This window comes from Protomyctophum parallelum (genome assembly GCF_964188405.1).
Source record: "Protomyctophum parallelum genome assembly, chromosome: 5".
In the NCBI taxonomy this organism is placed as follows: domain Eukaryota; kingdom Metazoa; phylum Chordata; class Actinopteri; order Myctophiformes; family Myctophidae; genus Protomyctophum; species Protomyctophum parallelum.
The window spans coordinates 38,256,247-38,328,335 of NC_139702.1; the positions used below are offsets into that span (position 1 = coordinate 38,256,247).

The 72,089-nt window shown below is 41.5% G+C and overlaps 3 protein-coding genes across 4 annotated transcripts in view; 2 read left to right on the top strand and 1 right to left on the bottom strand.

The window, feature by feature from the left end:
* The window catches only part of cnnm2b (cyclin and CBS domain divalent metal cation transport mediator 2b), a gene marked incomplete at both ends in the record, with an annotated part of 50,140 nt that extends 43,008 nt beyond the window's left edge, over window positions 1–7,132 (top strand). The window contains 3 exons of the mRNA XM_083765693.1: window positions 471–533; window positions 5,211–5,389; window positions 6,851–7,132. Coding sequence (XP_083621819.1) covers window positions 471–533; window positions 5,211–5,389; window positions 6,851–7,132 — 524 coding nt within the window. The remainder of the gene's footprint in view (window positions 1–470; window positions 534–5,210; window positions 5,390–6,850) is intronic.
* An 8,102-nt stretch (window positions 7,133–15,234) lies between these two features.
* On the bottom strand, window positions 15,235–50,385 carry nt5c2b (5'-nucleotidase, cytosolic IIb). 2 transcript variants are annotated; one of them, XM_083765281.1, is made up of 19 exons: window positions 50,188–50,385; window positions 48,717–48,746; window positions 47,437–47,557; window positions 43,003–43,076; window positions 31,623–31,740; window positions 30,427–30,522; window positions 30,225–30,316; window positions 29,109–29,166; window positions 28,326–28,419; window positions 27,576–27,629; window positions 27,339–27,422; window positions 27,095–27,136; window positions 26,263–26,370; window positions 25,708–25,774; window positions 23,769–23,939; window positions 22,339–22,390; window positions 21,919–21,979; window positions 20,217–20,393; window positions 15,235–19,587 (listed from the first exon to the last, which is right to left on the bottom strand). In XM_083765281.1, exons 3-19 carry the CDS (start codon window positions 47,535–47,537, stop codon window positions 19,345–19,347), a joined length of 1,692 nt encoding a protein of 563 aa, XP_083621407.1. In that variant the 5' UTR covers window positions 47,538–47,557; window positions 48,717–48,746; window positions 50,188–50,385; the 3' UTR covers window positions 15,235–19,344. The 2 variants fall into 2 exon arrangements, with proteins under 2 accessions (XP_083621407.1, XP_083621406.1); XM_083765280.1 differs by lacking the exon at window positions 48,717–48,746.
* Window positions 50,386–60,759: 10,374 nt separating this feature from the next.
* Window positions 60,760–63,817, top strand: inab (internexin neuronal intermediate filament protein, alpha b; the record flags this gene model as incomplete). Its single annotated transcript, XM_083766163.1, has 3 exons — window positions 60,760–61,848; window positions 62,461–62,585; window positions 63,541–63,817. Exons 1-3 carry the CDS (start codon window positions 60,790–60,792, stop codon window positions 63,815–63,817), a joined length of 1,461 nt encoding a protein of 486 aa, XP_083622289.1. The 5' UTR covers window positions 60,760–60,789.
* Between the last annotated feature and the right edge of the window lie 8,272 nt (window positions 63,818–72,089).

The following is a 72,089-nucleotide window of genomic DNA, read 5'->3' on the forward strand; positions in this document are numbered from 1 at the left end:
GGGATGTCAGAGACGCCTGCTGGCCAAAGGGTAGAATTACATCAGTTTCACTAGTCGATTGGCCTTGCTGTGCACGGAGGGGTGATTACAGCAGCACTGCAGTACAACAACAGCTTAATATTCTGGTGTGAAGTGCAAAAGACGGAGCATGATTCAGTCAGTGGTAGTTCACAAAAGACGGAGCATGATTCAGTCAGTGGTAGTTCACAAAAGACGGAGCATGATTCAGTGGTCGTTCACAAGCCATTGGGTATTGTTTGACTTTATCATACAGTTACAGTCAATGGTAATTCAGCAGATTGGTAAGTACTGTCATATTCAAATTCAATGCAGCCGTTTTGGGCGTGCTATAACGTCTTTAACAACAACCCCAGATTATTCTTTCTGCATAATTATTCCTCACCTGTGGTGACAGACTTTTCCCCTCCCGTCCCCTCCCCTCATGTGTTTCTTCACCTCTCTCCTTCCAGTCCCTCTGTCTCTGTCTCGCACATTTGTTGTCAGTAGGGCTGAGTCATTAGCAGGATCTCCAGGTAATGTACCCTTGTCTTCCTCATTTCCTTCACTGATTGGCTGTGTCCCAATCACTCACTACTACTGCACTATGTAGTGCACTATACTGTATAGTCATTACTCCATTCTATTTGGTGTCAGAAGAATGTATAGTGAGTAGTATATCATCTATAGTGAATCACGTGTATCCCACAATGTCTTGTGAAAAGTAGGGTACAATATTTTTTTTCCTGCATTTTGCAGATGAGTTCACTACATAGTACTCTAAATAAAATTCCCTGCATAGGGAGTAGGGAGTAGCGACTGAGTGAGTCGGACACAGCCCCATTTATCCCATCCCTCCTTTCAGCTAACACCAATGCAGCATGTTTTGTCGCATCACAAGCACACTTAAACTTTACATGTCATGCTTTTAACATCCACAAGCGACATTTGTGTTTTTTATTTTCTTTCTTTTGTTTGCTTCTCATTCTCTGTGTTTGCTTGGTGCTGCTGACTTGAGTTTGAGGTGACTTCATGACCGTTAAGTGAGTGCAAGTGTGAAAACATTAACAGTTGCTCAAAAGCATGTATATATACACATCACTGTATATTTATGAAAAAGACAGGGAAGGGAAGGGAAGGGAAGGGAAGGGAAGGGAAGGGAAGGGAAGGGAAGGGAAGGGAAGGGAAGGGAAGGGAAGGGAAGGGAAAGAAATTGAGACGGTTTCAGACTTAACACCTTCTTCTCCAGAGCCATTAGTCAAGTGGGTGAATGGTGTTGGAGACTGGAGGCCCCCTTAACCCTCAAACTACATAAACAAGACCTACAGTTACAAACCCCCCCTCCAGACAACCACAGTGTTGTCGCATCCATGTGCATTCACATTCTCCACCCCTTCAAATCGATAAATTAACTAGTGCTGAAGATCAAGAAAAGATCTCATTTCTGAAAGTATTGTGCAGCACTAGTTGGCTGTCCAATTCATTTGAGTTACTCTTACGTTTTTGCTACAAGAGAGATACTTTAAGAGAGGTTTAAGTCAAGGCAGCACTTTGATGTTGTCTGTTTAAAGCCACAGTAGTTGGGTCCAAGTGCCACATTTTGAATGTACCGTAGTAATGTCCAGCAACTACAGACTAAAGACAAAAAGACTAAAGAAAACATTTGAATCGTGTTTGAATCGTGATCTCAATTCTTGTGGAGGACAATCGAGATCCACATTTGAGCAAGAATTGTGCAGCACTAAAATTAACATTGAGGATTTTACTGTGTCTATGAATGTTGGATTACCATTCAGCATTCACAGACTAATGTGGAGTGTTCACTTAAAGTCAGAAAGTGTAAAAATGGACCCTTACGGGTGAGTTTCAATTAACACTTCAGCGTTTGTTTTTCGGCTACTCTACCTCATGTGACCCGCAGTGCAGCGCTTACTTGTTCTTTCTGCAGGTGGCCCCCACTATTTGTATGAGGAGAGAACACGTCTGACTGTGCATGTGCACGTGCAGATAGGTCCAGTCATGTCGTCGCTCCCCCCCCACGCACACATAGGCACACACACACACACACACACACACACACCATAGTATTGCTGTATTGCCCCTCTAAAGTGGAGTACTAATGCACAGAGTTCACATGCCAGGTCTTTGGCTGACTGCGTCTGGTCTGCATGCATGCCTATAGAGGTCACACGTACACACACACACACACACATACTCACTCACACATGCATGGCTATGCGCACACGCACACGCACACACACACACACACACACACGCACGCACGCACACACACACACACACGTACGTTCTCTCTCAAACATGGGATTACATACATTCCAGTCAGAATAGTAGCATTAGCCTGCCCAAGCCTTTTCCACTTTGTTGTGTATAATTTTCTACTAGGCTTCTTTAAGAAGTGGAAAACATAATCTTGCTTTAATTAAAACAAAACAAAAAAGAACAAGTAATCTATTCGCGGGCCGACAGCATCGCTGGAGACCACCGACTCATTACCTATGAAACCCACCCCCACTCTAAAGAACCCAAATAGATTAAGTTTAACAGCAAGAAACTATACTTGTTATCTGATGTCTAACTTGGAACAATGTCAATTACATTCACTAGTGCTCTGATGTAACAACCCTTTGGGGCTAAGGAAGCAGTTATGTACAAAACCTGCCGTGGAATGTTACTGGTAATTCAACACCTGGTGAGAAGCTAATCTTGTGCACCGCTGGACAATGTGACAATGACATGTGACAATGACCACAGGTTGTTGACACGCCATACTGTTTTCCTGTAATTGCCTACACAAATTTGTGCCGCAGGGCTCATTCTTACAAAAAACGCCATATATCATGAGTGCAACTAGCCAACTAGTAATACCCAAAGTGGTGAGGGGCCTCTGTAAAGCGCACCTCCAAAACCGCTCTCACTTCTGCCCATAGGGGGCACCACAAATGTGAACAGTGAGTCACACCATCTGTCATCTAATTTAATAGTTGTAAAGTTGTCACGTGGCGCAAAAGATGTGCCTCTAGCCAATGAAAAGATGTGCCCTCTAGCCAATGAAAAGATGTGCCCATGAAAGATGTGCCCCCCATTAGCCCCCCCCCCCCCCCCCCCTCCCTCTTTGGCTGCTGTAATGTGATCTCCCCTATGGATCTCCCTCTCCGCAGAGAAACCTTACCTATAGTCGCCTCACCATTTCGCTTATTCCTTCTAAATCTCTGTATTTAAAATATAGGTCGCTCAGCGAATGTCTTAGTTACATTAACATTGTTCTTAGAAAGTACTTGGTTTGTTCCTAACTACTACGATTAGACAGATCGCGTTTGTTATTTCGCTACTGCCAGTACTTCTGATTGCACGCACACACACAACACTAACCCGTGTCCCACACACACACAACACTGCCGCGCGGATTTAAGCTGTCAAACCTATTTTGTTAAAGTTACATATGCCACAGACACTTGCCTGAACTGTGCAGCTGATATATATACAGCATTGTCATATTTAAAAGGCGCTTTATAGCTTCTCTCAGCTCAAAGCGTGTATGAATAAGGAGATAAATGACGTCGGTGGGAGAGGACGTCAGCTGTGTGTGTGTGTGTGTGTGTGTGTGTGTGTGTGTGTGTGTGTGTGTGTGTGTGTGTGTGTGTGTGTGTGTGTGTGTGTGTGTGTGTGTGTGTGCGCGCGTACGCGCGTGTGAGAGGGAGGTAAACAGTCAGCAACACGTTAAATTTCTACTTCTACTAAAGAAAGAGGCAGCGATGGAGCCATAAGTCCATGTCCATAAATTCGGGGACATAAATTGCGCAAAATACTGTTGACGGCATCAGCCTGCTGCATCCTCCTAGCTGTTGTGTGCTAAACTATTAGCTAAATCATCATACAGAACAGTCAACACGGCATTGACCAGGGTTTCCACATTGACTGAGAGGGAAACAAGCAACCAGGTCTATGAAAATGTTAACAGGCCAGATCAAGTCAGAAAATAAATCTAGAATAAGCAACAATATTGCTGACTGTCAAACATCATTGTCCAATGTTGTTTTACAGCAGTGGTTCTCAAACATTTTCATGTCATGGACTACTAATATTCTATATGTATATATATTTATATATATATATATATTATATATATAATATATAATATATATATTTACTATATATATTTACTATATATACACACCGGTATATATACAGTGTACACAAACCGTATATCTAGGTGTCCCCCGAGATTTTTAGGCTATGAAAAGTGTGCCCTGGGACAAAAAAGGTTGAGTTAAGCGGTGCCCAAAAGGTAGATCACGATCTACCAGTAACGTCAGATCAAGGGTTTTGTCGGCGCCAAAAATGCTCCCCGACAGCATAATCGGAGCAAATACCGGGCAGTGTGTATGAGCCATAACGTGTTGACTACACTACACTAATAAGGACACATAATAATAACTAATAATAACCCATCCATTACTACATGTGGAGTCAACTCGCGCAATTTCCTTCTTCCCATAGTGCGCGGCAAAGTAACTCTGGGATGAGCGGCCGCAAAGTGGCCGCGAAATTCTAGTACAAAATATTTCATACACAGCTAGTACACCCCACAACTGACACAGCCCTGGGAAGGCAACCTGGCCTGGCGTAGGTAGATCTGTGCTCCAAGGAGCACACTTTTGTAGTTGTTTAGTCATAGCTTTAGCCATATTATGATACACAAAAAGATGATTTCTCCCTCTTAAACCCCAGGGGGGTCTAGGGGGGGAAATCAAAAACATCAAAGTTGGAACCTGAGACCAATTGAGTCTCCATTTACCCGCTGAGAGCTGTTCAAGAGGTGGACAGCCGCTGCCCATACGCCGGCAGGGGATTGGGGCTTAAGAGGTTTAATGGTTTTATTGTTTTGCTTATTTAGTTTGAAAGTCTAAAAATTGACCCTTGCAGGCGCAGCAGGGGCGAGGTCAATTCCGACTGACTTCCCGCGAGACCGACCAACATCTCGCGAGAGTCCGGAAAATGTACCTAGCCCTCTCTCGACACACACACTGTTCCAGTTCCAGTGTGTGCGCATGCGCGTGTGCATGCATGTGTATGTGTCCTTTCCTGTAACGTAGGAACAACCACAAAAAAGAGTGATAACTCAGACTTCATCAAGCCCATCCACAATGTGCTTCATGTGTTTAAATTAAAAGCCTCTTGTATTCTCCTTACAGAGAATAAGTCTCCACCGCGACCGTTTGGACTCAACCACTCAGACTCTGTGAATAGAAGTGATCGGATAGATGCCATCACCCCAACCCTGGCCAGCAGTAACAACCAACTCAATGCCTTTCTGCAGATCTATGTGCCTGACTACTCAGTCAAGGCCGGCTCAGACCTACAGTATATAAAGGTATCTCTCTCTCTCTCACACCCACGCACGCACTCACACCCACGCACTCACGCACGCACTCACGCACGCACGCACGCACTCACACCCACGCACGCACAAACACACACGTTTGTCTTACCATCATTGTGGTGGTGTCAGAAGCAGTGTTAAATGGGGAAATGGTGCTTTTATATAGTATCCAAAATGGAAGCACGCTCATCTAAAAGTGCATGTACATACAGAAAGAAGGTAGGATGTCCGCACACCGTTCTTAAGCTCCCAGTAGTATTTTATTAATTAATTGTATTAATAAAATACTACTGGGAGCTTAAGAATGGTCTGCGGACATTCTACCTTCTTTCTGCAATTATAGTGCCTTAATTAATTCAAGGTTCTTTACATTCACACACAGACAGTGGACGACACCATGCAAAGCAACAACCTGATCATCAGGAGCAATTAGGAGTTCAGTGTCTTGAGCACTGCTACTACTGCTCCCAGTTTTGGGGAAGCTACTTTGAGAATGTAGTTAACTAAGCTACCAAATACTGTACACTAGAAATATCTACACTACAGTACATCAAAGTGTAGAGAGAACTAGTTGAGCCAAGCTATAAAGCTACATTAAAAATGCACACAAGTATAGTCGCCTGTGATATTGAGACCCAATCTGAGAACCCATCGTCAAACGCGCCCTCTTTTCCGTTGAATTGACGGAGTCAATTCCTTTGGATTGTTCACCCCATCACTGGTCAGAAATCTTTCTTAAAAGATGTGATTTTGCCCAACCTTACCCAACCCTTACTCTCAAAATCCTAATCCCTAAACCTAAAGCGTATATAAACTTGGGGTCCCTTAATGGCACTTGTAGATAACTTACAGTTTGATACTGTTCCAGACTGATTAAGTTTAAGCATGAAGAATACACGGCTATAGTATGTCTATGTAAGAAAAGCTGTGTGTGCGTGTTCAATGCATGTCTTGCTCTGTTGGGTGACCAATACAAGCCATGTTGAGTTTTGTTGTGATTTGTGTTAGTGGACCATTACTATTTTTTCTATCTGCTCGTTAGTTGTTTTTGTTTAGTTTTTTGTGTTTGAATAACCGTATTCAATTTGTCGATACTTTTGATACTTCTTTGTGTATGTCCTGTCATTACAGTAATTTGTAATATGTCAATATATTATTGCCATTCTCTTCTGTCCTGTCTGGGGGGGAACATAGTCTCCGGCCTGCCCTACGGTGGAGACAATAAAAGACATACACACAAAACAAGCATTTACTTATGCACCAAGCTACCTTCATTCCCCGGTCTACACCTGATACTATCATTTTTACTATTATCCATTCTACAATACTACCAGTGTTAATATCAACCGTTTAGTTTGATCATCATCGACAACAGTATGACAAACATATATCCTATCCAACATATCTTTCCGGTTGACCGTACTGTAAACACAATGTCTGACGTTCCCACAGGTCACGCGTCAGCAGTACCAGAACGCGCTCATGGTGTCGCGCATGGACAAGACGCCACAGTCCACGGACAGTGAGTTCACCAAGATCGAGCTCACGCTGACGGAGCTCCACGACGAAGGAGCGGAGACGCCCACCGTCGTGACCACCGTCTGCACGGGGAGCGTCACCTCGGCCGTCGTGACAGCGGTCGCCAACGAGTCGTCCCACCTGCTCAACCAGCAGCAGAACTGTGTGGGCCTTAGCAGAAGTAACCACAGTGCCCACAACGAGGGACCCGTCTAGCCACCGCAGAGCCCCGGTGGACATCGGGAGGACAGGAGGAGAGGACAGACCCGGTCGAGCCCTCATTCAGTGGGCCTATACAGCCAACACCTGCATGCCCGCCTCCCACCCACGCCCCCCCTACCCCCACCCAGAAGCTCCAGCCCGTCTTGTTGACAAACATGGAGGGATGGGTGAGGATGGAGATTAGGGAAACTCGAACCAACAGCCCCCCCCCCGCCCCCCATCCCCCCAGCCTGTGAGGACCTTTAAGGGAGTGTTGGGGGTCCTGGGTTCATCTCTACCTGAACCCCTTGTTTGTACTGCACTCTCTTACAGAGGGTGCGCTTGGACAACACTTAAGACTGAGCTTCATTGTTTGGGACAATCGATCCACTTCCATAGTGGAGAGTTGGACCAGCTGGACAACAGTGTGAATGCGAGTCCAAACCCTTCCCCCGATATGCTCACTGACACACACACACACACACTCACACACACTCACACACACACACACGTTCAAAAAAATTACTCCCCATCAGTGCGTTTTTCAGGGAGGCTCAGTTGACTGTTAAAACCCAACTCGAAACACTCAAATCAGGCACCCGTACAAGCAGACAAGCAATGGTTGGTCAAAGACTGTACCGGATACCGCTTTGAAAGAAACCATGAAACCATGAACCAAGAATGTTTTCCTGTATTTATTTATTTTATAAAGAAATGTATGTATATATGTATGTGTGGAGACAGATATGACAAAATGGCCTGCAAAACATGCATGAGCATGACTGCAGATCTTTGTGTGGGGTACACGTGTCATATCAAAAAGACATGCTACATATATATACTGTAGAGATGCACATGCATTCATGTATATGAATAGGTGAGGGTCCTTTACAGATGTACATTACAGATCTTGTTATTTTTACTATTATCCTAAATCAGGCTTATGGTACAATATCTTTTTCACCTTTTTAAAAAAAAGAATCACACTATTGCCTTTAAGATAAATCATATAATTAATTATTTTAACAAAGTGCAATGAACCACAATTTATTTAAAAGATGATTATGAATAATAATAATAATAATTAAAAAAAATCACTGTATTATAAATTGACAGATATATTTGTACGGATGTACTGTATGTATGTGTGTATTTGTTTTCTGTTTTTTTTAAAAGCTGCAACAGTCCACAAGCAAAATTGTCTCTCTCTCTCGCTCTCTCTCTCTCTCTCTCTCTCTCCCTCCCCCCTCCTCTCATGCTGTATGTATGATCATACACCCTTTGACCTCAAACACAGCTTCACTTATGCTTTTGATATGGGAGTTTTGGCCCCTAACAAATTATTTAGACAAGTCTGTGCTACTGTTCAGGGGATTAGAGAGGGCGGTTGTGTTGCCGACTCGGCACCAATGAATGTGGAGTTACACCTGACTTATACTTCTGTACGCTGCAGGTGTCTTAATGAATGTGGAGTTACACCTGACTTATACTTCTGTACGCTGCAGGTGTCTTAATGAATGTGGAGTTACACCTGACTTATACTTCTGTACGCTGCAGGTGTCTTAATGAATGTGGAGTTACACCTGACTTATACTTCTGTACGCTGCAGGTGTCTTAATGAATGTGGAGTTACACCTGACTTATACTTCTGTACGCTGCAGGTGTCTTAATGAATGTGGAGTTACACCTGACTTATACTTCTGTAGGCTGCAGGTGTCTTAATGAATGTGGAGTTACACCTGACTTATACTTCTGTACGCTGCAGGTGTCTTAATGAATGTGGAGTTACACCTGACTTATACTTCTGTACGCTGCAGGTGTCTTAATGAATGTGGAGTTACACCTGACTTATACTTCTGTACGCTGCAGGTGTCTTAATGAATGTGGAGTTACACCTGACTTATACTTCTGTACGCTGCAGGTGTCTTGCACCTGAAAATGTAACAATCTACAAGCTCACGATGGCGAGCTTGTAGATCGCCTTTTTGCCAGTGCGAGACGCGATGCGCAACTAAGCATAGATCAGGCTTTAATATGTTTCTTATTTTTACCAATTTTACAGATAATCAAACTTGATAATTGCACAGTATTAATGACCTCATCTAACATGTTGAGCATCATCAACTTCACAAAAAGCAACCTCGACATTAAATATGTCCATTAATGACACAGAGCTCGTTTCCCACTGTGTGTGTGTGTGTGTGTGCTTAGTTTCAGGTGGTGCGTGTGCCATACAGTATGTTGTGTGGAAATGTGTGCGTGTGTGTCAGGCTTCCTTCAATCACGTCCAGCTCATGTTGAGCTTACATGTAGACTTAAAGGCTATTTTCTACAGAGCTTGCATAGACTGGCCATTCGTTCAGTAGCCTATAGGCTGACTTATTTAACACCAGATAATGTGACTGAAACAGGACTTAAAGCATTCACTCCGATTGGTAAACACATCATAATTCTGGCTTGAATAATAGTAAATCCTAAGGAAATCTGTAATAACTTCAAAGTATCGCTCTTTGCAGGTGTACTGTATAAAGATAGGCAACTATTAAAGAAGAGACTTACTGTTTTGTCTTAAATAGATATGTATGCATGTTAATTTCTTTCACAATGAAATTATTCTTGAAATATGTTTTGACAATAATTTCCACATTGTTATTATTACCTCAGACAAAAGACAGAAATGGGTTTTAAAATCTATGCTAACGCTTGACAATTACCTGTGGTATTTGTGATTCCTATTTTAGCACAATATTCTGTTTACTTCATACCTGTAGCAGCATAGATCCTAACTTTAGCATTTTACTTCTTGTTTTCTTTTGTTTTTAATTGGAGTTACAAGCTCCGAAACATGCGAGTGCTGTAAGAAGTTTTGAAATATATTCCATAGATGCAGCCTGTTAACATTATGTACATTGAGGGAGTTTTCCTTTCACAATATTTGTAGTAGCAACGTCATACGGTTGGGATTTCTCATTATTTTTATATGTGATTGCATTTAAATGGTAGTGCAATTTAAAAACCACTGGTGGTCACTGTTTCCACATGTCAGTGTGTGTGACAGCTGTTGACAGCATCCATGGACGAGCAATCGTTCCATTGATGACAGTGACCTTGTTGAATATCCAGAAATAATAATATGCATAGACTATGTTTGCAGTTATGTTTGCTATTATTTGTTTTTTTGTTTTTTACTGTGTCATGTTCCTCTGCATCAGGTGAACTCTGCTCTGCAGGGACAATCATTCCAGAGATAAGCAATGAATGATGATGTTCGATTGTAGTCGTATTTCACTTCATACTCCAATTCTCTTGCTGGAACGTAGTGCCAGGCATAACAACAAGAAACATACATTAACAGATGACAATTCTAAAGTCTCAAAACAAAGAGAGAAATAAATAAAAAGGTGGGTTTATAAAACTAACTGAAACCCTGACTTGTCCATTGTACAGATCATCACACACAGTTAATATTGTCATGGTGGTAATTCAATGTGAGTGATGCCCATCACACAACACACACACAAGTACACAGTCCATCCCATATGCACATTACTGACAAATCTCAATCTTTTGCTGTGTGGAAGAAGCTTTTTTAGGCTTGCTGCTTAGATGTGCTTTCCATTCTGTTAATATTGTGGTTTCTTGTCCAACCCAAATGCTGCTACTGTAATGCACGCCGGTCATTAATGCCACCATCGTATTCCTACAACCCGAAGACAATATTCCGTTTGCCTCCTTCAACTGGTGGTACAATAAAAAGTGAATGATTAACACAAAGATAACTGGTGATGGAGTAACATGAATTTACTTGTGTCTAGGATACTACTACTCTGAATGATTCTAGTTGACTTTCTGAATCAGTTTCACACAAAGCTGTGTGAGGCTGTGAGCTCATGAAACTTCTACTGTCGATTAGGTTACAATAACGGTTACACACATACAGTAATGATAATTTATTGTAAAAGCTACGGTTCAAGAGTTATTGGCCAAAAACATTAAGTGGCTGTTGTAGCGCCACCATGAGGCCGATGTGAAACATTTGGAGTGGAGGTTCTTCCTTGGCCTAATGTGAGTGTGTGCGCAAATTTTCACAGCAATCGGGAGCAGTCCCGATTGGTCCAGCAGTGCTTGTGGCATTTAAGTCAAAACGGGCCTCTCCTGCAAACTTTGGAAGCCAACCTATCAGTTTCACAATGATCGCTGATTGGTCCAACGGTGCCGGAGATTAGCTGGGCCCAATGAACCTCAGCAACCACAACACAACCAACATAACCTACTGTTTATCAGAGTTATAAAGCCCAAAACCTCTAGCTCCAAACACAAAAAATAGCAAATTCACTCATTTAGGATTATTGAAGTGATCAAAAGCCACATACCGGTAAATTGTTCCCCGTTACAACTCACACCTTCAACGACAACACAACATGCAAACTGTAGATTCACATCAGCATTAAATTAAAGTCAGTAGTCATTGGGTCCCAATATGACAGCAATAGTACACCAGCTTGAATCACACTAGCATTAGTCTCTCGAGACAGACGGTTGACACTGTTTTCCCTTTGTTTTGCAGATGCGTTCCCAGATTGGCTAGTAGACACATCATACATACACAAGCACTAGCAGCAGCAGCAGCAAAGAAGCAAAAATAAATAAAAATAAAAATAAAAGTTCCTACCTTGAACCGTCTTGTACTTCACTTGGACTCTCTCTCTAGTTCATGATGAGTCCTCCAGCGGCGTCACTCTCCAGCCTCTCCATCCTCCATACATCTGGCTAGCTGGCCAGTCACCAGTACTTTCCTTCCAGTATCAATGGCACCGACCAGCCTCATTGTCTTGGCTGCCATCTTCTCATTCAACCTTGGATGTTTAGTACTGCACATAGCAGAGTCTGGTGTAGTACAGTGGACTAGGGTCCAGCATTCACAGCATGTCACGCCACAGGAGAATGGACTCATCGGTTGAGAAGAAGGCTTGGGGGTCTGGAGTCATCACCCCATGGCTCATGTACCTGTGGAGCAGGTTGAGAGAGACACCATAAGCTTTGAGTAGAAGTAAGTAACGTAGAAAGAAAGTGAGCTGACCAAGAGCCACATACTGTATTGTAGCCTACAGTGTACAGTATGTGGGTACAGTGTACACTAGCAACAGCAGACAAACATACACAGCCTGTACGTATACGCCATCCTTCCGGTTACAACATATACAACCGTATACAATACGCCTATTATATCCTGTGACAACATACACAGTCTAGTATACGTATAGATGTACATACTGTATACGTAATGTTAGTTATCTGATAAATAATACATTTTAGTTTCTAAATATATTTTTTATCCCACGATTTTGTAACCCATTTTTCACCAATAATAATACAATTTACAATTTACAATTTAGGCATTTAGCAGACGCTCTTAATCCAGAGCGATTTACAATAGTCAAGAACAAAAGCATGGGAATACATCACAAAAACATTTATCATAAAACATGCGTAAGCTAAGAAAGTAACAGTGGAATATCTATATTATGAGACTATACATATAAACTATATATATATATACTACTATGCTATACATATGTACTATGGCGTGCTATGACTATATACAATGCAATTATAGTGCCGTCTACTATGACTATATACAATGCAATTATAGTGCCGTCTACATAACATGCTATAAGTCTGTATCAGATGCTATCTAAGTCTACAGAAATGCTATCTAAGGGGGTAGGGTAAGTGCTATGGGCCATGATGGAGTCTAAAAAGGTGGGTTTTCAGACTACGGCGGAAGATTGGGAGTGATGCTGCAGTTCTGACTGCAATGGGAAGTGCATTCCACAGTTTTGGAGCCAGAAGGGAGAAGAGTTTGGGACATGTGGAGCGTTGTCCCGGCGTTTTTAGTGAGGGTACTCACTACATTTTAGGAAGGAAGTTGTGGGGACTTTGGACATGCCTGAACTAGGGTATGCCTTGCAGCCTTCATTGCCTTGAAATTGAGATAGATTAAGGGCAATTCAGGTTGGCCCCTTTTCCACCGGTTGGTTCCCAATGGGAACCGGTTCAGTTCTTTTTGGTTTTTAGTCCATGAGCCAGAGCACCAAAATTGAAACGTTAATCATGAATTGAGTGGAGCAAAACTATACCTATATTAGATTATTGTCACCATGACATTTTCCCCAATTGAGTACTTACACAAAGTCAATGATTTATAGTATTACAAATTTAACATTTTTAAATATGCAAATAGGAAAATATGCTAAATAATCAAAAATAGGATAAAGCTACTACTGTGGAAGGGTTATCATGTATAATTTACTTGTATTGATCCTATAAACAATTTAATATAAGGTATAGTTTTCCCACCAATTTTGGAGCTCTGGCTCATGGACTAAAAACCAAAAAGAACTGAACCGGTTCCCATTGGGAACCAACCGGTGGAAAAGGGGTCGTTGTGTAACACTTGGTTCAATATCACTTTCAATTATCTCATCATTGGTAAAGAGTTAAGAATGACGTTTCATAAAAGGATTTGGTGCTGTGGCAGTGTGGCACCCCAAACAAAAAATTGTGTCTGTATACGTATGTGTGTGTGTGTGTGTGTGTGTGTGTGTGGTGTACACAGCACTATTGTCTGTTCATTTCAGAAAACACCCGCGTGCTTCCTTCACCCTCCCTCCCTCTCACACGCGCGCACACACACACACACACACACACACACACACACACGTTAATGCTTAGCATAGATAGCTAACTCTAGCCTGGCTCCGGCCCTGCATCACTACCATTAAACAAATATGTCAAGTGAAACGAAATGAAAATTCAGACTGAGTGTCAGGCTAAACTAACTCACCTGCAGAATAAAAACAAAACGACCAACCAAAGTTTGTCATGAAGATGAACAAACTGTCAGCTGTCACACGTTGTGACTGAGTAGTTTTCACTTCCCAGGCTCCCAGACTACTCCACTCAACTTCCATGAGGTGTAGGTTACATTATATGTTGTTTATTTCACTAGTCTGTTTACTACCAAACATAATTGGGATTTGGGAGCTCGTTTCTGACTGTCTGTCTGTTTGCAGACAATCTCAATCTGAGGAGAGAACCCTTCGGCAAATTAAGGAAAAACAGCACCAGCTGTTCAACAGGGGGGAGGGGCGTGGCTACCGGAGATTTTTAAAGGGCCCGCTTGAAGCCTGCTCAGGGAGTGTCTACCAATAATTCACCCAATAGGTGGTGGCAGGCATATATAATAAAGCTTTCTTATATATATACCGTATCTATGGTGGCAGGTGTCTACTTGCCTACTACGTCTACTACGAAAGTAATTTCTAGGGCAATGGTTCTCAATCCTTTTCATGTCAAGGCGTGCACAGACACTTTGAGGGCAGGTGCTCAAGTGTCAGTGTCACCATGGAACACATACTGACATACTGTACAAAACAAAAATAAAATTAACAAACTGTACAGTGTACTACAAAAACAAACAGAGGCCAAAATGGCAGATGCTTTAGCACCACTTGGTGTCAGGTGCACACCCCTTGCTGGTCAAGGTTCATTATTGTCTCCACCAGGCCGAAGAGAGAGAGACTCGCTGTAAGCACTGGACCAGGGCAGGGCTAGTAGGAGACCGAGAGAGTATGTTTTGCACTCCGTCCGTGTGTGTTTGTCCGTCCGTCTGTCTGTTACTAGCTAATCTCTGGCACCGTTAACCTGGTCGATGCCAAATTTTGCACACACACTCCCTGGATGCCAACATGAACCTCTGCCCCAAATTTTCCAGAACGGCCTGTTATAGCGCCAAGCATGTGCCATGTGGTCAGTCCGTTGCTCTCCCCAGGTTTTTTTTTAATCAATCAATCTACATTCTCTAATTGTGTGTAAACTTATTGTAAAGTAATTCAGATGTTTAACAATAAGTCGTAAAATTAAACCAAATTATTATTTCATTTTACGCTGTCAAGAGTTAAAGATCTATAAGGGTCCATATGGTTACCAACTCTCCGCTGGGGCCCTCCTGGAACCGCCTCAAGGACCACTTGTTGAGAACCACTGCATTACATGAAAAATGTTCCCGTACAAAAACATTCATTGAAGGTCATTGAAGAAACAACACATTATTATGGAAAATTATAGTTTTATTGTACATTTTTATGTAATTTCCAGATATACAGTCTGTATAATAAATCTGGAAACAAAACATATGTTCAAAAGGAACATAAAGTAATGGGCACAAAACAAAAGATTATTGAATTAAAATAACTGAATGCATGACAGTTTTGGCACCCTCTAATGTGATTGCTTCTTGGGCATCATAGAAAAAGAAGCTTGGTCGGCCGGTGTAACTTTCAGGTTTTCATGTAGAGGTTTGATTGTGACAATTAATAGATCATCCAGGCTGACTGGATTCAAGAGTTGGAGATATGTAGTCAACCACTACATATCTTGACCCCCGCGACAAATTATAAGAAAGGGTAGGTTATCAGGACAGACTACATCCCATAGCCTGGACGGACGATTGCTCTGCGATTGGCTTCATTGTTAGACCAACCAACCGACCAATAGTGTAACTTCATCAGTCAGTGTTATAGGGGCTGTCCACATCTAGCCAAATATGTTACTGAATGAAAGGTCAAGGATATGTGGATTTATTTTACAATGCTGTAAAGGTAATAAAAAAAATCACGAATCATGTTTAGAAAAATTAAATAAAACTCGGTTTTGATTAAAAGTGCCATTTCTTATCTACGGTACTTGACATGCTATTCACATTTCCCTTAAGAGCTTTGCTCTGCAAGCCATTTACTGGATGACATGTTTTTTAGGTTTTTTTGTTTGTTTGCTTTTTATACAAATCACCCTGCAAATGTCAAAATGCTTTCACTATATAAAAAAAAAGAATTCCACATAGATGTCTAACCAAAGGCTACCATTAAACCGTGGCATACTGGATTTGCTTGTATTAGGCAGCCTTAGAATGAGCACATGCATATCCATTGTACTAGAAGATAAAAAACAATAACTGACACAGTGCTTCCACAGAAAATCAGTTCAGAACTTTTCCTATTACCTTTCTTCAAAATGAGATCAAAAAGCTACTGGCCAATTATTTTCTTATGAGCAATGCAGCTGCCTCGTGTACGGTAGTAGCATATCCAGTTATTTTATATTCAAAACATAAAATCAATATTGGGAATACAAACATTTCACATAATATAAAAAACGAATGAACTATTGTAATATAATTCTCTCTGCTATATTCTACTGATTAAATTGTTACATAGACCCACGGTTAAACTTAAACACAGACATATTCCTTCTTCTACCCCTTGTCAAGCTAAACCAAAAGAGCCAAAATAGTTCCTTACCATCATTGGCCCAAATCAACAGACCAATCTAAGATCTATTACAAAACAGAACTAGTAAATGTAAAGTGAAATCTTAAACATAGTACACATTTGATATTGCGCAAAGGAAAAAATATATCTATTCCATGAAGTCAAGTTGCTGGCAGTTATCTTGTCCTACTAGTGCATATTATTACCACTGAGGAGGTAGGACATGGGAATAGGAAGTGGACATTACCAGGATTACGTTGAATACGTTTTGAGTCCCACAATATTTTCAGGGTGTTTTGTTGGAACTGGAATAGCCAAAGTGTTTACGGATTCTAAGACTGGACATCCTCATTCCAGTTCTGAAAGTACTAAACCTATGAAAGTTTAAAGCCTAATTCATGCCTGATCTATACCGATAGTCGGTGTCACACACTGAAAATAGCCGACCTACAACTCACAACACGTCGGCGAAACCCTAACCATAGCAGGTCATTTTTGGCAAGCGACACAATCGTACGATGACATCGAAATTAGGCTTAACTCTATAACCTAACTCCAACCGACACGGAACCTGGTACTCTCTTCACAGTGTGTAGAAATCTAACACCTCTCCACAATTACTCCACAAAGTATCACTGCTATAGCTTAATACCAGTGCTGTTCACCTCTGCTGCTAACCATAGATATAAAAACCTCATCGCTGCAGTTCATTGGATCGACCTGTATCGTAGGGAAGGCGGAAAGCGGAAGTGCGGAAGGCACTCTGCCGGGACTTATCAATTCAAATGAGCTGTATTGACATGAGAAAACAAATGTTTACATTGCCTCTGATTGGCCTACCGAACGTCCCCTTCTGTGGCGCACGCGGAAGCTTGCCTTCCCCCGAGATACAGACGCCCCAGAGACGAAGTTTATGCAGCCACAACCAGCGCCTATCTGGAGCAGCCTAACCTTGCCTAACTCCAACCCTACATCAAGGTCTAAGCAAGTCAGTTCAATGATGTTTACATCCTAGTAGCCTTGTCTAAAGCCAAAGGATTGACATTAGCGGACAGATCCAAGTCCTACTTTTTATACAGTACAACCTACCAACCTATAACGTAAAGAACCATGCCACAAGCCACCAATAAGCACAATCTCCTTTCCAAATCAAGGCCACTTGTTCTTATGATACGCTCTTGTTTAAGAGAGAGAGAGAGAGAGAGAGAGAGAGAAGAGAGAGAAAGAGAAAGACAGACACACCCTCAGCTAGAACACTTCTCACATCATGAATCTCTGCCATGGCATTGATCATGTACAACCAAAAAAGAAATCATGTTTCAAGTGTCCTGAATAACCAAGCTTATATTCAGCAAAAGAAGCCCTGCATGTTATGTGCACATGCTGTAGAATGAGCTCCGTTACAAGTTTTCACACCTTATCATACATTGCATTACATAGTGCAAACGTGAAGAGAAGGCCTAAGGCTGAAGCCATTCTCTGGATAGCTAAATTACAGTAGCGTACTGTACTTCAAGAACGAACAGACCATATGACCAGTTCCTTTCAAAATGTCAGTTGAACCATGCACTCATCATCACATTTTGTGTTCCTCTAACCAAGTTTTATACAAAATGCTTTATTGATCTGTCTCAACGCGGGCATAAACATCCACAATCAAACTTGTGCTTAGTTTGGACCACCCGAATCTACACAGTACACACACATCCTGCTAGAACAAGATATTCTTATGCTTACAATCATTGTGGATGATACAAGTCTACTTTGGCAAAGGACTGACTGACTGACTGACTGACTGACTGAATCTCACACACACACACACACACACACACACACACACACACACACACACACACACACACACACACTTATTCTTCTACAATGACAAGAAACAAACAAAATAAAACATGTTAGGAAGGAAATTGGACCATTGTTTGCATAATGGGAAAACCAGCGTTCAAATAGCTCAATATAATGTGCATGTTCTTTCAGCACCATGGTCAGAAGGCTGATGTCAAGTGTGTTTCTCATTTCAAAAGGGGTTTACAGCAACAAGAAGTCATAAAGTACATACTGTTCTTGACAAGGTAAGTCTGCTGTGGAACTACAGTACAAATTCTACAGTATACTAGGGCTGCACCTACCAATTATGTGCTTAGTGATTATTCCATCAATAACTTGAAATTGAATAATCAAGAAGCATGTTATTTTTTATGTCGTTTTTTGAATTAATTGTGGCTACTTTATATATCGTGGAGAAAAAAAAGCTAAAATAGATGATCTACAGTACAAGCCCACAACACCGTTAATGTTCGCCTATATTATTATGAAAAAGAATCCTTATTTTTCTATGGTCAAATGTTGATTAGTTTGATTAACCTTTGCACCCCATAGTATACTGTCTACACTGTAGGCCTACAATGTAACCAAAACGTGTTACAGTACATCCCTAAGAGTCCGTTCAAGAAAGATTGTTTCTTCCATTTTTTTCAGAGGTCTGCTAAAATAATATTTAATCGCAAAAAGTTAAAATAAAATAAAATATAATAAACATCTACCCCAAAATAAAACTAGGAAAGCAGGGGCAACTGTGTGATTTTAGTGGACCAAGCATGCACATTGTCACATACTGACAGATGAACTTTAAGCCTAAACTCTTGGTCCTTTATACTTCGGAAATCATCAGAACAATATTGCAGTTTCTTTTTTCGACATAAATCTCCATGAAAAAAAAAAGAGAGATCCCAAACCACCCAAATTTCCCATTACTTGTTCATTCCGGAAATATGCCTCCCTTGGCCAATCAATTTTGTCTCGCTCTTGAGCGACATCAACCTCCATTAGGAAAGCTTGCAAAGGCAGGAATCGGATATGGCTCACTTCTCGTCTTCCTACTTATTCCTCCTCCTCTTCTTCTTCTTCTTCATCGTCATCCTCATCGTGGCAGTGAGTGATCTCTTGGGGGGTCAGCGGGAATAGATTGGGGGGCTTGATTTCACTGATGGAGCGGGTCAATTGGCTCCGCTTGCACTCTAGTTCCTTGCAGTCAATGCAGTGGGTGCGGTTGCGTGTGGCCATGGGGGACTCCATGTCTATGTTGTCTACGTGGGCGTGCTCCACCGTTGACTCATGAGGCATCTGGGAAAAGAGGGTGGGAGCGAGGGAGAGAGGGCAAAAGAAATGAGCGTGACACAAGAGACTGGGAATAAAGGTTTATCTTACCTTAAAAATAACAATTATTATCTATTCTATAGCGTGTGTGTGTGTGTGTGTGTGTGTGTGTGTGTGTGTGTGTGTGTGTGTGTGTGTGTGTGTGTGTGTGTGTGTGTGTGTGTGTGTGCACCCGCTGTTGATTGCACTTTGTGGCACTTCGACGATTTCTCCAAAGTTTTCGCAGAGAAACACTTTTTTAAGTGGTGCAACCACTTCTACATCCAGCATGCAATGTCCATGTACCTGTTTGTGTACCTGTGTGAGCACGAGTGGTGTGCGCATGCGTGAAATTGGAACGAGAGAAGTATGTGACATGGCTGCCACCTGCTGGACGCAAACGATACAGAGAAGAAATTGGAACGATACAGAGAAGAAATTGGAATGATACAAATTGGAACGATACAGAGAACCAATAGACGGGAGTTGCACCACTTGGTTCACACTGGTGTGATTTTTTTTTATGTGTAGGCGTTCAGAGGTATTGGAACCAGTAATAAGATATGAAGACATTATGGCATCCATGATTTGTAATCCAACAGGAGAACTGTACGTACCAGTACATGTGCAGCTCTGAAGAGATAGCTGAAGGGATAGTAGAGCAGATTGATGAAGGAAGCCGCGTACAGGTCAGCATAGCGCATGACCTGGGAAGCAAACAGGGTCTGTCTGGAGCCGCTGCGGAAAAGGCTTCCCATCATACCGTAGCACATGTCCATGTCATGGGTGACTTTCTGAAGGAGAAGGAAGAGGTGGAGAGGATATGGTGAACTAAAGACTATAACCAAAGAGCTTCAGGGCAAGCTGAATCGTCTTTGAATGCTGCCCTTATCTCTGAGATGCTCTAACCACGTCCTGTCGTTATTTCATTACCCGATTTATTCTGCTTCAAAGTGAGTAAGACAATAAGTCTTTGTGTGTACTAAGTCATTTGTTGTTGGCTGAGCGGTTTGTCTTCTTTGTTAGATGTTTCTAGTTTGTAAAGTGACTCTTTGTGAGTGTTTTTTTTATTGTTTTAATAAATGAGAATGCCTATCACCCGACGAAGCCTTTGATTCATGGAGATTCTTGTGTTTTTGTCGCATTCTAATAATTTGAGGAGACAGAGACTCCGCCAGTCATCAAATTATTGGCTTAGGAATGTGACCAAAACAAAAATAAGAATCTCCATGACTTCAAGGTTTCATGGCTTGTGTAAGTGGTAGAAAATAAATATTTTTTGGGGGGGTGAAGTAGTCTTTTAAGTAAAGTTGGGATGGCTTATTGTCGGTATCGGCCAACCAGCGAGGGTGTCTATCTCCTTTACAACCCCTGGGAGATGGATTGCTGAGGTGGAATACCACACCTACCATCAGCTCCCAGTACTACTTACCGCCGTGCTACTCATACGCTGAGTTGGCGGTGCCCCGGGATCGAACCCAGAACCTTGTGGTCCAAAGGCGAGTGCTCTATCAACTGAGATACCCGAACACAGGGGAAAAAGTACATGAATAAATGTAATAATTAATGGGATTAATGAAAATGTGTCTAAAGATATTCAATCAATGTGAGGCATAATGTAAAAAGTATGCCTTGGCTAAATTTGATCTTCCAGCCATTTAGCTAATAATCTATAAAATTATGCTACTTATCCAGAGACTAGTAAGGACGTACTTCCAACATTATAGTTTCTAGCTGTTATGACCCCCCCCCCTCCCACCACCACCTGTAATGACTCTCTAAACATAGGGCATTCAATACAGTATGATCTGAGTGAGTTGGGGGTGTTTCTTAAACCATGTCACTGTATCTTCTGATCTTTGTCAATAAAACAGCATATCAGACAACAATCAGTGAGAGGTCATCAATTGCATGAAACATAAAAAGGAGTTGTATCACCATGAATGGCTGTACAACATCAATAATAACAAAAGGAACATCCTTACTAACAAAATATGCTTTAATGAGTCACAGCAGCAGTCACAAAACGAACGCGTTTCGACCTTTATGGCCTTCATTAATGCTGGCGAAAGCCAGAAGGCCTTTGTCAGGCTTTCAGAAAGTTTTAGAAATGCTTTCAGAACACTTTTGTGACTGCTAACTGCTAACTGCCCTTAAGCCTTAAAACCATGAAAACTATATTGTACGGTAAAGATGTTCATTTTGTGATTATGTATTGTTTAGAATCCGCAACCAAAGTCCTTTGAGTTGAGTGTGCCAATCCTTTGGACTATGGAACAACATCTAAACATGGCAGTGGGACATTTTGTTGAACAGTACCTTGACTCTTCTCTGGATAGCGCTGATGTCTGGTCTCTCATTGCTACTGCTGTCCAGGTGCCTAGAGGAGGATTAGCAGAGGGGATCAGGGACAAAGACAGAAAGAAAGAGTGCAATGACATCAGTGTACTAAACAAAAAGTGCTGTAATACTGTAGGTGAGCTGAGGTTAATAGGCCAGTGAAACCAGTTATCAAGTTGCCTGCAAGAGCCAACACTTTAGACTTTACCCTGAAGGCAAAAAAAAAAGGTTATTCTCTCTCACATACATTATGTGCACGCGCACGCACGCAAGTGCATACAAACACAAGGTCGGTGCTGATAGTGCAGAGAGAAGAAATAAGGGTTCAATGATATATGAGAGGGTCATTGGGTCATTGGGCCAGAGGTGGGAAACAGTTAAAAAGTTCGTCCTACTCACTTGTAAAGCTCAGCCAGGAAAATGTCCAGCCCCTGCAGTTCCTCGAATAAAGCTGTGAACGATATGGAAGGCATAGTGAATCTCTCTCCCCGCACATCATCACAAAGGTTTACATTCCAGTTGAATCTTTAATCCCATCTCGCATTGGCATGTACCTGTGCGTGCACCTGTGTCTGTGCATGCGGCTGACTAAATATGTATGCGAGCGAATATGACATTGCATTCAACAACTATGTGATTAACAATTACTCATTTCATAAGTTGATTTGCTTGCAAGTAGTCCTCAAGAGGCAGACCGCGGTCCATGAAAGGACACGCGCGCCCTGCATACAAGCACTTTGAAATTAATAGGACGGGATCTATAAGTGTGTGTGTGTGCGTTTCACTGTATGAAAAGCAACGCATCACTCTGAATGTGGACCGACTGACTGTGTGCATGTGTGTGCGCGTGTATCCCTGTGTATTATGGGCCGGCATGTCATGAGTCATGACAATGTTGCGCTGACTGGCTGTTTGCTGGGGTTGCAGTCACACATTCACTTTTGTAAAACACCTTTTTCGCTAGTACTCCTCCAGATTTTGTCCAAAAATCCCGCAAATCGTTAGAGTGTCTCTATAGTCATGTGCTCAAGACGGATCTGCCCTATATTTCATATTCCATCCTAATTGGCTTTCAAAGTTTGCAGGACTGGCCCGTTTTAACAAAAAGCTTCAAACCATTAACGCAGCGTGCAATTTACATGAAATCTTTCACGCACTTTCCTACTAGGCTGAGGAATACATCCCACCCTTTTCACATTGGCCTGTTATAGTGCCACCAACAGGTGGATTTTTGCTAAACACATTTTTGGAACAAAATGCCTCAAATCATCCAATTGCCATCATAGGCATAAGAAGAAATGGCACCCTTTTCACATTGGCTTATTATCGCGCCACTAGGAGGCCACAACCTGACCTGCCCTGGTGGAAACCTGTGCCCCGAGGGGCACTTTTTCTAGTTGAAGATGTGTTGGGATTGTTAAACCTCAGTGGACAAAGTCTTGGGAACCAAATGTGCTATTTCTCTTAAAGAGGCTATTTATCTTATTAAGCAGGGACAAAATAAGTGTTCTTTGTGCCTCAACACAATACCTCTTCTAAATATTTGCTGTGCATTTTTGGTGTGAAAAATGTGTATTTTCATACTCTGCACCCCAGTATTGGTTGGTTAGGAGATGACCCAATTTGACATAAGCATTTCTAGGGGTGGGGGCAAAGGGTTGGCCCGCGACCCGTAATAATATTTGTGTGTGCGCATGGGACCGGACCATCGTCTTATTCAAAAATGATTTGTGGACTTTCAGCATTTCTAGTTGAGTACCCCTGCTGTACGCAGTTTATCTGGAAGGTTCATGTCTGTGTGTACTGTATGTAGGTGCATGCAGGCTCACAGCTCTTGTCGGTCCAAACATGCAACTCCTGGGCCAGCTCGGGTATCACCAAGAAGGTCCTCCAGCCCTGGCGCTTCTTGGACTTGAGGATGTCTCCGAAGATGTGGTCCCCGATGTAAACGATGTCCTTACCCTTGGCCCCCAGTAAATCACATACAATGTCTGAAGAGCCTGGCAATAGGTGACAAGGACAACTTTTTTTCAACCAAGGTTCATGTTTTAGGTTTAGTTGTTATTAGAGAAAGTAAAACATGAGTGTTAATTTGGGGGGGCATTCGAACATGGGGCTAAAAAAAATTGTTTTACAAAATGTTATAGCGATTTATGTTTTAATTATTTACTAGACTAGTCCTACTAGACCCCAGGAAATTATATCTGGCCAGAAAAGATCACGGGATCTATTGAATGTGAAGGAGGAGGTGACAAACTGACATATTGAGCCTACGACACACAGTATGGCATCCCCCTAGTACCTCTACCTTCACATTCAGTAGCTCCTGTGATCTTCTGTGGCCAGAGGTAATTTCTTGGGGTTTAGTAATGTAATTACTGGAAAGTGGTTACATTGCATTTAACCACAACCTGGTGTCCAATTTTGGGCATGTTGTTACAGGTAACAATAATTAAAAAAAAAAAGAAAAATCTTTCAAAAGAATATTTCCCCTCAGCCCTCATAATTCTCAGAAATGTATCGTGATGCGTTGTGAGCTTGTAGAGTGGCTATCTTCTATATGGTGAAGTATATACTGTAGGACTTAAGTGATTAAGAAACAGTACAAAGATAGATACACAATCACATCGGAAGTGGATCGATCAATCAGTGGCTCAGGAGGTAGAGCGGCCCCCCCTTTTAATTAGAATGCCTAATCAAAACAACCATGGATCTCCTCCAGTTAATTCAAAATGCTGCAGCCAAACTGCTAAACCAGGACCAGTAGAAGGTGCCACATCACCACAGTCCTAGCCTCCTTACACTGGCTTCCGGTAAAATTCAGGGTTCGTTTTAAAGGGATTGTGACATAAAAGAAAAAAAGATTGTCTTATTTCTTTTAGGTTTTCTGAGCTCAATTGCACCCAAAAAAACTGAACTTTTAACATTCAGTAGATTTTCTGTGGTGTCAATGGGATTTGCCAGCAGATGTCAGAAAGACTTTCAAACCCCAGAGAAAGCTCCAGAACACAGAAAAAAGTTCAGGTTTTTTGGATGTAATTGAGGTCACAAGACCTAAAAGAAAAACGAAAAATTTAAATAAATGAAAATGAATGTCATGAAACCTTTAAGGTCCTGGTGCTCACCTATAGAGCTCTACACGGCCAGGCTCCATTATATTTAACTGACCTAGTCCAACGTTACGTGCCAGAGAGGGCCCTAAGGTCTGCTGATCAGGGTCTGAACACCAAACACAAAACAAAAGGTGACAGAGCCTTTCAGGTTGTAGCGCCCACACTGTGGAATGCTCTTCCGCAGGTGTTGAGATCTGCAGCCTCGGTGGAGATTTTTAAGAACAAACTCAAAACTCTGCTATTTGCACAAGCATTCCCAGATGTTACATGATGTTTTCCCATGTGTGTGTTGTTATTTTGCTGCTTTGTTTTTTCTCTCTCTTTTTTTTTAGATCAATTGTATGTGCCAGTTTTTTGTTCAGTACTACTCTGTTGTATTTAGCTTGTCTTTGTTTTGTCTGCATGTAAAGCACTTTGAGTTTTCTCTGTGAGAAGTGCTATATAAATAAAATGTACTTACTTACTAATTAGAATGTTCCGGTTCGATCCCCACCACTGAGTTAGTGCTGAGCAAGACACTGGACCCTAACTGCTCCAGATGAGCAGTTAGGGTCGCCTTGCATGGTGTCCTATTGCCATTAGTGTGTGAATGGGTGAATGTAATGCACATTGTGTGGTCAGGTACATACAAACAATCAGTGTGTTTCAGTCTTACCACCAGAATAGACAATGCCATGTTGCAGTGGCCCTGTGTAAGTCCCTATCTTCAGTCGCCCTGATATCTGAAATGGACAAGAAATGCATGGTATTGTTAACGGGAGAGACTGACAGGAGAGACCAGTTTCATGGTCACACATAGAGCTCATCTCATTTGAAGAAAATGTTTTAGCCAAGCGCTATACCACAATCATGTCATTGATTAGTTTATGTATTAGGTTACATTACGAATCTTTCTTTTGTATTTCTCTCATATGTTTCTCTTCTGCTCTCTTTCTGCTCTCAATCCTGTAAACTAATCGGTAATGTATCGAGTTCAAAGCAACCATTGCTCATGCACGGGAGCACTTCAAAGAGGCTCTGTGGTTTTTTTAGGGTTTTTTTGCAGGGGGCATGGTGTTCTGTGCAGCTGCGTCTGTTCAGTGTGTGCTTGCGTGTGTGTGTGTGTGTGTGTGTGTGTGTGTGTGTGTGTGTGTGTGTGTGTGTGTGTGTGTGTGTGTGTGTGTGCGTGTGCGTGTGAGCGTGCGTGTGTGCGTGTGTGGTTATTGCTCACCGTGTCCACCTGTCTGAGCACTGTGCCCTCCGCAAAGAACAGAGGCTTCCTGGCGTCCACAAGGATCAAGTCAAAGTAGGACTGCCATGGCCGGTGGGCCATGCCATGCTGCAGTGGGTAATAATAATAATCACTCATTAAACAATGAGGCAAAAATCTGCATGATTTCCGACAGTGTCACGCTGGCGAACACAGCCGATCTACAAGCTCACAGCGAGTGGAAAGCTTGTAGCTCAGCCACGTGCGGCATGCAACATGGTCATACAATGAATGTATAAATTGGGCTTCATACGTTCAAATGCATATTCAGTCAAACTGAAAATATGCAAAACATGCACGCATGGAACATGATCCATTATTTACCAAACAAGAGCAGAAAAAGAGTTAGTCTCACTTTAACTCATGCTGCTAGGAAAAATATTCTTAATTAATGAGAAACCGCCAACAAAGAAAGATTGACAACCTGTCTGCTACGCTCCACAACAGATGCCTTCTATAAAATATAGATATAGTTAGCGATACCGCTAACCTTAATACCCACTGCTGTGGGTATTAATACTGTTACCGTCTTATTTTTTATTTAATTTTCTCAGTGTAGTTGTTCACCCATCCACAGACTGTCAGACTCAAGAACCAAACAATGTGTCCATATATATACACCGGTATATATATTTGTTTATTATTTTTTATTTTATGGTCCGATGTAGCTATGTGTATGTCTGTGTCCTTTGTTCTGCAACCTGTCTGAGCTGAGCTCTCTGTTTGTTTTTGTTTTGTCATCATCATAAAATGAAAAATCTATAAAAATATTATTGAAAAAAAAAAGTCTCACCTTTGGGCCGTGCGGGAAGTCAAACAGGTAGGTCATGATTTTCTGAGAAGAAAAACAAACACAAGTAAGCTGTCATTTCAGATGAAAGGCCTCTGGATGTGGAACAGCAACAAATCCTGCAGCCGTTTCCTAGAGAGTATTCAAGTGATCCACTGTTTATGCACCTCTCGGAAACCCCCAAACCCTATCATTTTTGGACCATATTCTTCTTGTCTTGTCTGACAGTAAGATAATTCATACTCACGTCGGTGTATTGGTAGTCACTGTTGGTAGCCAGGAAGACCTTGGCAACTTCATTCATTCGACTGAGGAGAAGAGGCAGTTTTCCCTAGGTTGGGGGTGAGAAAGACAGACAGAGAAAGCGAAAGAGAGAGCGAGAGTTAAACACAGAGACAAGAATGAAAGACAAGGGTAAAAGAAATAGACAACTAAGACAAGACTCCTCAAAAGTCAGTCAAATTGTAGCACATCTTGTACTTACATCTTTCACAACAAACTTCTCCAGGTTCTCTACTGTCTTCACCTTGAGAGTACCCTGCAACACAATATGTCACATATGGCCATCATTTAAGTACTTTCAACCTGGCGTCCCTATTTTAGGCATGTCATTCCAGGCTAAAACCTTTCTGAGATCTGGTGTCGACATAAAACGTGGTCTAAGAAGTACAGTCGTAACTCAAGTCCAGTTCTGTAAGACTACAGTGGTTTAAGGGCCCTGTTTTGGAGAACACGGTTAACTCTCATGTGTGTTTGGAATTTTGGTGTCAACCGGGTTCCCACACATTTTCAGCAATGAATTTGCAAAACATTTCCATAATATTTATCACAATTTCAAGGCCTAGCTATATAACAATTATTCAGCGCAATAGTGAGTCTAATGCCCAAAGACAGGCAGTGTAGCAAAAATAAAGCATATGAGTCCATTCCAAACCTATCCTAGGGCATAGGATCACGCTTCAGCACGTTGTGAGCTTGTAGATCTGTTATTTTTGTTACATACACATTAGGCTGCAATCACGCAGCCCATTCTGCAAAAAAAACTACTTATTATGTTACATATTTCGTGTAATGTTATACATGTTTTGGAAAATGTTTTTTTTTTTTAATAACCAAATATATATATTTTTCAAAATATTTCCAGGAATTTCACGACCGTCGGAGCCATGTGTCAATGTCAATCTAAAACCACACAAAATGGCACAATGCTTCAGTACATCACACAATATGTCACCTTGAAGTGCACCCAGTCTACAGCATCACGGACATCCTGGAACATGCTCTTGAAGGACATGAAAAGGTCACCGTCCTTGAAGCCAGTCTCACAGCTGGGGGAGATGAGGGAACACACGCACACCCGCACGCACACACGCACGCACACACACGGACACAGCCGTAGGAAGGGCCTCAGCTTTACAAAACACTAGCCATTTTCAAAACACATGTTTTTTTGTTTGCTTTTAAATGGGATAGTCTTCCCTTGTTGGAGGGGTCCCCAGCCAAACAGGAAAGCATTCTCCCCCTAAAAGACCAACAGCGAGGTTTCAGAGGACAAAGGAACATGCAGCCATTCCAATCCAGATTACATACAAACAAGGTATATCTCAAAACTAATCTGAAGATTAGAAAGACACAAAGGATATGATAAATGCTAACTTCTTAGTGATTAGTAATTTATTGTGTATCTGTATAGCTATTACAGTCAGGGGAGGATGCATGCATTTCTATGATTAGGATGAGAAATTAATGACTTATCTTTATAGCAATTGAACAGTACAAGGGTTCACAGATTGAAGTCGTGTACTAATCAGGAATGCAACAATACCCATTGAAATCCATTACATTTTTAGGATAATCATCTACGCTTATGTTTAGTAATTATGTCAGCTGGGCCCTCCATGCAGTAGGGCTGTCTCATCACCTTATTTGGGTTGGCACTGTCTTGTCATTGTGTCACCGTGCCATGTCCATAAATCTGTTTAGCAAAAGACAAGTAGCATGACTAGCATTTTCTTACCTTGCATATCTATCACAGTTGGAGAAGAAATCCACTAGGCAGGCAAAGAGGTAGGTTTCTAAGGAGAGATCATTAAATAAAAAAAAGATTATTATCTTTATTTACATTTTTACCTGCACCGTTAACTTAATGATGCAGGTTCAACTTCAGGGCACTCGGGTGGTGCAGTGGTAAAGTACCTGCCCACCGTTGCGGAGTCTAGGGGTTCAAATCCACCGCGGTACATCCGGCTTTCTCAAGTGTCTATACAAATACACGACGGGAAGTCGTTGGGTGATATTTGTCACTGCAGTGCACATACTCCTACGGACTGGGGCGGCACCTGTCAGCCAGGGAGTGCTGGGTGGGAGGAGTGGGACAGAGGTGCTACATGATACAGGTACATCCTCCCGGTGGGCGATCCTTACTGGCAGGTGAGCCAGTAGGGTACAACAGCAGTGACAACATACAGAAATGTGGGTGGGGAGGAATTAACAACAAAATTGGGGAGAAAAGGGTTAACTAATGCATAGTCCTAGAGACCTCTCAGTGCCTGCTATCCCCCAAGAACGCACAAGAGAGAGAGAGCTTCCTGTTCGTTCTGGCAGGAGAGAAAGGACAGTAGGCAGGTCCGCGGGGGGGTGCCCTGGGCGCGGCGGTCACTGGGGTGTGGTCAGCACTGGTTTGCTGCACCTGGCCGGCAGGTTTCTCACTTCCCTGTTGGCCAGGTGTGGCCTTCTCTCCCGGTGCTGGCTGCGCCCGGGGTGCCTCTCCGTGGACTCCATAGCTGGAAGCCTGGAGGAGAGGGGCAGTGACTTGGCCAATCACTGCTGACCCGCCAACTGGAGAGTGTAGTGGTTGAGGGTTGAAACACTCTAAGAAGGTTGGAGACCACCTGATGACCTCTCTTCCAGGCCAAGGCTTCATCCATTAGGAATGGATTACATTCACATCTTCGATGTATTTACAAACTGGCTACTCTAAATTTAAGAAATTTAAGAATATATGCCGGTTCAACTCAACAACCTTGTCTCTTAATTAAAGTTTGTGTTATACTGGGAGACGCACACACTTGTTTGAACCGGTCTTGAACCCTGAATGCAATCATGCTGTTTCTAATCGGGTTTATTGACCTACCTGGCAGGTTGAAAAGAGTGTTGAGAATATAGAAGCGTTCGGTGTCATCTCGCTGGATGAACTTATTTGGGTATAGCTCCCTTGTTTCAGGGCTGAAAAGGGTAGAAAAATCATTAACATCAGAGAAACGACTATTGAAGGTGTTGTGCAATGAATCAAGGTAATACCTATGGTATTATATTTGTATTTACTGTTAACTCACCCTCGTAGAAAGTTGAACCCATGGACACAGACTAGGATGTTGCCATAGGCATCAACCTTCAACAGGTTACCATACATGGTATCAAACACAAGGCCTCTGGATGTCGGATAAGGGGGGGGAAAAAGAGCACGATTTGTATTTACCACTTCTTACATTATAACAAAAAGGTTTGAAAAGTAAAGTCAATCCATAAAGTTGATGAATCTCATCGCATTTAATTTAAGGTCATTTTTATTTCATGGCTCTTGAATTCTTAACCACTTGAATCCTAGTGACCCTATTCTGGGCTTGCCAGTTGCCATAATACTAGGCAAACATCCTGTAGCCAAGAGATTTGATGCAGAGGGAAAAGAGGAGTGGGCCGTGGATAGACCCCTGGGGGATCACGGTCAATTAAAGGGAAACTTCACCCATTTTGCAAAAAATATATATATGTTAATGACGTTTAGAAGATTTAGAACACTTTCCTGGGGGTCTTTATGTGTATAATATGTGGTTTTAGATATTTTAGATTTTAGCAGTGAGCCCAGTGTCTCTGATGTCATGGACACTGGTCTCACTTACTTCCTGGACTACATGTTGTCTCAGTAAGACAGACCTCCCCCTATCCACAAGGAGGAGCAGTGCACCAAAGAATTATGGGAATTGTAGTCCAGGAAGGTAGTGAGACCAGTGTCCATGACATCAGAGACAACAGGCTCACTGCTACAATCTAAAATAACTAAAACCACATATTACACACATAAATACCCCCAGGAAAGTGATCTAAAGCTTCTAAACGTCATTAACATATATTTTTTTGCAAAAAGGGTGAAGTGTCCCTTTAACATATATTGTTTTGCAAAAAGGGTGAACTGTCCCTTTAATTAGGTAGGGTTTAAGTGATCATATTGATTACAACAACCCTACAGATAATCCCCCCCCCCCCTGTATGAACCTTTCCCCATAATGTGTAGGTATGTAGGTCAACCCCGCAGCGTCTGACCTAAATATGTCGCCATGTTGCTTGAGTGCAGAAAGGCTTTTGATGTGTTGTGAAATAAGAGCGCGTGTGGGAGAATTCCTCCTCGTTTAATCAAGTTCTTACTGGTCTGTGAAGTCATGCTGCTGAGATCAGCGCCCCACATAAAGTAAACACAGTAGCAATCAGATATCATCATCATCATCTTAGGGGGTGTATCTGTGATCGCTCTTACCTGGTGGGGAATGAGGGGTCATAGACGAAGCTGAGCAGCTCCTGGGGGTAACCGATGGAGACAAGGCGCTCCACTGTCAGTTCAAAGCCAAGAGACTCATATTCTGGTGACTTGTACACTGAAATGCACAAGCAAACACACATGCAACAGGGTTAAACAAGATAGTATTGTAAGTAACAAAGTAGAAAACTCTGTCACCTTCTTCACCTATGATACTGTATCAATAGAATATGTTGAAGGATTGTGAAAAGTATGTATAAAATGTTACTCAGTCATTTTAATAGTCTTGGTAGTGTTTTTGTGCAGCCACTAATATGGTCACAAATTATATGTCATTTAAAATGAATGATATAATGTTATCTTATGAAGCAATAGTGTCAGTACTTATACTATTTGTATTGTCTTTGAGATCTAACACACGCATAGTGCATACATTATTTGCTTTGCAATTTCAAGAATAAAAGTTATCTCAATACTTTGCAAATACACATTCTATCTGTAAGGGTTGAGAATGTTCCGCGGTCACAAGAGCCTAAGTGCTGACCAGGTGTAACTCCTAGCTTCGAGAGGAGTATAGTCTTGACTAAAGGCTTGTCGAGTAGATGAGATTTCGGGTTTAAAGATGGGCAAGTTAAAAGATAAGCTTAGTTTTAAGGTTTAGGTTTATATTCTTATAAGGACTTGACTGTAGTTCATAATCCGGCAAAGAATGATTCTGGCACGATGCCTTATAAAAGGAGGAGGTGACGTAACGACTAGGTAGTCGTGACGTCAACCCTGACACTATCATTCCAGTGTGAGCAGAATGTACAATGGCAGTAAATGAAGCGTAGCATGGCGGCAGTCTTGCACGCCTCAGCTGTAATCGGCTGTCAGCTGGCATGTTTCTATATCAGTGGTTCTCAATATTTCATGTCAAGGACCCCAGAAATTATATGTAATATGCCTCCGACCCGCCCATCTGAAAATATATTAAAAAACTGAAACGCTGAAAGAATATATATTCAAAGATTTGAGGCACATTTTCACGATTTTTCAAAAATATCAGACCTACAAGTTCATAGCGCGGCACTGACTCGGTGCCGCACTATGAGCTTGTAGATCTGCTATTTTTCAATAGCTGAAGTATAACATAATGCTTAAAACACCAAAAAGGGTTCCCGCCCAAAATGGGTTAAATACGGCTTTGCATTCACAAGATCTCTGCTTGTCTTGCTGCCTGCTTCGCATCCGCTGCTGCTTAGCTGCCTAGCTTGCTTATGCACTACTATGGCATTCCTATGGGGGTTTTGCTTAACGTTCCCTGATTTTGCTTAGCATGCAACTTATACAAAATTCAGGGAACATCTCTCAGAGCCTTTGACGCCAAGTTTAACTGTATTCCATTTGTTGCAATGAATGGTTAATCTACGTCAACGTGAACTGACTGAACTGGAATTATTGTCCCATGGCAAACTTTGGGTTTCGTTATGTTTGACTTACAGTACAGACAGTCTGCCTTATCCTGACAAACAGTTACACAACCTGTACATGTGACTTTTGTTTCACCCCTTGAACCTCTGTAATGAGGTTACAATATTATGACAACATCTTGCTCCTGGACATACTGGGACATACTGTAACACACACACACACACACACACACACACACACACACACACACACACACACACACACACACACACATCCCTCGTATCAACAACGGCCTGAATGTCCTGTGAGCTAATCCACAGAGAAACAGGATCCGGCGTGAAAAAGGAGCTTGGCTGAAACCCTTAGCAGCAACTCTAATGAACCCTGCGGAGACCAATGACATTTCAGAAAACAAAGCCATCATCACCCCTCTTAAAATAAACCAGATATTTCACCCAAACACTGAGCCAACAGTAAACCAGTGGCAGGTGCTTAAAATAAAAATACAGTACAGATGATGCGAAGTTCAGAGAGTGAGACTGGCAGCGGATTAACATGCTATCCGACACTGGAAAGAGTATTGTCGCTGTCGGACGTAAAACGTTTATGTCCAAAAAGAACCTGTTATCATTAGTCACAGACAGTATCTTGTTGATACTTCTATAATGGCCCCTCAGCCGGGGCGCCTGATGGAGGGGAAAGGAACCGGTTGGAATAACGTGTTCCTTCCACGCGCTACGTCCAACCACCCCTGTCAGGTGTAACAAGGAGCAACTTGGGCACTCATGCATGAAGGAAGCATGAGTTCAAGTCCGTTGCTCTCCCCAGGTTGGGGAGGGTGTGTAAAGCTCAGAATTAGAAAATTGACACAGGGGTGAAACATATAATATATATATATACTGTATATATATATATATATATTGATAAGCCCCACTAACCACATTGAACCTGGCATGGCATCCCGATCTTGTCATTATAGATGCTCAAGATGAATTTTCCGAAATACGTAAAATAGCAGAACTGCATGCTCACAGAGCTTGACGATCTGCTATTTCCGCAAATTTTGTAGTATAAAATAGGGCATTCAGAAAAAATGAAGAAATATGAATACACAGATACATACAGGGTTTCTGCCCGACAGCGACAACATGCCAGGTGTTATTAATATAGATTGTATAATGATGATGTTGCCTGTTTTCTAGTTTCATGGTGGGTGGAGGCAGGCCCTTTGGTGTTTATGTGTTTATGTGTTTATGCTTGGAGGACGGACGGTTGGAGGGAGACCAAATAGGGACGCATCCATTTCTTAAGCCTCTCCAGCTGATCCAAAATGCCGCAGCTCGCTTGGTCTTCAACCAGCCAAAATTCTCACATGTCTCCCCCCTGCTCCGCTCCCTCCACTGGCTCCCGGTCGCTGCCCGCACAGAATACAAAACTCTGATGCTGGCATTCAAAGCAACCAAAGGTATGGCTCCCCCATATCTTGCAAGTATGATTGAACCCTACAAACCCTCCCGTGCACTCAGATCAGCCATCGCAGGGAAGCTGGAAGTACCCTCACTAAAAACGCCGGGACAACGCTCCACACGTCCCAAACTCTTCTCCCTTCTGGCTCCAAAACTGTGGAATGCACTTCCCATTGCAGTCAGAACTGCAGCATCACTCCCAATCTTCCGCCGTAGTCTGAAAACCCACCTTTTCAGACTCCATCATGGCCCATAGCACCCTTAGATAGCATTTATGTAGACTTAGATAGCATTTGATACAGACTTATAGCATGTTATGTAGACAGCACTATAATTGCATTGTATATACCGTAGTCATAGCACGCCATAGTACATATGTATAGCATAGTAGTATATATGTATAGTTTATATGTATAGTTTCATTATATAGATATTCCACTGTTACTTTCTTAGCTTACGCATGTTTCATGATAAATGCTTTTATGTGATGTATTCCCATGCTTTTTGTTCTTGCTTAATGTAAGTCGCTCTGGATTAAGAGCGTCTGCTAAATGCCTAAATTGTAAATTGTGTCCATTTCCAATGCAGCGGTGCAAAATGTGTGTATACTTGTACTGTAGGTTAGAAATGATATCACACGTTTATGTGTACCGAAAGATACAGTGCTGTGCAAGTTATAGCAAGGAAGGCTATAGGATCTTGTCGTGAGCGAATGTATTACATACTAGCCACATTCTTTTTTGTAGTTCAACACCCCCACCCTCCTGTATAGTCTCCCAGCAAGTTAACAGAGAGTTTTGGGCTCGGTGCCCAGAACCAGCATGCAAGACCAGATTCCTCCCTCTACCTCCCTTACCCCTCTCTGAGCTCTGAGCCACCATAAAGAAATCTATTTTGAGAGCTATAACCGCTCTGTCACCTTCTCTATCATCACTCTGTCTGTCTGTCTGTCTGTCTGTCTGTCTGTCTGTCTGTCTGTCCATCTTTCTTCACCTCACGGGGATGCCCTCCTGACTCTGTCCCTGGAAGAAGAGCTTTGGCCATGTCTACTCCAGTAGCTCCCTAGTACAACATTCTCACCTAACATAAATAACAACTAACTAGGATAATACTGTAGCCTGTAACAAAAAGTGTGACTGCCTGGATATGACGCACGTGCATGCAGATGGTTCATTAAAGGGACACTTCACCCTTTTTGCAAAAAAATATATGTTAATGACATTTAGAAGCTTTAGAACACTTTCCTGGGGTCTTTATGTGTGTAATATGTGGTTTTAGATATTTTAGATTGTAGCAGTGAGCACAGTGTCTCTGATGTCATGTACACTGGTCTCACTACCTTCCTGGACTACAATTCCCATCATTCTTTGGTGCACTGTTCCTCCTTGTGGATAGGGGGAGGGCTGTTTTAGAGACAACATGTAGTCCAGGAAGGAAGTGAGCCCAGTGTCCATGACATCAGAGACACCGGGCTCACTGCTACAATCTAAAATATCTAAAACCACATATTACATACATAAAGACCCCAGGAAAGTGTTCTAAAGCTTCTAAACGTCATTAACATATATCTTTTTTGCAAAAAGGGTGAAGTGTCCCTTTAAGGCTCATACATAGTGTGGATTTTCGGTGGTTAGGTGACCACCGAACTACAACATGACGTCACGAGCCGCGGTGAAGAGCAAACCACCGCTCCAGCCCTTCTCTCTGTTTTTACTCACCACCGCACAACGTTATTTCAGCTCCGGTGGTCAGCTCACCACCGGAGCGGTGGTCACCTCACCACCGAAAATCCAGACTATGAATAGGCCTTTAGACAGTAACTACAGCAGCGTATCGGTCACAGTGGCTCCAGTTTACACTGCAAACATAACATATACCTTTTTGAGGGCATAACCAATTACGAGGTTCAGTGTTAAAACATCACAGACAATGGCCGTTCTCAGCTTGGTTATTGTAGTTAACTGTCTGAAACCGAAAATGAGAAACATTTACAGTATGGGGGGGGGGGGGAACAATTAGTTAATTAAAACAAGAACTACAACTAAGCTTGAGTGAAAATCTAAACTAATAGTATTTTAATTCATATAGTTGTATAAATAACTATAGGCTAAAGGAAGATGTATTGTAAACAACAATCAAGACACTGATTTAATTAAGACATTCTATCTAGTCATAAATGGCCATTTCAGACTCCTAGAGCATCTGTGCATTATTTTGCCATAGGAAAACACATGGAGGCCATCTCTATTGAAAGTAGAAGAATGTGATTACAAAGTGTTAGAGCTGGGGGAGAAAGTCTATGCCTGAGAAATGTATCTTTTCTTTTTGTGTGGGGAGGCTGGTCACGGTTGCTTGGCAATATCCTTGGCTCTCTACATTGTATTGGGGCCCTCGCTCCCCTTCTGTACACACATTCTCCTATTTCTCGCGCTGACACTTCACTGACAGCATGTGCATCCCCATAAGGACCCGTCTCCGACCTACATGCATTGCTGAGGGAGCTCGCACCCAAACGGCAACTATCAGTTACCTTTTATCCCTGAAAGCTCTTTTGCTAGATAATTATACTCTCACAAGTCCAAGTGCTTTAGAGTGTCTGTATGGGGTGGATGGGTGTTACACAGCAACAGCAAAGATCGGTTTCAGTTCTAAATGTAAGGTATAATCCACGAACACACTGAAAAACAAACTTGTCCTCTTGCCTGTGATAGGTTAGTAAATGAAACGGTCCCTCATATGAATACAGAGTAGTACAGTACATGAATGTACCCTGCTTTTAAAATGATCCTACTTACTGTAGATGTCACTTAGCTATCGCTATTAGAAACAAACTGCCCTTGTTCAAAAAATGTATACAAATTTAAGTGACAAAAAAAAAGAAACGAACTGCCTTAATTGTGACCAAAGGTCGCAGTTAACTATGGAATTGTGCGTTTTTCGTCACTCAAAATCCCCATACATTGGGCGGTTTTCATCACTAAAAATCCCCATACATGGGGAAAGCCCCCATATATTGTGCCCAGGTCTCGTGACATCACTATGACATCATCACGGATATTATGCCCATATACGGGAATGTCCCCATATCATCAAACCCTGTACACTCAAGACATTGCCCCGCTGGGGACGCTGTGGGTGCTGGGGGTGTGTTCTCTCCTCTGCGTCATCAGTGCCCATACCCGAGGCGGGGTTGGCTAAAGGGCCTTTCTTTGTGGAGTTTGCATGTTCTCCCCGAGTCCCCTAAGGTAGGTACCCCTCACAAAGACATGCAGTAATCCTGGTCTCTAAACTACCTCCCCCTGGCCAGCCGGGGCACCTGATGGAGGAGAAAGGAACTGGTCGGAATAACATGCTCCTTCCACACGCTACGTCCGGCCAGGGAAACTCTCCCTTGTGGGCCTTGTCAGGTGAAAACCCAGACACAGACGTTTTTATTTCCAGGGAGAAAAGGAAAGTCTGGGGCCGAGTCCACTTCAATTCGGCATCACTCTCTGCTGATTTCTGATCGTCTGCACCTTTGTTAAATTGACGCACACACACACACACTCCTCTCTCTCTCTCTAATTAATTAATTAGTCTCATGTCGCACAGCTGTGTCTAGATTCTCACGGCGGATCCTGCCGGGAGCTGCCTATGCCATAGAAAGCATAGGTGAAAAGAAGCAGCTTGGACTCCTGAGTCCTCATGCATAGAAGGAAGCATGAGGTCAGTCCGCTGCACCCCCAGGTTGTCAGAGCTAGTGTAGCGCCCAGGATTACATTAGATAATTGACACTGGGTGAAAATAATAATTGACCTCGCCCTGAAGGTCGTGTGAGGTGTGTGATGTCAGAATTGTGAGATCAGAACAGGCAAGCTCCATATATGGAGATCTGGATTTGGGCCCAGTAGAGGCTTTTATGCTGGTTCTGGACAACTGGCGATCCGACGTGATTTCTGTCTGTCTCTCTGTGTCCCTTTATTCATATGGAGTTCTTGTGGTGGCAAAAATGCATATAAACACTATGGTATTGATTCATTGAATGTAGCCTACTAGTAGATGATACTCTACACTCTAATTACCACCTGTTCCTCACTAACAAACTCATTAGAGACTGCCGACTCATGTGAACCTATTTCAAACTGTGTGAGTTAACTATAGAATAGAGTCCATTTAATCTCTTGTTACTCCTGAAACTCTGTACACTGCTGAAAGTATAAAATATGTGTTGGAGATGTGTGTGGGGAGTTCGGAGGGAAGCTCTGGAGAGTCTCTCTCTGGTGTGATGACATATACAATTTGTAGAGTTTGAATCCTGATGGTTGAGTCCTGCTTCTTCCTGATGTTGCTTACTTACTAATAGTGAGACCATTAATTTCCATTGCATTCTGTGTCAGGCATGCTTAAGTATGAAGTGTGTGTGATATCAGAATTGTGATGTCAGAACAGGCCAGCTCCATATATGGAGCCTGGGCAGGGGCCCTGTCCAGAGCCTGGGCAGGGAGGGGCCCTGTCCAGAAAATTGCTACTGAAAATTTCTGACGAGCCGAAATCATTTCGGCACTACAGCGGTAAAATATGAGTATGAATCGGCCCTAAGACATCCATGCCCCACCCGGCATATACCACTGATACCAGTATACAGTATATATTTATGTGTGTTCCAATGTAGACTTTTACTATTTGTGCAAAACCTGCAGTAACTATAAAGCATTCTGTGGAAAGCTAACAAAAAAAAGAAAAGTAAGAGAACTTTGTTCAGCCTCAGGGAACAATAATCTGGCTAAAGGTTTGCTGTAAAACTAGGGCAGCACTGTGTGTATCTACAATCTAGGACACAATTTGTGTTTGAGCAATAGTCCTATCTGGGCTATATTGTGTGCTCCTTTCCAGAAAATCGAGAACAGATGTTGTAATATTGGCCACAAAGATATGTATAGGACACTCCTAGGGCCATGGGATGGAGCAGCCTGGGCCATGGGATGGAGCAGCCTGAGCTTTGGGCTTTACTTGTCTGTGTGACCCTTAGAGTATATATATTTATAGAGAAGGCACCCAGAGGAAATCTTGAGGCGAAATGGACATAGTGGCCGAATGAAGGTATTGCAGCCTGGCCCCAAACACATGAACGCGCTGTCCGTTGACTATCATTGTACACGTTCACGACGGACGACGCTCGTGCGCGTTCAACGGCAGCGCGTTCATATGTTTGGGGCCACTCACCATTGCAATCCGTCCCAGAATGCACTCTGTTCCTACCCGGAAGGAGGAGTGAATCCGCCTCATGCGCTTTTGAGCAACTTAATGCAAGTGGATGGGAGGAGAACTCGGGTGTCTTCTCTATAGATATATATACTCTATGGTGTGACCTGAGATCAGATTCTAAAAATGTCATAGCATTATTATTACTAGGTATATCATTAGTATCATCCATAATGAATGACATCCTGTCAGACTCCTCATCGGGTCTGAGTTAACGGTTACCATCTCTGCTCATAACAGTGATGGTAAGACAATGGAAAATCACAAAGTTGTTTCAGGTTGCTAATGGTAAGAAAGAAAACCAGGTTGCGCTTCCTCTGGATGCTGCCCTTGGTTTAGGCAGTGGGTGGTATTATTACAACTTAAATAAAAAAACACCAAAGTGGAAATAGCGGCACTCCCAAATATCAGATGCAATTATTCTCATTGTATTGAGAACGCTTACGCGTTTCGGCACTCAGCCTTCGATTTATCACACACGGTATCCTGGCTTAATATATCCAGGATCAGCGATTAATCGTGCCAGATTAATTTAGCCAGTTAAACTGGATATGTTGAGGCTTGATTTGTTTTCATGAAAGCAATGCCACATTAGTTACCATGGAAACTAATGATGTGGACTTAGCCTGCTCCGGACGAGGCTAACAGCCAGGTTTAACCTAATCCTGATGTCTTTAGTGTTCATTAAGCAGTCAATCTGATTTCTTTCCACACTTATTCAATTATTATGTGTTTATGTTGCCTTATTTTTATTAGTCTGCATTAACATATCATATAGGTAGGTACACATTGCCTTTAACATTGACTACTTAAGATATACACACAAAATCAAAGAACAAAAATATATAGGCTGCACAAGTTCGTCATCATGACAGCTTGTGAGCTTATAGATCAGCTACTTTTGGTGAATGTTCCCCCAGATAGGTTTGCCGGGGTGAAAGTATATTTTTGGGGTAGTTAATCATTCAGTCTATTCACTATTGAAAGTATTCTTTCTTTTATTGCAGCAGCAGTATATATTTTAGAAGCTCTAATGTCCCTGCACACAGAGTGAGTTTTTCAGAGTTTTAGCTGCGTTTCTCCATCGGTTTTCTGAAAAACGCGGAAATCTGTGGAATAGATTAGTAAAGATACTGAGATATACAGAAGGGGGCGGTAGTGCAACTATTAAGGATGCCAAAATACCCCACAAAGACAAAGGATCAGTAAATGTGCGCTCCACCACATGGTCTAGTGAGGAAAAACGTGCGCGAGCATTCAGCCAGGCTTTATGATCCTGGCTCGACAAATCCACCCATTCTCAACCTTGCTTGGCTTTAATGGAGCGGAATAAACCAGGCTCTACAGACCAGGATTTAACAAGCCTAGTTTTGTTTTAAATCCTGGATTAGTTCATCCAGGTTTTGTGAAATAGGCCCCTAGGTTACTGACAAACAAAAACAACAAAATAAGAGAAGCTTGTTTACACTAGCCAGGACAATCAAACAGCAGGAGATTGACAATAAATTGTGGTCTGGCAATGGCCGCTCTGTGACACGCTACTGCACCTGACGGGAGCACTGTCACAGCGGTGGCAGGCGTGAAACCCAGAAGCAGTGCAGAGAGACCCGATCCTTGTAAACATTAACACTTGGTTATGAGTGTCCATAAAAGAGACACGTCAACACTTGAGTGCCCATTAAATCTTATGCACAGGGGACAGCAGTGATATGAGAGCGGTGGTCCGGACAGCAACTGTGCAGCCAGTCTGAAAACTCATCTCTTCAGAATCTACCTCAGTGGTTCTCAAACATCTTAATGTAAAGAACCCCCATGTGCCAGCCAGGGAGCCCCACATTTGACAAGTACTGTAGCTCACAATGCATTGTAGATCAAGATATTCTTGAATAGCCAAATCTTTTATAGATTATTAAGTGGATAAAATGGTGCATTTATATATCGCTTTCATCCAAAGTGCTTTACATAGATTGTGCATTATTACATTCACCCATTACACCGATGGCGGGGGAAACCATGCAAGGTACCAACCTGGTCCCTGGGGGTCCCTGGGCCCCATTCTGAGAACCAGTGCTCTACCTCACCGCCTAGCACTTCTGATTCCTTGTATCATTTTGTGTTGCCTAAATTGGAATGGATGCTATCATGCAGATGTATGTTGGTTGTTAAATTATTTCCCAGAAATGTAACGGCGTAAATGCAGGCACATACTGTTTGCTGCTAGTCCACAATGTTGTTTAGACAGATGCTAAACTTTTACCCAGTAATCTAGTTAACTGTAGAACTTAATTGTCATTTGTTGACTAGGGTTATTGCCATTTACTCCGATCTTGCACTCTGGATAAGAGCGCCTGCCAAATCAGACATGACCCACTTCACTGAAAAGTCGGGAATTGTATTTATAGAAATGACAGCTATCATGCCATGGAGCTGAGTCAATATTGTGGACGCACTGTGCAAGCTAGACATGTCAGGGGTTAGGTACAGTGGTGACATGGAGCAAGTTTATGTCCTTTGTTGGTCAGTTTAAAACAGAACATCTCCTCTCCCTGGAAAGTATGCTCAGTGCTCACCCACCCTATTTTGGTCTGGGTGTAAACCCTTTGATGTTGCCAAACTGTTGGAAAGTCCGGAAAATGTTTAAAGTTCTACGCTCCTCTTTTCTATGCTGTGTGACTAGCAAAATCCCCAAATCATATTCTTTAAAAACAAGATGCAGTTTTAGTTATGTATATATAAATATGGAGTCAAGTAGAAAGCATTGTCAAATCTATACCAAACATGTGAGGTCAAAGGAACTCCAGCATTGCAGGTTTTGTTTTCCAAATGCCAAGACTTCCGTCACTTCCGACAAGACACTGTAGAGTCAACCCACATCTAAATGTACTCTGCCACTCACAGAATGATCTCATCTGTCTTTCTAATAGAAGCTCACTTTTACTCACACAAACAGACTCACAAACAGACACACACACACACACACACACACACACACACACACACACACACACACACACACACACACACACACACACACACACACACACACACACACACACACACACACACACACACACACACACACACACACACACACACACGTCTCATGGCAGGTGAGACAGCAACACAACAAATGCAGAAGAGGCAGAAGGTTGCTATGCCAACAGAAGCCATCGTGAAATCGTCCACTGCATCATATAAGATAACAGGCCATATAGTGATGATGGTACGGCTGGGTGGTTAGGGTGTTATGAACTACTTACCCGCTAGAGTGTAATCCATATCGAAGCCAAAGCACTTGATCTTCTCCATTGCCAAGCTTCTGTTGACGAACACTCTAAAGAGAGAAAACAAGAAATATATATATAAGCAGTGGCAAGTTTTGCATTGAATTTGCATTCCACAATAAGTGTTGTGTGTGATCAATAGGAGGGTTTACGCACAGATCTGATCTGCATAGATAACACCAAGATCAGACTATCTATTCTATTCTAAAAGATGGAACCATTTGAAACTTCCCTTGACCTTCTTCAGGTAATTTGACTAGTGCAATAAAGACATTTTCAATTAATAACATGTCAATGTCAATTTAGATATTGTTTGGTTAGGTACTGCAGTTGCAAACCCCATACTACTCATGCCTACTCAGACTTACTTACATCATGTCAGAACAATTACACACCACAACACAGAATTCAGTTTTTAGTGCTGTGGTCTGTAGCTAACATAAAAGGAAGCAGCTCATAAATCAGCCAGGGTGCTGGGAGACCAGTGCGGTTGGAGTGATGGACCATGTTTACATAGCCTGCCTGACACCGATGATCCTGTCATCTCCAGGGAACGGATGGCACTCAGATTCTTTCCCACAGACACAAATACTGCCTGCCATTAGGTAAGCTTATCTATACTGCTTGTGTACCATTACATCTAAATGTACAGTATTTCAGCAGTCTTTATATTCTAGTTTAAAAAGCAGCCACAAATTACTTAGGTCAAAATAATGAAAATAAAACAGTATTTTCCAATAATCTATTTATATATTTATGTTTGACCATTAAGTGTAACTGTGTCTTCAAATATTTTTATGCAAGCCAATATTAAATGATGCTACAGACTGTATAGTAAGATATTATGTAGCTAGCTAGCTAGTAGCAAAAAGAAAACAAAAACATTCTTCACTGACAAGTAAACTTTAAATTGTAACAACAATGTGTAACAACACAGTGACAGTTTAAGTAATTTAGCTGCCAATACTGCTAAACATACAGTACTCTCACACCAATATTGTGGAAACTAGGCTAACAAAGTCATTTCCGACATCACAAATCTGTGTGGCGGTTAAGAACTACCTTGCCGCAGATCCATAGTGAACGAGCTGCCATTTAGATCCTTGCCCAACGGATGACTGGTGATGCATTCTGAGTGCAATTAAACGCAGGTTTGATTTGCTTTTGGCCCAGCAGTCTGCGGTTACACATGGTAGCTTTGGCCCTCAAACAATGCCCCCACTCTCTTTGCTTCCTTGCCATTCAGAAATTTTCTGACTTGTTGCAAAAATGATTGTGGCTATTCCGCGTCATTCTCTGTTGTTGTCTGTTGTCAGTCAGGGTTGTTTTTGAGCAGATTGTTGTTTACTAGGCCCTCAAAGACATCTAGAACGATCAAAAGTCAGGTAGAATCAAGCAAGCCCTAGTCCCAAGCTACTGCCGCTTGAAAAACCAAGGCGCTGGCACTACTTACAGAGTAAATCTTTGAGAAGCAGTTTGTCTTTATTTATATATATATATATATATATATATATATATATATATATATATATATATATATATATATATATATATATAATGTTCATATTACATGTTACTTATGTGAGTGAAATATGAACACATTTAATTCTCAAGACTCTCTAGGACCATCTCAATCTACACACTCATCAGAGCCTTTTAAACACCTTTTAAATACTTTAATCAAAAAAATTACTATAGGATACAAAGACCCTATTCATAGCAGGATTGACTCAATTAATGTTCTTTTGTTTTCGGGATCTGTTATAAAGGTAACTCATAAATGTTAAAAGCCTCACCTTGGTTCAACAGTATAATACTATTGGCAGAGGGGTGGGGGTGTGCAATGCATACATGAGATAGTCAGCCTCGACTTTGGCCCTTCTGACAACACTATTGCCTCAAAAATAGCCCACACAGGACAGCCCACACGTAAAAGAGAATCCTTTAACAATACACTCTCTGAGCACAGCTGTGCAGTGATTAGTGACTAGCATCTTATCTTATGGAAACAGCTCATTTAAAGCCACTACTGAAAGAAAGTTTATCTGAGCAGAGCAGAGCTGTGGGCCTCTGGCTGTGTGACAAATGCATTTTAACAAGTGTCCAAAATATATTGGGGCAAAGGGCAAAATGAATGCTGAAGTCTCAAAAATGGAAGACAGCCTATAGTTTATATCCAGAGTGAGTGCCTTTTCTATATTTCTAACTGTAGTGATGGGACTGTTTCTTCCTCTGCAAGATAACAGTGTATTGAAGTAGACCTTTTTTTTTTATTACTGGCTCTAACTTAATTAAATGGAACTAGCTTGTACAAACAACATTGTGTGACTGCGTGCGAAGGAGAAAGGAGTTACAGCCTGCTGCCTGAGTGGCAGATGCCTGTGTGCAGTCTACAAAGATACTGTAACATGTAGGTGACACTTTTAGAGCTGCTGTTGACATGGGGCTTGCTATGTTATGTAATGGTATGGAATGGAATAACGTCAATTGCCTGCAGACCTGCACATGTCTTTAGTGAGGTTAGACATTGTACAATGGCCAACCGTTAATCACACTCACGTGGACTACTTTACTGCCTCCATCAACCATTTAGCTAGCATGGCCAGAGGGGTTTTCCTATCATTAGATAAATGCATTGGGCGGGGCATTCTATTTTAAATATCTCTCAATTTAGTAATAGTAACTTTTGACAGTTACTAAATTAAGTTTCTGGCAAAACCTTGCAACCTAGTTTAGTTTGTTAATTTTGCCTTAAATACTTATAACCTGCCTATATACTCCGTTGTACGATGGATACTGAAAATAGCCAATTATTTGCGAGATATAGCCTATTTTTTTTTTAGATATATAACATTTTAACAGCTTTTAAATACTTTGAAATGTTTCAAACATTTTTGTCAATTTTCAGCTATAATGAGTGGCATGCCCAAAATAGGGATGCCAGGGATAAAGTGGTTGAAGTAATTACATGAATGTGACTCAGTAATTCTCTGAGCTACACACTGACCAATTTTGCTGTGTGAGCTTCAACAGGAAACTCTTGTAAAAGTCACCAAACATTACAGTAGTGTTAAGTGTGTCTCAAACAGGATGTGTTAACTGAAAGCTGACAAAAATAGCATCATATGAAGAGCACCTGTACTTCTACTGCAGTAGTCTAGCGACACGCCCAGCTGAAGATCAATTCCGTTTTACTAATATGCATTGTTAGATGAAGGGCAATGACAAAGTGATCCTGTTCTAAATGCACCACTCTCTTTATTGATATCCACAACAGTGACACTGCATAATATCATCAAATATTATGCTGGGCTGCACAACAAACAGCATGCATGACCTGCAATACGAACTGGTTGATGTGACCTGTTACAGGTGATCAGATGACCTTGGTATCAAACTATGGAATGGTGGCCCTCGTTACTTATTCATGGTTTAAACTTAAAGCAAAATAAGAAAATGTGTGTCCTAACTTGTGATTTGTAACACATTGTGAAAGGCACACACACTAGCACGTTTCCTAAACAATTAATACAATATGTAAAATGACGATGCTTTAGTAGCATTGTTCCTGCTGTTCTACATACTGCCAACCAGGTGAAGAAATCACAGACTGAGGCTTTTACCTTTGCTTGTATGAAATATCCGAGACTATTTGGATTTTATGGAAGATGCTAAGTTCTGAACATGTTAATATAAAATATTAACCGGAAGTAGCCGATTGTAGATCGGCTACTTTCGCTGCGTAAAATGCATCCTTCCATAGAAGACATGACTGGCCTATATGGAATCCAAGACTGAAATCAGTCGTGGCGACTGAGAACTTGAATCCATGCTTATTGCATACCAACCATAGACTGTAAAAAATATGGACAAAGCGTTCCCCGGGTCTAACATGGACGTAAAATGAAGCCTGTTATTCCTGCACTGTAAGTCGCCATCTTTCTAGATCCGTTTTGGCCCAGCTGGCCATTGGCTGGCTCCGTTTTGGCCCAGCTGGCCATTGGCTGGCCCAGACAACGAGGCGGGACTTCCCCCCTTCTTCTCCGTTGGTTTTTATTTTGACTCGAGTGGGAGGGGAATCCCGATCATAGACTGTAACGGTAGCCACGCCCCTCAGAACATACGCGACTTTATGGTCATTTTTTTTATTAATAGGACCATAATTTTCCAAAAATAATATTATGACATTAGAAATGAGACTTTAAACTAGTGACTGGAAGCAGAAAGTATTCATGACCATGTTTATTAAGGTAATACAGTCTAGGTGAAGTTGGGCCCAAATACATGGACTTCTATGGGGCTATGGGTTTTTCTGGGTCCAATGACAGCGCCACAACAGGCCATTATATGAACTACGATTTCCTTAGTGGCTTCACAAAATATCTGTCTGACTGCCCCCCTGATACCAACCTGTGGAAGGCCTCTCTTCTGTACTTCTTCATAGCCAGACCATCCATGTTGGCTGGCAAGTCTGCATAGTTCTGCAGTCTGTCACTCCATGAAGTCGTCATGTTCAAAACCTATTCAAAGTCTGGAATGATTGAAGGGGGAGGCATCATCAGTTAAAGCATAATTTTGGACCACACTCAGTAAGGCAATACTAGATCAACAACAATTAGCCTAAACACAATTTTCTGTGCTCATTGAATTCATATATAAAATCACGCAATCGTAACTTCATTTAAGGACTTATGAAAACAAGATACTTTACATGAAATTGAAGAAATAAAATACAATAAGCAACAAAAATGTGGTATTCACATTAAACAAATATACAAAAATACTAATACCACTCAAATTCACTAATCACTACTATTATTATTATTAGGCTAACAATAACAACATGCCAGACTCATATCATGTATGTCAAATATTTGAGTTTGTGGGAAGGATTACAAAAGGCATTACAAACTTTGACGATAAGAATTTGGACCTAATTTAACCCTCACTCTAGAGCACAGAACTCAAATACGGCAACCGCATGCGTGTTGGCATGCACCCACCCACAAGCACATAAAATCTAAGTAGTCATGTATGTTTATGAAATAAACCTCACCCACAATGGATCACAACAGCTTATCAAACAGTGACACAGTGGTGTTGGCATTTCCTGTAGCTTAGATTCTTCACTATGTTGCTAGGGGAGGTATAGTTCTGTCTGTCCTGTCATAGTCAATTAACCAATTCATTGTCTCCGCCCATCCGGCCCTGTGTGAATGTGCGTGTGTGTTTGTCTGTCCATCTGTTAACAGGTCATCACCGGCACCGTTTGACTGATCGGTGCACTCACTCCCTGGAGGCCAGAACAGAGCCACTTGCCCACCTTTGTCAAATTGGCCAACGGCAAATGCAAAACACATTTTGGGATATTTCTCCTACAGATTTTGTCCAAACATCACGCAAATCGGTACACGTTATCTCCACATTCATGTGATCATGATTTTTCATATTGCCTCCTGATTGGTTAAGATTGGCATCTCAAGTTTGCATGTCTGTGCAATAACTTTATCAACATTAATCAACTCAACTCAAAACCCTCAACTTCTACAGATTCCACTCACCTCTATAATGAGTGAATTCCATACATTTCTGGCCCACAATAACCTACTGTACCTAACCTGGCTCAGGCTGAGACCTTTTTCTAGTTGGTCAGTGTGGTCTTAACTCAATCAACCAGTTCTCAAACTCACCAACTTGAAAAGACTGCTCTCCCAGCTGCCCTGCATGATTGTATGCAAACACAAATTTACAACTATTAGTTTACAAAGAATTTCTTTAGCAAGCCCTTGGTGAGGGGTGGAGTAGGGGTCAGTCCTATAAACAAGGGAAGGAACCATGAGCCACTGAAACTGTATTAAAGTGGTGTTATCTGGCAAGAAAACGGAAATCAAATTAATATAATCTACTTCTGCGACAACGTCAATGTTAAAGCACAAATCCGTAGGCCTGATGGACTCCATGAGGACATTTAACAATATGACTATATTTATTATATATGCCTCAAAATATACTATATCTAGGCTATCTAAGACAACATCCACATTAAGAGAAAGAAGAGTAACCCCCTCAATCCACTGCCACCATGTTATCATCTCAAGAGATTTACAACCTTGTTTCCAAGAGGAATGGCTGGACTATGGATTAACTTGTCAACAGCAGGAGTTTTCCCCCATACACATTTTCTAACCTTAGATTGGGGGTGGACTGGAGGAAAGGCTGAGGTCAGATTTCTCAACCCCCATGTCTCTCACAAATTCAAACAAAATAGCTAACGTGGAGTATGTCAACATATCAATATAATGTTATAGTACATTCCCAGATGTTTGATTCATAATTTCCTACCACTGTCTCGGGTTTCCACACAGGTAGGCTATAATATGAATGGTAGCCTATACTATGAATGGTGTTGCAATTTGCTGCAAGTGAGATCTTAAATTCTTTAAATTGTTTGAGACTGAGGGTATGTTACTGTGTGTTTCTTTTATTTTTTTAGCATTTCAGACATGACACCATTGGACATTGGGGCTGATTGTGGGTCCAGTGGGGTCTGAAGGGCGGTCTGGTTGGGACCATATAGATGGGACAGAGACTCCCAGAATTGAGCAAGAAAACAGCAGCCCCTGGCTGGCTGCACTGCAGTGGGAAAAGACGAAGCCATGGAGGCAGTGAATGTCGTAAAGTGAAGGTAAAAGGTGAAGGCAATAGGCAATTAAATGTAACAATGTGTAATTGTCAATACAATGGCATGTGCATGTTTAAGCGGACGAGTCATTGTTCATTATAATATGATAATAAAAGCTTTAAACCCCGGACTATAGCGACGATACAAACAACAACAGAATGCCTGCACTGAACTACAGTTCAGAGTTCTGTAGCTAACAGCAGAAAACCTTGCTAGCTGTGCTGGCTAGCAAAGGTCTAACGTTTCCGTAAATATTTAGCACCCTCCTCTAAAGATGCGTTGCACTGTGACACCATTGTACTCAAGCAGCATTTTTGCTCTCGTTTGATAGCGTTGACTGCGCGGACAACAAAAGGCGTTTGGTTGGAGACGTGATAGATATCCCGGCTAACATTTGACTGATGATAGCATTGATGCGAAAACAAAAGCGGATTCCGGCAGTAGCGGTACAATGTAGCGTCTTATGTTACTGTACTCACCACTGCTTTCCTCAAAAAAACAACTGCACTGTGTGAGGAGGAACTGGGGATGCGCTTCATGCACGATCAAAGTAGGACAAAACCGAAAAAGTTTAAATTCTAGCTGGAGAAAAAGAAAAAAAGACAGGCAGTAATAACACCGCTATTATAGTCAGTGCACTAGACAGCAATGACTGTTTTCCTGCCCTGACTGTCTGGTCTCTACTGTCAGCCTACTGCCAGTTGTTGTCATGAACCAGTGGGCGGTGTATCTGAAGGGGGAGGGATCGACTCTGTGTCATTGCTGCACGATCATGGCTCATTAAGAACACCACCTATATTCAAGCTCATTATAGGATTTATAGGCTACTCACAACTCTGCATTGGAACATACATGTATGGTTCCATTCAACAGTTATTCACATGTGAGTGAAGTTTTGATTGAAGTATTAACAGTTTGAAGAATGGATACATTTCACAAAGCACAACTCAATACAAAGACTGTTACATGCCACATAATATAACATACAACTTCTATACTCTATGCAGAGATCTGTATGAGGCCATCTAATAATTATTCAAATATATAACAGAACATGAATATGAAGGTAGTCCAAGTCATAATAGTAGGCTGTTGAAGGAGTAGTTTTCTAGGACTTTATATTCTTTCTCAAGGCTTCATGGGGTGTGTAATTAATTGATAAAGTCTAAGTCATGATATTCCCATCCCACATGGATTGATGCTATTTTAGCCTATCCACTCATTCAATGTGACATTTTCTGGTTACATTTACTGTACATTTGCAGCACAATAAATCAATTAAATAAATCAAGTTAAGAGCGCCTGTCTGCAATTTGCAACTGGTCCTATAGACGCCTTCTAAGCTTGACATAAAATGCTTGACACTGTGTGCCCTTCAACCCCACAAGGCCAATGGCCATGACAATATTCCCTTCAAATTTCTCAGAGACTCAATCATCACCCACATAATAAACATCTCCATCAAACAGGGACAGGTCCCCCAAGATTTCAAACTGGCCAAAGTAACCCCCCTACACAAGAAAGGGAGCAAATTAGACCCCGGCAACTACCGCCCTATTTCTATTCTTAGCTCCATCTCGAAAGTGATGGAATAAATAGTCTATGAACAGGTTGAAAAGTATCTTGCCATAAAAAAAAATAATGTATGGATTCCAATCTGGCTTCAGAACATCCCACTCCACTGACACATGCCTCCTCTATTTGAGTGACCACATGAAACAAGAGGTGGATGCTGGCAAATACTGCGGCATGGTCATGCTGGACCTCCAAAAGGCTTTTGACACTGTGAACCACTCCATACTGGTAAACAAGCTGAAAGCAATTGGTTTTGATAGAACATCAGTGAGCTGGATGCAATCCTACCTGGAGGGGAGAGAACAGATGGTGGAGGTGAACGGAACACTGTCCGTCCCCCCCCCCCCCTCCCAGTGAGCTGTGGCGTTCCACAAGGTAGCATACTAGGGACTTTACTGTTCCTAATATATGTTAACGACATGACATCAGCTTGTGACTGCAACTTGTTCCTATTCGCAGATGACTCAGCAGTCAGCACTGCTGGTCTCGGACAGGAGCAAGCTGCAGGTTGAAAAGGCCCTCAGCTCTGAGCTCGGTAGAATCTGCACCTGGCTCGCTGATAACAAACTATCTCTACACCTGGGAAAAACTGAATCCATTCTCTTTGGTTCTAATAGTAATCTCAGCAAGGTTAATGACTTCTTGATTAAAGTAGGTGACAATGTTATCACACGAAAAGATGAAATTAGGTTCCATCCTGGAGGCAAATCTTTAACGTAATCAAAAAAGTCAACCAAAGAACAAGATTCCTATACTGGATCTCCTCACTGGTCAACAAAACACCTTGAAGACCCTAACAGGAGCCGTCGTACAAGGTTTCTTCGACTATGCATGCACCTCCTGGTACCACAGCACCTCTAAGGCCCTTAAAACTAGGCTCCAGACTTCCCAAAACAAACTGGTCAGGCTACTACTTGGCCTCTCTCCCCGAACCCACCTCACCCCTACCCACTTTGACAGGCTGGAATGACTTAGGTTTGACGACAGAGTACAGCATCTTGCAATGGGTCTGGTCCACAAGATTCGATACACCACTAAGATACCCATGTACCTGTCTAAATACTTCCTTAATGTCAATGAAGTCCACACCCACAACACCAGAGGGAGTTCAACAAACCATGTGCAACCCAGATTCGGCACAAACAAGGGACTAAATTAATTTAGCTCCTATGCCACCAAAATGTGGAACGCCCTACCAACAGTCATTAAGACATGCGAATCCCTTGACTCCTTCCAAACCACCCTCAAAGGGCACCTACGGACGGCTGCAATTCGAAACTGGCCCCCAGAAAATCTGAATCCCCGCCACTGATAAGTTTGTGTAAGACCAGTGTTTTTCAAAGAATATATATTGGTAAAAGGTTTCATAATGTAATTTAGTCTAGGCCTATATAAACTCTGTTCCCCATTATGTTTCTAACAGAAATTATATCCATTCATGCAGGCTTGATAATAAACATGGTGGTGATATTTTAAGAGTGTACATGTGGCAGGTGCAGACATTGACATTTCAATCACAAACTGCATGGCAGACTTCTGAGGCTGCAGGCAAACAGGACACCTTCTAATGACTAAACGAAGTTAAATGTGTCTTCAAAACCCTTAACTTCAAAATAAGTCTGTTTTTTTCCATACTTGATTCTGGCTTTGTTCCAAGCAGAATATGTGGGCGAAATGTCCATTCCAGTTTGGTTCTGAATATATATTTGAAAACACATAATTTCAACTTGCGCGACCCCCGCCTTCTCAGTCTATATCTGTGTACATAGCTATGCAATGCATGTTGTGTATGTACATACAGTACTATGTATGTATGTACCGTATGCATATTTGTGTGTCTCTGTGTCTCTGTCTGTGTGTGTGTGTGTGTGTGTGTGTGTGTGTGTGTGTGTGTGTGTGTGTGTGTGTGTGTGTGTGTGTGTGTGTGTGTGTGTGTGTGTGTGTGTGCCACGTGCTTTGGCTTAATATTTGCAATTCCACAGAGGCTTATTTCCTCACCTGAGCATTCTGATGGCATGCTTCTGTTCTTTCCCTATACTGTTATGCTGACAATTACCATGCAGTCACAGCTGATGTATGAACGTATGAATAACCTTTTTAACTGTTGTTGACTTGCCATGTCATTAAATGCAGGGTGGCAATGAACCTGTTTCAATTAAATCCATGGGGAAAAGAAGTGCAGTTTTTATCAACTTAGAACCATAGTAAAATTTAAATTGGGTTTATCACATAAAAAGTAAGTAAGTAGCCTTGCTAACCAATGGTTCCTGAGCCATGTGGCACTTAGGGTAGGAGCCTATGTCCTGTTTCTGTAGCTGCAGCTTCATGTACAAGTACATCCCACAAGCATTTGCCTTTGCCTTGGCCTTTGCCGCGTGTCATTCCCCATCTCGCTCCCTCTTTCCTGTCTGACTACTGTTCCCTATAAAAGCATAAAAAGCCCCAAAAACAAATCTTAAAAAAAGAAAGAAAGAATGTATGTGCAAGTGAAGTATACGGTAGATGTATTTAAGTGTGTATGTAAGTGAAGTTATGTTTATGTATGTACAAGTGAAGTACCGATATGTATGTCGGTCGGCAACTCTACATCTGACCTCAAACCCATAATTCATTCCATATGTTGATCTGACCCCCCATGCCAAAGCACCAGAGCTCGCCCAGCAGCAGTCTGCCATCTGCCGTCACCCAGGCGATTTTAAACCTCGCCCATTTAGGGCGAGATCGCTGTCTTACTGGTACTATATACTATATCATGACGCTATGTCATACCCCCAATCCAATCACATAAGGAAGGACTGTGAAACAGTTATCCATTGTTTCATCACCTGGACTCGGCTGGACTATAGTTATTCCTTAGTTTTTAGGATTGACTCATTCCACCCTTTCAAGCAAAAATCACTCCTGTTTTTGGCTCAATTGCATTGGCTCATTTGGCTGGCAGTGAAATACAGAATTGATATTAAAATTTTACTTTTTGACGGAAGAGACGACTTCCGCACACCCGGTTTAATTTTACAGCAGGTGCGTATAGGTCCTGGCAGAGCAGCAAAAGTTTTGGAGAAGGAGGAGAGACCCGAGTTTTTATTTAACTAAGAGTCGTAGCAACGTTTCGGCCTTTCGGCCTTCTTCAGGCATGACATTCATTAAATACACAACAGTAGGTTTAGACAACCAATCAAATTATATATAGTAATCATTCATCAGATAGCAGCTGTGTGGCCATTGTGCCCAGTGTGGCAATACACACAAGATGTCCTCTTTTAATCACCCCCATACTGGCAAGAAGTTCAAGATTAACATTAGCATTACAACTTGTGTCTCTCAACCCATGTGGTATACATGATCAGATGTCCCTGTGGTTTAGCATATATCGGCAAAACTACTAGACAGTTAAAACAGAGAATGAGTGAACATAAGATCTCTATTCAAAGAAATGACCGTGAATATCCTGTTATCCTGTTAATTTTTTGTTTTTTATATCATCATTTATTTTGAGTTCTCTCTTTTCTGACATAGACACAAGGACAACAACAGACTTACATACAAGACGAATATACAATATTAAAAACAACAACAATGAAAACAATACAAGAAAGAAGTAAGAAAGAATAGTAATAGTGATTTCCAAGTGTTACAGGGTTGTGAAATGCATGTGTGCAAGTGAAGGTGGATTCCGTCCTATACAAACAGGAATCATGAATCATGAAACGGTCAGAATCAACTGCTCTCTTCGATATAATCCAAAAAGGGGGGTCCATACCTCTACGAATTGCATCTGCCTTGTTTTGTGGTTCATATTTAAGTCTCTCCAGCCTCCAGGGGTAATAATGACATTATTTGGGCCGTCCACATTATATTCTGAGGGTATTTCATCTGTCTTCCATAAAAATTTGCCAAGAATCTAAATAAATCAAATAGTTATTTGATTTAATAATCAAATAAGCTCATACTTATTTGGGTCTTAAAGAGATTTAAGGGGATTTCCTCAATTTTTTAATTTTTTAATTTTTTAATGTTTGAAAATGAACTGAAATTATGTTCCAAGATTCTAGGAGTAAGTGAAGATAGGTTTACTTTTGCACATATTGTTGTCCATGTTTCTTGCTCAATAACGACATTTAAATCTTTTTGACTTTGATATTATTCCCTGTATTGTTTGGTGACTTTCAATAATATACTAGGGTTGTTCTACAGAAGTACTGCAGTCACATGAGTCACATGACTGTGTTTTTCACAGCTGCTATCTGATGAATAATTACTATATACTGTACAATTTGGTTGTCTAAACCTACTGTTGTGTATTTAATGAATGTCCCCCCCCTCCCAGTGAGCTGTGGCGTTCCACAAGGTAGCATACTAGGGACTTTACTGTTCCTAATATATGTTAACGACATGACATCAGCTTGTGACTGCAACTTGTTCCTATTCGCAGATCACTCAGCAGTAAGCACTGCTGGTCTCGGACAGGAGCAAGCTGCAGGTTGAAAAGGCCCTCAGCTCTGAGCTCGGTAGAATCTGCACCTGGCTCGCTGATAACAAACTATCTCTACACCTGGGAAAAACTGAATCCATTCTCTTTGGTTCTAATAGTAATCTCAGCAAGGTTAATGACTTCTTGATTAAAGTAGGTGACAATGTTATCACACGAAAAGATGAAATTAGGTTCCATCCTGGAGGCAAATCTTTAACGTAATCAAAAAAGTCAACCAAAGAACAAGATTCCTATACTGGATCTCCTCACTGGTCAACAAAACACCTTGAAGACCCTAACAGGAGCCGTCGTACAAGGTTTCTTCGACTATGCATGTACCTCCTGGTACCACAGCACCTCTAAGGCCCTTAAAACTAGGCTCCAGACTTCCCAAAACAAACTGGTCAGGCTACTACTTGGCCTCTCTCCCCGAACCCACCTCACCCCTACCCACTTTGACAGGCTGGAATGACTTTTGACGACAGAGTACAGCATCTTGCACGTGCTTTGGCTTAATATTTGCAATTCCACAGAGGCTTATTTCCTCACCTGAGCATTCTGATGGCATGCTTCTGTTCTTTCCCTATACTGTTATGCTGACAATTACCATGCAGTCACAGCTGATGTATGAACGTATGAATAACCTTTTTAACTGTTGTTGACTTTCCATGTCCTTAAATGCAGGGTGGCAATGAACCTGTTTCAATTAAATCCATGGGGAAAATAAGTGCAGTTTTTATCAACTTAGAACCATAGTCAAATTTAAATTGGGTTTATCACATAAAAAGTAAGTAAGTAGCCTTGCTAACCAATGGTTCCTGAGCCATGTGGCACTTAGGGTAGGAGCCTATGTCCTGTTTCTGTAGCTGCAGCTTCATGTACAAGTACATCCCACAAGCATTTGCCTTTGCCTTGGCCTTTGCCGCGTGTCATTCCCCATCTCGCTCCCTCTTTCCTGTCTGACTACTGTTCCCTATAAAAGCATAAAAAGCCCCAAAAACAAATCTTAAAAAAAGAAAGAATGTATGTGCAAGTGAAGTATACGGTAGATGTATTTAAGTGTGTATGTAAGTGAAGTTATGTTTATGTATGTACAAGTGAAGTACCGATATGTATGTCGGTCGGCAACTCTACATCTGACCTCAAACCCATAATTCATTCCATATGTTGATCTGACCCCCCATGCCAAAGCACCAGAGCTCGCCCAGCAGCAGTCTGCCATCTGCCGTCACCCAGGCGATTTTAAACCTCGCCCATTTAGGGCGAGATCGCTGTCTTACTGGTACTATATACTATATCATGACGCTATGTCATACCCCCAATCCAATCACATAAGGAAGGACTGTGAAACAGTTATCCATTGTTTCATCACCTGGACTCGGCTGGACTATAGTTATTCCTTAGTTTTTAGGATTGACTCATTCCACCCTTTCAAGCAAAAATCACTCCTGTTTTTGGCTCAATTGCATTGGCTCATTTGGCTGGCAGTGAAATACAGAATTGATATTAAAATTTTACTTTTTGACGGAAGAGACGACTTCCGCACACCCGGTTTAATTTTACAGCAGGTGCGTATATAGGTCCTGGCAGAGCAGCAAACGTTTTGGAGAAGGAGGAGAGACCCGAGTTTTTATTTAACTAAGAGTCGTAGCAACGTTTCGGCCTTTCGGCCTTCTTCAGGCATGACATTAATTAAATACACAACAGTAGGTTTAGACAACCAATCAAATTATATATAGTAATCATTCATCAGATAGCAGCTGTGTGGCCATTGTGCCCAGTGTGGCAATACACACAAGATGTCCTCTTTTAATCACCCCCATACTGGCAAGAAGTTCAAGATTAACATTAGCATTACAACTTGTGTCTCAACCCATGTGGTATACATGATCAGATGTCCCTGTGGTTTAGCATATATCGGCAAAACTACTAGACAGTTAAAACAGAGAATGAGTGAACATAAGATCTCTATTCAAAGAAATGACCGTGAATATCCTGTTAATTTTTTGTTTTTTATATCATCATTTATTTTGAGTTCTCTCTTTTCTGACATAGACACAAGGACAACAACAGACTTACATACAAGACGATGTACATATACAATATTAAAAACAACAACAATGAAAACAATACAAGAAAGAAGTAAGAAAGAATAGTAATAGTGATTTCCAAGTGTTACAGGGTTGTGAAATGCATGTGTGCAAGTGAAGGTGGGTTCCGTCATATACAAACAGGAATCATGAATCATGAAACGGTCAGAATCAACTGCTCTCTTCGATATAATCCAAAAAGGGGGGTCCATACCTCTACGAATACATCTGCCTTGTTTTGTGGTTCATATTTAAGTCTCTCCAGCCTCCAGGGGTAATAATGACTGTCTTCCATAAAAATTTAAATACATTTCTTTGCCAAGAATCTAAATAAATCAAATAGTTATTTGATTTAATAATCAAATAAGCTCATACTTATTTGGGTCTGCCCCAAAGAGATATAATTTTCTCAATTTTTGAATTTTTGAATGTTTGAAAATGAACTGAAATTATGTTCCAAGATTCTAGGAGTAAGTGAAGATAGGTTTACTTTTGCACATATTGTTGTCCATGTTTCTTACTCAATAACGACATTTAAATCTTTTTGACTTTGATATTATTCCCTGTATTGTTTGGTGACTTTCAATAATATACTATAGGGTTGTTCTACAGAAGTACTGCAGTCACATGAGTCACATGACTGTGTTTTTCACAGCTGCTATCTGATGAATAATTACTATATACTGTACAATTTGGTTGTCTAAACCTACTGTTGTGTATTTAATGAATGTCAGCCTATTCTCAAACTATGCCTGAAGAGGGCCGAAACGTTGCTACGCACACCGCAACCGGCAAGTGGCGTTGTGCGGGTCTCTCCTCCTTCTCCAAAATTATTTTAAACATTACCTATACTAGGTTATCCTCTCAGGTTAGGTCATCCTCCCAAGAACTCCTTTCTGTTCCCCCACACGTCTCAAAGCCAAAGGTGACCAGGCATTTCTGTCGCTGTGGAATAACAGTCTCCCATCCCACATTAAGTCCTGCCCCACCAATTATATTTAAAGATCCATCTTTTTTGATTTGTCAAGTCCACTAAATTCAGCTTTTCAAAGCTTTGGATTTTGAAGTTATATTGTGATGTTTTTTTTTAAGTTCAGTCTTGGCTGCTTTTGTGGATAATCTATGTTGTTCTTTCCCCATGATATAACTAATACTATGCATATCATATAGTATAGTCAGTGCATAATTATAGCCACATACATTATACTGTAAATACATGATGATTCTGAATCCATTCCAAGCATTAGTTTTGCACGAAAAACACTCATTGGGCCATACTGTATATCCACTTGCTCAAATGTGCCCAAATGTATAGTGATCTCATCACATTTGTGATAAGTGTTTTTCGTGCAGAACTAATGCTTGCAATGGATTCAGAATCACGAATAACCCCTAGTTTGACATGTCACATGCTACTTAAAGCATAATTAAAAGAAATGTGTGTCTTATTATATAGGATGTTAATGGTATACCCAACTTTCAACCCCTGAATTGACCATTATCCACAATTTATATAATAATCTATTTTTGAGGGGCGCTATAGCTCCTCCTATACACAGGTTTAATGTTTGTCTTTAGTTCAATGTTTGTTTTGTAAACGCATTGACAATGAAGGGAAAATATGCCTCATAATGTGTCATTTATTGTCTCTTTATTGTTAATGGCGTTTAATGTTTTGATGTCTGCACCGTTTGTTTTACATCACCATTACATCACCATATATTAGCGCCCCTCACTTCACACAGGTGTGATTTTTTACATGTTATTTGGATAATCCTAAAGATCATAAAAAACGATTACTATTGCAATTTCATTTGGGTCAAATCTTAGATTGACTGATCCATTAGGCATAGCCAGGCTACTGGTCTATTAGGCCTATATCAATCAGCTTGCTATCAGGTGTTTTAACAAGGTGGCTTGCAGTGCTACCATGTGACAACAGGGGGCAGCAGCAGCCTGTCATTGCGGTCATGTTTTAAATCGATAGTCTGGAACAAAATGTACCAGTCCAGAAATATAAACAAACCAGTAAGTTTAGACATTGATCTTATGTTAATGTGTCGATGCATTCTTCTCGTGTAGTTTTAAATCTTTTAAAATATCAACAAGCTACAGTAACAAATGGCTACTTGCCTACTATACACAAGCTTTAAAAAGACAAGTTCTGTCAAAAGACACATTAAAGTTAGAATACTAACAAAATTGTGATAGGCGTATAATGCGCATAGTTGCATACACATTTGCAAAACGTGTTTCAATGGTATAAAGTTCAGATTAATGGTCAAACAATGACTCCATCAAATCAGTTCAATTCAATGAGTTGTTACAATTTTACCTCGTGGTATCATGCTTCTTGGGATTTCTTAATGTAATAATAAACGAACTTCTTTAACATATGAATACGAATATTTTTGAAGTTATTAAATACTTTTTCATCTTGAGCAATGCCATTCGATTTTCGCAAAGATCTAGGGCTAAAAGAGATTTACATTTTCAGATAGTCTATACTTACTACCTGCAGCCGGCAAATGTTTGACACATACAGAGCCGGTCCTATGTTATTTTGCAGTAGCATGTACGTGCATGTGCGTGTTTGAAACAAGCGATAAACTATTCTTGCTGACGCATCAGCACTGCGCCAAAATGGACAGTTCCATTTGCTCCAGGCAGCGCACAAAGGGAAACGTATTGAGCTTTAAAAAGTTTATATGTCTGCTTTTGGACCCTGTAAAATGTAATGTAGCCCAAGCTTCGGAAGTAATTGTGCATGTAAAATATGTTCTTGTTGCATTTAGATTGATATGGACGTGCCTATAATTTGACCTGACGCATCTGGAAAGCAGTGCGGACGGACGTAACCAGACTGCATTAATAATTAGTTGGGACGGTCCCCTTATAAAAAGAGGGCGCGCCCACTGCTCTGCTCTCTCACCATTCAAGCCACGATGAGTTACGGATCAGACCACTTCTCCTCCTCCTCCTACAGGAAAATCTTCGGGGATTCTCCCCGCTATTCATCCTCTCCATCTCGGCTCATGAGCAATGCCTCCTCGCGCGGTTACCGCTCCCACTCCCTGTCCCGGAGCAACGCTTCGTCCCAGGGCTCGTACTACAACAAGAGATCCGGGCGTTCGAACTACTCCATGCCCATGCCCATGGAGACCTTCGACCTGACCCAGAGCAACGTTCTCAACAATGAGTTCAAGATCGTCCGCACCAATGAGAAGGAACAGATGCAGGGTCTCAACGACCGCTTCGCGATGTTCATCGACAAGGTGCGCACCCTGGAGCAGCAGAACAAGGTGCTGGAGACCGAGCTGCTGTCGCTGCGCCAGCGGCAGTCGGAGCCCTCCCGCCTGGCCGATCTCTACCAGCAGGAGATCCGGGACCTGCGCTCCCAGCTCGAGGAGGTCAACGGCGAGAAGTCCCAGCTGATGATCGAGCGCGACAACATGGACGAAGACCTGCAGAAGCTCCGGGTCAAGTACGAGGAGGAGTACCGCGCGCGCGAGGACGCGGAGGCCACCCTCAAGGCGTTCAAGAAGGACGTGGACGACGCGACCATGGTGCGGCTGGACCTGGAGAAGAAGGTGGAGTCTCTGTTGGACGAGATCAACTTCCTGAGGAAGGTGCACGAGGAGGAGGTGGCCGAGCTCATGGACATGATCCAGGCCGCCCAGGTGTCCGTGGAGGTGGACCACGCGGTGGCCGGGCCGGACCTGACGTCCGCCCTCAAGGAGATCCGCGGCCAGTACGAGTCCATGGCGTCCAAGAACCTGCAGTCCGCCGAAGAGTGGTACAAGTCCAAGTTCGCGGAGTTGGGCGACCAGGCCACCCGCAGCAACGACGCCATTCGCACCAGCAGGGACGAAATCAACGAGTTCAGGAGGCAGCTTCAGTCCAAAACCATCGAGATCGAGAGTCTGAGGGGAACCAACGAGTCCCTGGAAAGGCAGCTCCAGGAGATGGAGGAGAGGCACAATGCAGAGATCGGAAACTATCAGGTAGCAAATATTTTCCTTCTATCTGTCTTTCTTTCTTTCTTTCTTTAGTTTGGGTCAATTTGATATCAAATGCAGGAGGAAAGTACTAATGAGGGAAATGAGCGCTCAATGTTTCCATTCATGAAAGTTCATTCAACGCGGGGTGATTTTAATAGTGTAATATAGTTTGATCATTTAATTAAGCATCAATCAGGCAGAGGAGCATGAACGTAGAGAAAGGATGTTAGTGGCAGTGGGTTATCAGGATCTCTCCATGGTGCTGAAAAGTATTCCTCTGGGGCAATGCGCTCTATAGTCTGCCTTGGTCAACGCCCAGTATTTAAAATGTCATAGTCAGTGATTTGCATTGCAAGTTGCAACACATATTAATTTGCATTTGGCACTCCTATTTATCAATGCTTATTTTGTATTACACTTCACGTATGTTAACCTCAAACAACATTATGCGTGACCAGTAAGTGCGCGTGTCTGCTAAATGCCAAAATTGTAAAATTGTAATTGTAAACACATTTCTATGGACTTGATTGACTTGTTGATTCTTTGTATGAGCAGAGTGATTTTTATGTTATAAGTGCTGTAACTGCAACCACGGTCCACATTGCTTTATTATAGGACAACATGGCACAGCTGGAGAATGAGCTGAGGACCACAAAGAATGAGATGGCTCGTCACCTGAGGGAGTACCAGGATCTGCTGAATGTTAAAATGGCGCTGGATATTGAAATAGCAGCTTACAGGTAGGTTGTTTTCTCATGACAATTCACACAATATAATGGTGGAAGTTTCATCAGTTTGCTAGTGAGTGTGTTCAAAACAATGCGTATATATATGCTCGGTTATATGTGGCATAGATCTTAGGTATAGCGGAAGTTGTCTTTGTATTTGAGTCATAACATGCCATGTGATAATATAACCCATTTTATAACACTATATATATATATATATATATATATAGTGTTATATGTAGTGTTATAAATAAATAAGTGTTTATATATATATATATTATATATATATATATATATATATATATATACACATGTACATGTATATATACACACATACATTATACTGTCTGTATATTATAGTACCATGTGTGGACAGATTCTCAGCAATTCTCCTCATTTATCATACAACGCATGATAGTGCACATCCTCTCGGTGCTGGATAACAGATCAACAATAAAACATGATAAGTTATGTTAAGTTTGTACAAAGTTTGTACAATGCCGTAGCACTTGCCCTAGCTTCGGTGACCTTCCAGGCGTATGCAAAGGTTCAACTTATGTCATTTAGATAGCATTTTATGTAGCCATAGCACTCTATAGTGTATAGTCATATAGTTTCATTGTACAGATATTCTACTGTTAGACGGATGTATAGGTTCTTAGCTTACTTATAATTCTTTATTCTTTTGGTGTTAGCATTATGTTATGCTTTAGCAGATCTACAAGCTCACAGCACGCCACCGAGTGGCGCGCTACGAGCTTGTAGGTCTGCTATTTTTGAAAAATCGAAGAGCGACTGACATAGAAGACATTTTTAGAATCTGATCTCAGGTCAGAATGGGTTAAGAGCTTCTGCTATAAATGCCAAAATTGTAAATTGCCCTATGAGCAATGCAGGACTACTTCTGTCATTCATTCCTGTCTTGCTCACCCCCTCCATTGCTCGCTGCTTCTCATCATCTCTGCAGGAAACTGCTGGAAGGGGAGGAGACCCGCATCAGCTCAGGGATCTCTTTCCCCAGCGTTAACAGTGGCATGGCGGGGCAGAGCTACGGCTACCAGACCCGCGTCTACACCAGCTCTGGCAAGAGCTTTAAGAAGGAAGTCAAGGACGAGGACCAGCAGGGCAAATCAGGAGGCAAGGTCTCCCAGCAGCGTGACATATACGAGGAGACCGTGGTCACCAGCAAGAAGACGGAGAAGCAGCAGGAATCCAGTGATATGCCTACCAGCCAGAAAAACTAACAACCTAAGTCCACCGTTAGACCCCTCAAATTAGCCGTCACCTTGCAAATGTCTGTCCCTCTTCATCCCAAATCAAACCCTGAGCCTTTACACTTTAAGCACTTGAGTGGATCTGAGATCAGTCATTATAGCCACAGCCTAGCCTTCTCGTAAGATAAGTGAAATTGCCCAGGGCACACTTGCTTACTTTGCTCAAAATCATTTGAATATCCACAAGTGCATCCATTGCCATTTACCCATGTCCCCTTTACCCCTCACAGGACTGCTCTTAGAAGAGTGCGTTCTAGATCTATTTCATAATAGATCTAGAACCTTGTCATCACCCTGTACAATAACCACAGCACTTCTCTATTCTCTTTCTCACAAAATCAGCATAAAGCAATGACAGGCACATTCTTAGTACTCTTATAGAGGTATGGTCCGTAAAGGTACAATATTCATAGTTTCTTATTCAGCACTTTACACTTTACATTGTTTTGAAGTGTAATTCTGAGACACAGCAGACAACTGTATTTATATACATACACAACAACCAACCACAAGCTGTGAGCTATTCTTCACACATTCCAAAAGTAGCATGTGTGTGTGCTTGAAGTATGTGCACACTTACAGGGAAAAACAAAACAAAACAATAGACATATCAGCTCTCATAACATTCACTTCACAATATGAATGGAAACACTTACTCTGACATGTAATAATAGCTTAATGAGACATTTTGTCATAATCCATGCTTTGCTCACACAACTGGTATTGGTTTGGAGAAAAGAGAGCATCTGAGCAGGATGTCAGAGCTCTTCGCTCAGGCCATTATTGTCAAAATGTGATGCATCCGTTGCTTGACTATTATAGTCCACTGCTCTGCATGAGAACACAGATTTAAAGACCAAATTCAAAATTGTAGTTCCCAATGTCCCTGAAACAAATTACCTCTCCCAGATTACTCTTTCTACTATGTAATGAACTATCACTTGATAAACTTGAAGCAAAACAAAAAATAGCAAGCTTATTAATCGAGCGTAACTTGCATGATGTACGTATATCTCATGCTTGCATGCTGACTGATCATCCATTGGGCTATTGCTCATTCAACATGATCAGTAGTATGGAATCAATGGGTTAGCCAATCCCCTCGGTCTCCCCATTGATCATGCTTGGCATCACCTTATACAACACTCCATTACTGAACCTAAAGTCATTTGTGATTGAGCTATTACACTTAGCACCTGACTGCTGTAGATATCGGATGTTGATCGGGTGATAGGGATGATGATGATGATGATGATGATGGTGGTGGTTCTTCAGGGCATATATGAATATAGCAACTATTACATTTGGTAGTGACTATCAGTTTGTTCAGGCGACCATTGTCTATAATAAAGTTGCAGGGAAATGATAACAGGTCTCAAGAAAAGGGGAATGAGAGTATAGAGGAGCAACGGCAAAGAAATCTAAATGGACAGAAAAGGAGAACAGGAGAAAACACTGTAACATATCTCTTGGCACATTAGAATTAATCAACTAGAGACTGTTTAGGACATTTTAGCACAAATGCATGGGCCACCGAATGTAGATATTCGTATAGAACGTCATTTCTCATGTGCCATTAAAGATGCCTGAAGCACATTTCGAACAACAGATTTCATATCATGTCACCCAAAGCACACTATTCCAACAATTATCAAAATTAACCAAAGTGTCGCGCACAACTTGGCAGACCATGGCGTATTTGAGACACCCCGACCTCTCTCTTTAACTGTGGCCATGACTGAATCAAATGTCTGTTGTAGTATGACCTCACCAATAGAATTCCTTCAGGATGTGACTGTGAGTTTTGTAGCTTTTGTTTTCCCTTCTTGCACACTGCCAGTTAAATAGAAATATCTTTGTCTTGTTCTTATATCTGTCATGGCAAGCAACACTCTACCAAGCTGCACTCGCAATATGAATGGACAAACTATTGATTGTATGGAAAAATGTTGTTAGTTGAAATTCAGCTGTTTCACTTGGGGATTGTGTTAAATATCTTAGTACTGTAGTGTGTTTGCATATATACACAGTGGCTTAACATTACTTTAGAAACTCAAGGGGAAGTTAAGGCTATATTCAAGAGATATGGCCAATATAAAAGAAAGTACAGTATTGGTTGAAATAAACAGCATTATGTGAGTACAAGTACAAGTAATCCGACAGTCACGTGTAAAATAGAAAAGTAAAACTCAATCCATTATGTTTACACTGTCAACCATGAGGGTCATAGATGTCTGAAAACACCATACTGTCTGAACACACCAGCACTGCGAGACCTTTCTTGGTGCATGTGCAATGACTTACTGTAACAATAGGAAATGTGAAAACTACAGTGCCACAAAGCTCAAAACCACCACCACCAATAACAACAAACACCAAATCCAAATCATGGTATAAATTAAATGCCTTAAAACACTAGCAGCTTTTGTTCTGGTCATGTGTGTGACGTGAATGCTTCTGTTAAATTACAGTAAGTGTTTATATTCCTCATCATTATCTCTTTATCTTTTATTAGAGCTACCATCAATGTAAAAAAAGCATAGTTATTGAATGTAATGTAGTTTACATACTATACTGTTTCATCTCTATCTTACTGCTGTATGGCACCATCCTAATAAAGACTTGACCTTAGAGAGATCTCACATGTATTTTGTGTTTATTTTTGTGTGCAAGAATGTGTGGTAGTTGGGAGGTTAACTGACAAAGAGACCGTAAGAAATAATAATGCCATATGAGTTGATCCATCACTTTTTAAAGTAATGTAACCATGTCCATGCATGCATACCTTAACTGCATACAAGCATAACTGCTGAAACTAGTACTTCCTACTAGTAATACATTATAGGGAAGAACATTAGCCAATTTGATGAATATAATAAATACAACTACCGGTAATTGACTTCATTATACTGATTTACATAGATCTCCATTGCTCTTTTCTGTCCACAAAAAACTAATTCATGATTTGATTACTTATGCAAAATACATGTTAGAAACATGAGCACATATATTCATACACATTCACCTTGTACTCAGTGAGTCTATAATAATGACCTGCTAATTACTTGTTTAGCAAAATCAATAGAACCAATACTGTGGTAATTATATCAGCTTCACCTCAGTAGAAGCAGGAAGTTGTGTTCCTTTGAGAACAATCAGATGGTCAAAAATATACATATAATTAGAAAGACAATTTACAATTTACAATTTAGGCATTTAGCAGACGCTCTTAATCCAGAGCGACTTACATTAAGCAAGAACAAAAAAGCATGGGAATACATCACATAAAAACATTTATCAAGAAACATGCGTAAGCTAAGAAAGTAACAGTGGCATATCTATATAATGAAGCTATACATATAAACTATACATCTATACTACTATGCTATACATATGTACTATGACGTGCTATGACTACATACAATGCAATTATAGTGCTGTCTACATAATATGCTATAAGCAATTTGCAATTTGCAATTTGCTTTCTAAAGTTAAATAAACTTTAGAAAGCAAATTGCTTACAAATTATCTAGATTATGATTGATCATTTTCCTAATCTTGAAATATCAAATTAACTATCTACTTAAGTACTTTTGCCAAGCACAGTATGTTAACTAGAAAATTCTCAATTTAAAAAAATTGCAGTGTGGTTGCCGCAGTGGCTTACATATGCCCCTCCCACTAATGTTGACAGCCAATTACAATGTCGCGTCACCCCTGTGATCATGCGTAAGTGATTCGGAGGGGATTTAACCCCCAAAATTCATCTTTTTGCGACAAACGGTTACATTTCTCGCATTTGCGGCACCTCCTATGGATGAAAATGGAATTGCTTTCAGAACTTGGTTGATTGAACCACCCCGGACATCTGATTCAAATTTGGGATAGATTGGACATTCCGTTCGTGATTTGCGTCATTTTTTGTAAAATGGGCCCCTCCCACTAACTTCGGACGACGATTACGGCCGAACGATACGCACTATCGAAGTTCCGCTGTTCGAGTTTTCATCGGAAAGGGCCAGAGATCACGTGTACAGATTTTTGTGAGATTTGGAGAAAATACATTTTGCGAAAAGCAAAAAGTGTGTTTTGGACAAAATTCAAAATGGCCGAAAATCTATCATGGCGGAAATGGGCGTGGCCTATATGGGGAGATGCGTCATTTTTGATTTTACGACCTACGGTTCAAGAGTTATAAGCCAAAACGTAAGGTTATAGCGCCACCATGAGGCCGACCGATAAAATTATAAACTTATAGGTTAAATAATTTTAGTGATAAGTATACATTTTTCCTCCAGGTTTTGTAACTAAAGTGCCTACAGTCTCCGAGGAAAAAATACTTGAGTGTGAATTTCTGCATTTTCCCATTCATGTCAATGGGAAATTTTAATTCACTAATAAATTCATATCAATTAAACTATACAACATTTATCTTAGCAAAACACAAGCACACGATTCCCGATTATTCCGGTCAATTTGACATTATGGCTCAAGTGCGTACAACTGTGGGACAAGTAGTGCGCCAAACTTTGTCTTACTCCAGTTGTGGAATAATAATAAAGTGTTACAATTACTAGAGTCTGGTTGCCCTTTGGGCAACCACACTAATTATTGAATGATTCCTGATATGATTTATCTGCAGAAACAAAGCTTGTGCACAATATTACTTTGACATATTGCTTGTATATATATTTATAGCTTGTGCCAAGTGTTAGGTGACTCCCATAGAGATATGATAGATGGCCATGGCCTATATATTGACCCCTATACTGTATATTGACCTCTGTCTCTCTCTCTCTCTCTCTGTCTCTCTCTCTCTCTCTCTCTCTCTCTCTCTCTCTCTCACACACACACACACACACACACACACACACACACACGCACGGTGGTCCCTCTCTGATTGCCAGTCTCTCTATTCCACTCATTGGGTGGAACTGCCGTGGGGTGTTATGTGTGCGTGTGACGCAGGCTGCAGGTCTTCAAAGATTTATACCCCTGCAGTGCTGCCAAATAGTAGGTGTGGTGAGAAAGCCTTCCTGTGACATGGCAATGAAAAAGAAAAAGCACCCTACCCCAGCCCCAACTCCTCTTACATCAGATTTCAAAAGTACTTACATTTGACATGTTCACACTAGTCAACAGTGCATCTTCATACCCACAGAATGCACAGGAGTCTTTGATGAGCCTTTAAACCCCTTAAGACCTACAGTATATATATACTCTCTATATACTCCGCGTCCGCGGTGGTTTCAACCCCGTTGCACATTTCTTGCTCTTAGCACACGCAGGATATTGTGTGAACCTGCTACTGCACCAGTGACTTTGAAGGTTATTTTCCCGTCGCATTGAAAACAAACTGTTTCCACTGTTGCCACCATCATGGTGGCAGGCTGCATTCTGGGACTGGTGAATGCTGTGACAAATAGAAGTAAAAAACGAAATCATGAATGCTTAGATGAGCATCAGCAGCTTCGGAATGACCTCTGGGAATTTATTATTATTAACTTTCCTCCTTTCCTCGCCTTTTATCCATTTATCTCTCTCTCTCTCTCTCTCTCTCTCTCTCTCTCTCTCTCCCCCCATCTCCTTTGGTATGAGGGATAAAAATGAGGCTGGGTTGAAGGAGCATGTTTTATGGCCACATGGCTTTGCCTGGTAATCTGTCTGTGTGGGGCCTTAATGGTGGTGGAGATGAGAAACGGACTCTGGGTCAGAGGAAGCAGGGCCATAAATGTCACTTCTCTGCCAGTGTGTACCAAGGTTAATATCGTAGCTCTGCTGGACCAAGAAGTGGACACTGGCATGCATACATAGTCACGCACGGACGCACGCACTCATGCACTCATGCACACAAATACAATGAAAATATCTGACATGATCTCTGACATTTAAAGTCTGATGATTCTCCAATGCAGACAACATACCACCGCTCACAACCATTTACATGTTGTGGAGTCTCGCCACAGTACCACCAGAATAAGGGGTGCGTTACTATGGCAACCAGACAAACGCCGGCCGCGCCGACGCGCTCCGCCCACGGACGTGTCATAGACGCCGTCTACTTCCCCAGAGCGATCCTAAACCAGCTGCGCCTAATCCGGCCGCCGCCCGTATTAGCAATCAACGACAGCCGCAATCTGTCAGCCGCGCCCTTTATAAACGACACTCACACTTAGCAGTGTCACTCGCTGGTTCACACTTCTCTCCACACTTCTCTCACTAATGGATCCAGCAACACGAACTAAACGTACTGTTTGATTGTTTGTACCGCCACTCAAATCTGTCTTGTATTCCGCTTCATCAGGCTTGTAGGAGTATGGCTGAAAGCACACACAGGAGTGTGTGCCCCCCATAAATAAGTGTCGCCTGGAAAGCCGCACATACCTGGAAACCCTCCTGGCTCGGTTCGGGGACGAGTAGCAGAAGACGGGACCCTCGTATCAACCGGCAGTCCACCGCACGTTAAGGTCGCAGTAAGACAAACGTTCTCTCACTATCACACGTTTTGTTAAGAAGAGGCACTCACAGACGCTTGAGAAGCTAAGGATAATAAGAAGAATTGTGAATGAAGAAAAGCACCTTGGTGATGTTTACTGAAGAGAAGACATATAGTTAACTGTGCCACGTTAACCCTGAAGACTGTAAAAGAAGAGGACCTTGTAGATGTTTATCGAAGAAAGCATATCCTAGTTAAAGTGTCACCTTAACCCTGTGAACGAAGACAGGCCGTTTGTGTTTAGTTAAACCCTTAAAAGACTTTAAATTGGCGAGAGCCCCGCCTTACTCCGGTGAAAGAAGACCGAGACTGTGGTTAGAAATATAGTGCTCTTTTCTGTTAACACACTGGCTGCTTGTAACATACAGCTACGGCAACCCCAGTATATAGAGAGAAATCAGAGTGTAAATGCTTGTGTACCTACCTGTTGGCCGAGCCTAAGGGGCCCTAGGTTACATACTCACCCGGTCCCGAACCAAGTACTTTTACTCTGATTACTCGCTCAAATGTATCCGAGTACTTCTGAAATAAATCAAGGGGCGCCACCGTGTGTCTAACCCCTGATACTGCATTCTGAGTCCTGTTTCCCACCCGACCTCCCACAATGTGCATATATCTACTTATTTCTATTATATATAAAACTACAAAAACAAATATCTGCTTCTCAATTAATCGATTAACCTACATGAGCAAGATTAAGACATCATGGTTCAGATATCGTTCTTTTTTTAAAGTTAATTGCCCAGCGCTAGTACATTCTTGCTGTACAAAAACCAAAGTCATGTATTTTCATGATACCACCTCATGATACCACCTGGAAGACTGAGATAGTGTGAGGATTGTACATGCAATGAACTATTAAACTAACCAATGTGTAAAGGGCACATCGTTTTTAGAATAGTTTTATTTCTAATATAATACTAAACCATTGAAAATGATCTGTAAAGGCAAAGATAAGTAAAAATGTGAGACTAGATTTCATTCTATTTTGGACTTCTGTAAGTGAAGAAAAACATAGTATGCATTTCTCTTATCTTATTGTACCTGTGAACAAAGTGTTAATTGGTGTGTGAGCTACTGATGCGGTTGGTTGCCTTGGATTCTGTTGCTAGCCCCCTGCTGTGCTGCAGCAGCCTCAGGGAATCACCTCTCTCACAGAGATGGATGTTCCTGTCATACAGAAAGGGACACACCAAGATTTGATTTGACAAGTGAAAAAATAGACACAGGCAAATAAAGAGACATGAGTGGTACAAAACAAAGTGTTAATTGTATGCTTTCTATACTATTCAGATTGTACACCCTATCATACACCACATGTATTCCTCCTTCACAATAACAGCATACCTCTGTTCTGCTGTTTTTACAAGCTGTTCAAAGATAGCTCTATAGCTAATCCACAGTAGCCACAAGAAATGCACCATGGACAAATCATTTAGTCTACTGACAAAAAACGGAGCACTTACTGTAGTCTGTAAAAGGTGAATTGCTTTCATTGTGTGAAGGGCGCTCTTATCATCATACAGTACATCATCGACATACACCATCTCATTCTGGGAATTTCCGGCCAATTAGAATTTGCGTCCTCACCTTCATCTTCAATGTTTGTGTTTATGCAATGTTTGTGTTTACACAAACACTCAAAACTGGACATTCATTATCAATGGCATTTCATGTTTTTGTTGGGACAATGACATAAAACTGTAAAATGTGAAATAGCTGATTACCCGCTGTACCCGTCTGTCT

Bases quoted from the DNA above. Each gene is read 5' to 3' on its own strand.
- nt5c2b (XM_083765280.1), bottom strand. From the start codon at position 47,537: ATGACGACTTCATGGAGTGACAGACTGCAGAACTATGCAGACTTGCCA. The intron at 29,167-30,224 runs GTAGGTCAATAA...ATCTCTCCTTAG, and splicing joins CACTCTTTTCAACCTGCCAG to AAACCTACCTCTTTGCCTGC. The intron at 26,371-27,094 runs GTGAGACTTTTT...TACCCACTGCAG, and splicing joins ACTTCCCGCACGGCCCAAAG to CATGGCATGGCCCACCGGCC.